The 72,089-nt window shown below is 28.9% G+C and overlaps 2 protein-coding genes across 4 annotated transcripts; both read left to right on the forward strand.

The window, feature by feature from the left end:
- The first annotated feature begins 6,363 nt into the window (after positions 1–6,363).
- LOC136976302 (polyamine-modulated factor 1-binding protein 1-like) lies at positions 6,364–35,280 on the forward strand. Its single transcript, XM_067271542.1, has 11 exons — positions 6,364–6,501; positions 16,622–16,801; positions 16,913–17,271; positions 19,207–19,354; positions 29,758–29,835; positions 31,592–31,759; positions 31,840–31,909; positions 31,982–32,079; positions 32,153–32,304; positions 33,676–33,840; positions 33,923–35,280. Exons 1-11 carry the CDS (start codon positions 6,499–6,501, stop codon positions 33,984–33,986), a joined length of 1,485 nt encoding a protein of 494 aa, XP_067127643.1. The 5' UTR covers positions 6,364–6,498; the 3' UTR covers positions 33,987–35,280.
- A 10,591-nt stretch (positions 35,281–45,871) lies between these two features.
- Positions 45,872–55,851, forward strand: LOC136976303 (metabotropic glutamate receptor 3-like). Of its 3 annotated transcripts, none has more exons than XM_067271543.1 (9): positions 45,872–45,984; positions 48,830–49,026; positions 49,095–49,424; positions 49,505–49,617; positions 49,857–50,053; positions 50,561–51,097; positions 51,660–51,782; positions 52,652–53,809; positions 55,185–55,851. In XM_067271543.1, the coding sequence occupies exons 2-9, from the start codon at positions 48,844–48,846 to the stop codon at positions 55,403–55,405; spliced, it is 2,862 nt and encodes a 953-aa protein (XP_067127644.1). In that variant the 5' UTR covers positions 45,872–45,984; positions 48,830–48,843; the 3' UTR covers positions 55,406–55,851. The 3 variants fall into 3 exon arrangements, with proteins under 3 accessions (XP_067127644.1, XP_067127645.1, XP_067127646.1); XM_067271544.1 differs by having other exon boundaries at positions 52,655–53,809; XM_067271545.1 differs by lacking the exon at positions 55,185–55,851 and adding an exon at positions 54,576–54,689.
- Positions 55,852–72,089: the final 16,238 nt, after the last annotated feature.

Genomic DNA, 72,089 nt, shown 5'->3' on the forward strand with positions numbered 1-72,089 from the left:
TAAAAATGGAAACTTTTAGAGTTTATACAGAAAATACATTTGAGTTGGCCATGTAGAATCGCATGCTAACAAAACGGAATTATCGAAATAGAACCTAAAGCACGTTCGACTTTGAAAAATTCATTGAAATCCAAGTTGAAAAGGGGAAATAAACATTGTTTTTCTTTCGGAATAAAAAGTGACCATAAAATAAAAATAAATAAAAGTGTTCGGTTTGAACCGTATGCCACCTGCTATTTCTACGAAAGCGATCTTCCTGAAATGTCTAATATACAATCTCCAAAAGAATATCTTGGATCAGGGGATGCAAAGAATTCGTAGAAAACTAAATATCGACCGCGTGGAAAATAATTCAAATGATTTATGGATAAAATTGATGCCTAAAGATAACAAAGTCTCAACGTCTGATGAACTTCGAGACATTCTAATGCTGATTAACGAAAAACAATTAACAAATGACAATCATTTGCACGGCACCAATAAAATATAATTGATGAATTATCATCGCCGATAAAAACTATAATATTTAATATGATGTTTTTTAGCAGACTATTTAGTTAAAAAATTTCCGGACAAAAATTCTAACTGTTGAATGATTTTTGTTCGTAATAATTGTACATATATATGCCTATATTTTAATTATATTTTAAAAATTTCATAAATGATTTAATAAAAGTTATCAGATTGCGTTGATAATAATTATTATCTCAAATTCTGTTTCAGTTAATCATTAAATATACATCATATTCTACTACAAAGGTGAAACACCTTCTTAAGGAAAAGGTAGTATACGGTACATCTTATTGTAAAAGAATTATTCAGTATAAATATTTTATTGCAGATTATATAAGTGTATACATTCAGTATTCGTGTACAAATATGTACAGATACTATATTTAAATACATACCCTTTCCGCAGAGAAAAATATTAAACATTGTTTCTTAACATTTAGAGAAGCAAAATCAAAATTATGTTAATTTACGTTTTATCAGGCCTCAGTACGAGCCCAAAAAAGTTCCTCATCTATGGCCTAATACATGGATTTTAACACAAAGGGATTGGATGAAAGTAGATTAATCATCAACATCATAGTAGATACATCAACATAAACAATTAATATGAATTAATAAAGATATTATCAATTATTAAAATAAAATGTGATGAATTAGTAAAGAAGCTATGAAAACAGTTGTCGAGTTGAACTGAGAATCTGAATGAATCAAAGAACGGACCCAAATTCTTTTCCTACATACAAGAAGCATCGCCAATAAGTTATCTTCCAATTCCACGTTCACTCGAAGAAGACTATTAAAAAATTGTATTTTTACTCTCCTGGCTGTTTAAATTAGTGTGTAGCCTATATAACATGAAATGTATTGTAGTAATTTCAAAGTTTACCCTCCAGGTTTTTTGCAAATCTCGACGTTTTGAATCGAAAAAGATCAAAATTTAGACGTTTCTATATATATAATCGAGACGAGTTGATGATGATAATAATAATAATAATCAGTGCAGAGCCCAAACGGTTAAGAGTTGAAAGTTGAAATTTGGTACATAGTTAGGGTACGTCACGAGAACGCACACTAAGAAGGGATTTTTCGAAATTCCTCCCCACGGGGAGAGGGACAGGATTAAGGCTTAACACTTCCATCAACAATGAAAGTGTTACGCAACAATAAGTGTGTTAAGAGAAAGCGACGTGCAAGACGCAGATGGAGAAAAAAAAATGAAATAGGGTAATATGGTAGAGCATATTCGATTTTCAAATTTAAACAGATTAGTTCGGTTTTTCTCGACTTTTCTTCTTTAGAACATTCGATGAAAATCGAACGATATAATCAGAACACGTGAAAATCGAACAATATTAGAACATTCGATTTTCAAATTCGATCTTTCTTTAGAAATACTTAGTTTGTTGATGAAATTACTCTCTTTCTTTTGTGACTATAACGTAATAATCTTAATCTTCGCTATCGTTACTTTTGCCCGAGCAACGCCGGGCCTACCTGCTAGTAGTTTAATATTTCAGGATTAAGCGTATTTAAGTGTCATTGATACTATTAAATTTTGGAGTATGAAACTCTAGGGAGTGAGGAAATAGAGGTCATAGGTCATATCTCGAGTGGAATCGGACTTAATGAAAATTTTACTCCCCATTGGCACTTACAACTTTTTAAAAACTTGTTTCTACCCTTAAAATTATGCTTTTTTGTCTTTTTATAATGATAATAATGTAAAAGTTTTCTGTAATAATATCTCATAACAGATGGCGCAACACACAACTTTCTTTTTAACTTTTAGTCATAGTGTTTTCTAAACTTAAATATTTTTTTAAAACGAAGATTATTATCACAATTCAACAGAATAGCTCTTTTTAAGCTTTTACTATTACTTAAATTTGTTATCCTAGTATAATTGAAAATTATCGAACTTCCTGGACTTCTTAACCCCAAGTTTGAGTGCCGGGAAAGTCGAGCAACTTGGAGTTTAAACTAATCGTTGACATAAACTTACATAACACCAGCGCATATTCCAGCGTGCATCTGGACACAAAATGTGTAACAGGAATTTTAAATTGTGCAGTGGGAATCCCAGATGTATGCAGTAATTAATTGTCCGATTCTGAGTTTTGTATTTCTTCTGGTTAAGTTAAAGTTAAGATATTTACCTACATTACTCAGTGTGGAGTAAAACTTGTCCCAAACGAAACCTGAATAAAAAGAAAGCCAGCCTATAGAGAAAAAATTCTTCACAAAGGAGCGATTTTCTGTTTTAAAAAAAAAACACCTGTACAAAACGGAAATCCTCCAAACCGGGAAAATATTCGGCAGCGTGCAATTCCGGTTTACACAGGTTTTACTGTATATTTTTTGGCCCACGGTAAAAAAGCTATAGAAGAAATGCTGGTAGGATTTGTATTGAATATATATACAATATTGAGCATCATTTTTTATGCAGCCGCATCAATATTATCATTTAAACTATAATGCACAACCACAGCGCATTTATCGTATAATAAATGCTGCACACTGCGCAACGATTAAGATTGAATGGTGATTGAAATTAATAAATAATTGTACAGATATAATATTTATGTTATTGTTCTTATTTTCCATTTATGTCTTTTAGAACAGCTTATTAATGAAAGGATTTATTGGCTTAACCAAAAGAAAACTGATATTTGTGCAGTAAAAAAAAAAAAAAAAAACTGAATAAGGCAAGCTTAATACTATATTTATAAAAATAAAATAAATGTATAATTTTGTATAAATAAAATTCTAAATTAATCAAATATTGGTAAAATTAGTAAAGTATAAAAACGTATAAAGATATAAATTTATAAAATCATATTTTAATATAAACATCATCAATATTATTTTAAAAAATAATGTTAAGTCAGCCAATAGATGGAGCCACGTGATACTACAGTTATCGTGGCTCCATCTGTTGACTCTGCAAGTCTCTAATTTATAAAAACATATGTGAAATAATTTATATTGTATAAGAGTGTATTTATGAAAATATTTTAAAAAGATTTATTTATTTACATTTTTAAAATTTGCTTATTAGTATACTTTTTTTTTGTCTGTTAAATGCTATAGACCCAACCTAGAAAAATATTTATGAAAATGCTATATAAATTAAACCAGGAAAACGGCCTTATGCTGCTATTTTTACACGCGTTACGGTTGTTAAATTTGTTATGACAGCAATCATCTTTAATTACAAATTTTACGCACCGCTAAATATTTCCTTTTAAATCTAATTATATTCCAAAAGTAATAAAAGTTAAATAATTTACTATTAATCAATGCTTTAATATCTTTAAAAGTGTTCGGGAAAAAAAAATTTATTATTTCAATACGCTTGAAAAACGAATGATAAAAATTATATTTAAAAATTATTTAAAGTTTATAAATAAAATATATAATTAATAAATTTACAAAGAATTAGTTATTTTTATGCACAGAAGTTTATTTAAAAAGCATTACAATTAATGGGAAGTGACAATATTGTGTTTTTCACGTCTTGGTAACTGCGGAAACGGAAACGAAAGTTTGACGTAGTTGTTACGTCTCAATTATGACGTCTTTTTGTTCGTAATTGTTTTTATTAATTAATTGATTAATTAGTGAAATTTAAAAGTCAAATCTTTTAAGCATTTTTCACTCTGTTAATTTTGAGTTTTATTTAATTGTAAAATACGTAAAATTTCAGCAAAACTTTTAATAATATATTTACGAATATTTTTTATATCAAGAAACATGATTTTAATAAATAAATTGTTTGATTGGGTAATTTAATCGTATTTGCTTTGCATTTCTCGAGACAGAATCCTGCGGGCGCCCTTGGATTCCACGGTATGATCCTTTAACGGATAGAGGTCTTAGATATGTATATTTTGTAGCTATAACTTTTTTCAGAATGTTTTAAACAGGTTTCTCTCTACTTATACTATCTTGTCTTCACGAGAGTGAATGATAAACACGTGTAAACAAGCAAACACTCCAACTACCCTAAAAAGACATGGAGTGTTCCAAATAGTACAGCTCCTATGTATGGCTTTAAGAACTGGAGCGGCCATTTCGTCGCGCATGGTCTGTAGTTGCTTTAATGTAACAACTATTAAAATAAATTTACTCTTATAAAAATACCTTTGATTCATAAAATTATTATTCTAGAAAAGCAAAAAAGAAAAAGAATAAAACAAATCTCGGAAGGAGCAGTTATCCTTCCTGGTTCCTTCTTGTAACATTGTGCCCTTGATTGAATCTATTTGTAATTTAGATATATTAAAACATTAAAAAGTTTCCGAATGTCATCCATTTGTAGTGTAGCGATCACTTTCGATTATACTTACGATCGAAGATAGTTACAAAATGACCATTAAGAACGATAGAAAATAAAGACACACAATATAGGTAAATTAGGATAGTAATGTCAAGAAACAATCAAGAGAAATTGCAATATTAATATGTAATAATAAATGTCAATAAATTGAATTCCGATAGTAAATGTATGTTTACAAAAATGTGTAAGTACCTTTACATTATTTCCGTTTTATGCATGATAATTCGAGATAACGTACAGATAGCAATTAAAGTATAAACGAACCATGTTTACTTGAAAGTAAGGAAGCCATTTCTTAGCAATTATTAACTAAATAAGGTCACAATGGTCTACAGTTGAAAAAGTTATACAAAAACACCTAACCATTTTATTTTCTACAAAATATTCCAAGCTTCAATCATTAAAACTTTGAGCGGCAGAGAAAAGAAAGAGAAGAGAAAGATCAATGGAAAGATAAATTATTTTAAAAATGTGAATGAACATGGATTGCTAGATGAAGATAAGTTTAAGAATATCGTCAAATATATTTTTGAGAAAACTTCTAGAAAGATAATTTTTAGTTGAGTTCTTGCTGAAATAGAAATAAAAATCAAGAATTAATTCATTTTCAATTATAATTTTGTGATTTGAATTTTCAAGGAAATTATTTCCACTAAGAAAGCATTTTTCCTGAAAATTCAGGAAAATTTCCCACAAAAAAAAAAATCCACGAATAAGAGGGAAAATTCTTTTTATCATTCTCCTTTAATGCAAACTCTGCCTTTTGCCCTTTTTATTTTGGAAAGGAAAATGATTGGGAAATGAATTGATTAAAACGTATTGTTTCAGCCCTGTACATATTAAATTTTAGTTTTTTGGTTGGATTTATAATATCTTAGATGTTAGTGGAACGTTATTGTTGTACTCCTTTAGATGTTTACAACATTCAAAGTATAGTATTGTCTTATTTCACTCAATGATTGCACGTTTGCAAGTTCTGGATAAATTTGTTCTCTATTCCAAACGATTGCCTAGACACTCACTTAGGCAGCAGCTATTTATAATTAACAACAACAAAATGTTAAAACGTATTTGTCGCCATCTTCCCGTTGTGGTTTCGGTTTTGTTATATAATGTTAACCCAATATTTTATATTTTAAAATTTTAGAGAATTTAAATTTCTAAATGAAAGAATAAAAGAATAGAGAATACACGGAACATCTAATAAAATAAATATAGAAAATTAGGGGAAAAAACAAAGGATATACTGTACTAAATTAGAGAAGTTTCGGTATATTTTGTATGGTTTTAACGCATAAATAATTCAAATAATTTTAAAGTATAAAAATCTAATCTAAATTTTCTAATTTCGAATATATTTCAGGCAGATTCAGAATTTCTATTTTAAAAAAATAAGAATAATAAATAAATTTTTAAATTTACTTTTTTGGATGGGGAAATTTCTGCGAAAACTACCGGAAACCTTAAAATGACGGATTTTCCTCTGACGTCAATCGCGACATTGGCGCCATCTTCGGGAAATTTCAAACGCGGGATGGAGAGGAAGCTGGGCTGCTTATCGGCCCCGCTACATCCCTACTCATTTAAGTGATGGGAAATAGTTTTCCTCATCTAAATTACATCGAAGACGTAGAAGATCGTTTGTTATGGTGAGATTTCACTTTATATTCCCTACTCTTTAATTCTATTCTCATCCATTCGTAGTACTTCTCTCTATCACCAATGATCTCTTATTAATTAATGCATCTCTCGGGTTAGCGTAATTACTTACATATATTACGCCGAATTATACGATATTTTCCGGTAAATAAAGTTCACGTACGCTGTTACTAGTGTATAATCTCCGGTTATTTAGCAAGCGTTACGAAAGAAAAACGTGAGAATTGATATGAAATTGAAGTTTGAGTTGCGATAGTTTTGGATAAGAACCCGCCAGCGTGCATTTCTTTTCCGAATTTTACAGCGTAACGGAGCGAAAAACGAAATTAATCTATTCTAATTCTTTGCTCTAATTATTATATGAGCAATAGATAAGTGGTACGGATATTTCTACTTCGATTACCTATTTTATAGCAATTTTGAATGTATTTTACTTTCTTCTAACAGTGGAAAGATTCTTCTTACTCTATTACAGCTTAATATATAAAAAAAAAAGATAAGCCGTGTCGTCGTCGACGCGTACTAAATGGAAGTATCTGTTGTTTGACTCCTTAAGGAATTAAAAGCTTGAATGAATGCATTCTATTTTAAAAGAGTGTGCGATTTTAAGTTTGATATACAAGCTTCTGATCTGTTATTATCTATTAATTTGTAATAAATAACTACCAGTCCGCCAGCCTTATTGGATTTGGGACCGGTCGTGCACCTTTCCGATTTTTATTCGTTTAACGGGACGTTGTGCGTTAATAAATAAAAATCGGAAAGGCGTGCGACGAGTCTGAAATTAAGGCCAGCCGGCTCTGTTATTTATTACTAATTAATATAGTTTTAAGTCTAAATTTTCTTTATCTTAGTTTCCAAAATATAAAGTCATTTAAGTTAGGATATTTTCTCTCAAGTTTGATTTTTGAAATGTTAATGAATATATAGTACTTTTCTTATGGATATTTTTTTTTATTTAATTAGATTATTACAGAAATATTATAGTATGGCAGTTTAGTGGACAATATGTATGAATCAAAATACAGTTTTTTAAAAATTTATTAAAAATCTTTTTCGGAGATTACAAATTTTAATAGATATTTAGATGTTTAAAAACTTCGATTTAAAGTAGTATTGGTATGACCTAATCTAAATTATGATGATCCTAAATATTTGAATGATAAGCAGTTTTGAAGATAATGATAACATGTACATTGTGAATAGTGTGCAAAGTAAATATAAATATGCAAAAATGTCAGAATTTTTACACTAAACAGCAAATACTTTATAGTTTCATTATCATAAATACTCTATAAATGCACATTTTAGTTACTAGAATCAATGTTTTTATCACACACTCAATTCTGTGCCCCTCGAAAACCTTGGCACATGTGACCAGTTTTGGATAAAATATCAATAATTAGTAACTACATTTTGCTTCTGTGTGCTGCATTGCATTTTGTTAATACTTTGGAATTAAGATGTGCATAAATGTATTTAGGTTTGTAAAGGGGCACCAGGAAAATGGATATTTTCTTGTAGCTAAATTGAAAAACATTTACATGTATATCTTTATATATGTATTTCAAAAAGAAAAGATGTTTTGTTATATTTTATTATTTAGAGAGAAACAAATCAAAACTGGAACAATGTAAATATTAATCATCTCGGTAACTTAGTTTTATTTCAGTCGAGTGGGCCAGCTTTAAGTTAGGCTAGCTGTTCAAAAAAGTTTGTTGTTTATAAGATAATATTGGAATAAAACTAAGGTTACTGAGAGGATTAATAGTTATATTTTATTTTTAATTTTAGCATATGTCTCCTCTGCTCATCTGAATGTGTGTATTATTATATGCTTATTAGATATGTACATTTTCTTGATATTAAATTTTTAGTGTAGTCAATTACTAGTTATATTTTATTTGAGAATAATGAACATAGAATTTAAAAATTTTTTTATAATAAAAAGTTAATAATTCAAAATTGTTAAAAGTATTTTATAAATTATAATTTAACCTATATATAGACTAAGCTCAACAGCTTATAGTAACTTATAGTAGTAAACAAATGATACCACTGGATTTTAATTGGGCTATAATATGAATAACAGTACAATGTAATCTGGACTAAAGGTAGACAGTTAAGCTGCATATTGTGTTAAATTTAATAATTAGAAATAAAGTAATTAATTTAGAATACTCTGAAAGAAAAGACTGATTTTAAATGGGACTCTTACCTGCAAATCCTCATTACCATGCAGATGTGATGCCATATTATAGCCCAATTAAAATTAGATGATGATAGTTTATTAGTAATACTATAAAATAGTAAATTTTGTTATAAATTCTTCACAAGTACTTAAAAACAGGAATTTAATATATATTGGTAAAAATCTATACCTCAGTCAAAAAAAAATATATATATTGTACAGTACAGTACAGTACAGTACAGTACATTGGAAGTTTTATTGGAAGGCTGTGTTCTGCTGGAGTGCAGCTCTGAATGTGTACAGGTTGTTTGATGATGCGTAAGTTCTCCAAATGAAACAGTTCTGTTTTCAGTTTGAATATTGGAAGCTTTGTATATCTAATGGATAGCTGAACAATGATTTTTTGCAAAAATATGTTTTGTTTATAATCATAATTAGGTTTCTGGTATCAAGTACATTTACTGTAATTTATTACTCATTTACTATGGATAAGATATAAATGTTTAAACTTTTCAGTATTTCAATATCTCAATACAGAAAGCATAACTGAAGACTCAGAGCATTTAAAACAACTATGAAATGTAGAATAGTTTTGCTTAATAAGTTTGTACCACTATTTTTGGGCTGTTATATAATAGTTAAAATTCACATATCAAAATATAGCACAAGTTACTGAATAATTATTAAATAACTATTTAAAAATATACATTGAAACAAAAATTAATTTAATATCCTAATTTCTTGATTTTCTTAAAAATTTGTTTGTAAAGTTAAACTATATAGTTAGTTTGTTCTTTTTGATATGAACCATGAGAGTTCTTAGTCATGCTTAAACTGATCTCTATCCCTAAACCAGTACTCTCCAATTATCTTTATCTTCTCTGCACTCCTCAATTTCTGTCTTCATTCCCTCACCATAATGGTAGTATTTCCAGTGGTCTTCAGTTAGGGCTGTCCATAAATTACATCTGCATTTTTCTTGAAATTTTACTCCTCCTCCTCCCATTGTTCCAGTTTGTCCAAGTTTCCATAACCCCTCCTCTCTTCAGATATCCAACAAAACTAAACCTTCCTCAAAATCTTTATCAATTTGTGAATAATAAAATGCATAAACTTCATAAAATTTAATGAAATAAAATGGACATCCATTGAAGTTCATTCCCTCCCTTCCTTCCAGTGTGGACATCATTTATGGACAGCCTCTTATTTGATATACCTTTTAATATTTTTTTCACTCAATGATGGCTCACAGAAAGTCTGGAATTTTTCAATGGACCATTTGTTTGATAACCATTCCTTATTTTAATGTATGTCATGTTTCACTTGAGAAAAATAAATTAGTAAACAAATTACAAGCACTGTTCATTAAATTAAAAACCAATATTTTTCTAATTTAGACCATAAGTTGCCAAGATATGACTAGACATATGGCTCACAGCAGACAGTCTATTACTGAAAATTTTTAAACAACTGGCTCCAATTTGGATGTTGGCTGCTGTGGTCCGTGCAAATTGACATTCAGTCCAGCATGATGTGTGAGAAAAAGACCCTCAATGCCCACAGGGTGGGCATTGAGGGCTTTTTTCAAGTCCATTGTAAAGTTTTGCCAGGCGTACAATGGGGCAGCTGGGTGGTGATCACTCCAGCCTGATCACCCCAGAAACCAGGCCTGATCACCCCAAAAAAAAATTTATTTTTTGGCTTCCTAGTTCTGATTCTGGGTCTCATGGAGTAGTAAGTAGGCTGAAACCTTAACTGCCTCAGCTTCAGCTATCTGATGAGTAAGATTTATATATATAAATGATTCAATATAATATAACTTTTAGCTATTTTGTAATAATGAATAATTACTATAAAAATCTTTATTATTAGTGAGTGGATCCAGTATTGAACTGGCAACTAAATTTCAGCCCAGGAATATATATATATATATATATATATTATATATTCTTGGGCTGAAATTTGTATATAGGATTATATATATATATGTTATGGACAAAGTGATTAATCGGGCATTATGAATAATGACCAAAAAGGGCGGGCAGTGTGATAAATATTGATTAATTTATCAAATTGACCGGTCATTATGAATACTGCTATCGCCTAGTCGAGCAAAGTGATGATAATAAGTTGAGGAATGATCATCCGACATACGCTAGCTAATCGTCACTCAGTTGCGTGTGCGTATCGTGTTTAGTACCGAATTTAAAATTTGATTAAAAAAAACTCCACTTATTTCATTTAGAAATATTTATTTTTTTGTGAATTATTTCAAAGTATTTTAAAAAGAACATGTAATCTTTTAAAACTAAGTACTATTAACTATATTAATTAAATGGCAGAATTTTACCTATGTGCACCACCTTGGCGATGGTCGCGACTGTTTGTGCTCTCGGCAGATTCCTCCCGGAGAGGAGCCGCCAGCAGGCTGCCGATTGTTTAACGTTACTAGATATTGATACATACTAGTTATTGATACGTGTGTTCAAGAACTACCGTGAATAAATAACTAGTGACGTTAAACAATCTGCAGCCTGCCGGCGGATTCCCTCCAAGAGGAATCTGTCGAGAACACAAACAGTCGCAACTGCTGCCAAATTTGGTACTAAACGCGATACACATGCGCAACTGAGTGCTGATTGGCTAGTGTATGTCGTATGGTCACTGTTCAACTTATTATCACTTTGCCTGACTAGGTGATAGCAGTATTCATAATGACCGGTCAATTTGATAAATTATTGAAATTTATTACAATGCCCGATTTTGTTGGTCATTATTCATAATGCCCGTATTAATTACTTTGTCCATAACATATGTTATTATATATATATATAAGCCTATGTTAGATATATTTTATAGTCCTGGGTTGAAATTTGTTGCCAGTTCAATGCTGGATTTACTAATAATAATAAATTTTTACAGTAATAATGATTATTATAAACTAGCCAAAAGGTTTAATTATTTTTGCAGTTATTGTATTAAACCATTTTTAATTAAAGATAATTTCCCATATCTTTTCAGTCAAAATTACTTGGATTCAATCAGTTTTTTGTGATGCCACATAGTTTGCATCTTAAGAGCAGAAAGTGTTTTTAAAGAAGTTTGACAATCTAAATAAATTCAGTGTAACTTTTTATTTTTGATTTAGAATAATTATTCACATTTAAAAAGTTTTACTCTAGTTTTCAGCATGTACTTTTCTTTATTAGAGATTCTTCATTTAATTTTCATGACATAGATAGTTGGAACAATTTGAAGATTTAAGTTACATTAATTATTTAAAGTATCTTAAATTGGATTTTAACCACACCCAAAACTGACTGAACACTGTAATTTTTTTTTTTCTTTTGAAAATTTAGTATTTGAGTATATGGTAATAAAAATAAAACAGTGTGTAATAAATGCAATTTCAGTTAGTAATAAACAAACTAAATAAAATGATATTTGATGGGTGAAATGTTAAGGCTAGAATGATTTTTCTGGAGTTGAGCCAAAGTCATTGCCATTGACTTTGGCTCACTTCCAGGATGAAAAAACTCTGTTCATAATGTAGGAACATATTCAGTTGATTTGTAGAAACTCAGGCAAAGAGAGCTTGAAAACATGTTGTATCCAGATCATTATATTTCCTGAATCTAACAAAATAAATTGCATTTAATCGTGAAAATATATGTTAGTTTTTGTGGATGAAGGAACAAAAATAAATATGTTTGGTGTGTGTGTGTGTATATATATATATATATATATATATTTACAGTATATATGCATGCATGCACATGCATAGACTTAAATCAGTATAGAACAGGGCCTTCTATCTTTGACATATTTACATTACATTTTTTTCTCCTTTTATACATTTGAAATTGTTAAATTTAAATTGATTTTCTAGTTCAATAAAAATTATAGCTGGGATGATACTGATAGCTGTGAAACTGTTATTTTCTGATGGTGTACAAAAAGGGACTAAGAGTAAAGGACACTTAAAGTTTGTGCAATGAAAACTTTTTGTAAATTTTTAAGTTATGATTTTGCATTTTACATACAACTACTACGTAACTGGAGAAACAATCCAGGTAAAACACCCAAACTCCAGCAGTAATGTGAAAAATTAACACTAGTACTAAATTTTAAATAATCATTCTATAGAATTAAATGTTAAACAGTTGTTCTATTTTTGGGCTGCCGCTGTCATTTGTTCGTCTGTCTTTCCTTAATCTCAAGTTCAGATGTGTATTCTGAAACCGTGTCGTCTTTTATCTGTTTTTATTGTCACTATAGGATATTCCGAGTACAGATGATGTCAGAAATGCCCAGTGTCTATCTGTGCACCTAGTCATGACAATAAAAACAAACTCAAGTACAGAGTCAGATAGATGAGATCTGAGACCAGATATGAAAACCTTAGGGATAGAAGGCCCTGATTAACTATATATGAACTTCTGATGCAAACCAGAATCATGTTATTTCAATTCAAAACTTTTTCCCTGAAAACAGTTAATAGATGATTAGCACAACTTTTGTTTAAGGAAAAGTATGACTACGGGGGGCAAGACACTACAGTACTAATTGAGGTGGCAAGCTTATATTTTAAATTAAATAAATTAAAAATATGATTAAAAATTGCAGCCTGGCATTGTGATGATGTCACAATAAATAATTGCTTGTTAGAAATTAAAAAACATTCACTACAAGTATCATTCTGTGTTCTACATTTGAAAGACTTTAGAACTAGAAGATGGAGACACAAGATCTTCAAAAACATTTATTCTATAGAGTTAATTTTTCACATACTGCTTGAGCTTGCGTGTTGACATAACTTTATGATTTTGTAGCCTTTGTAATTAAAATTTTATAATAAGAGATTGCAGACTTGATTCCAGTACAGATATGGGCCTTGGAGTTACAGCTCTTTTTCTTATCAGACTAAAATATACGTAGTTATTTAGCCTTGATTTTCGCATGAATTCCCTGTATTTTAATTTAAATATCATCATTATTGTATCTGTATCATGTCCTTTTGTGTATACAGATGTTGCTATTTGAACACTGTATCCTTGGACTAGCAGCTTAGTTATATATGCTAATAGCATCTGATAAAATAGAATAAATTTTAATATTTACTAGTTTTTAAGAGCTGGGTGAAAAGCCAATTCTTAAAGGTTACTTTATACAGCAGTGACGAGATCATCTGTATAAAATTTAATGAATTTAATTTGAAATTTATATGTAAAAATTCCAGCAATTAAAGAATATAAATTTTCTTATTATCAATATAAATATTTGGATTTTCAATGAATATTTTTAAATAAATTATTAATGTATTTATGCATTTATTGTGTTTATATTCATTATTAAAATGTAATTTCATCGATTCTTAGGAAATCTACATCAGAATTTAGATGCAGATATAAATTCATAGCATTACGAATTTCTGTTTATAACAATTGTAAAATCTGTCCTTTGCTCCGGTTAACTTAAACTAGATTTTATTACAGTTTTGTTTGATTTGATCTTATACTTCTTATTATTGTTTTAGATCAAACATTGTGTTGATTTTAACAGCTACTTTGATTTTGTTATAATACTCAATTTATTTTAATGTTAATCCTATGCTTCTCACCCACAAATCTACATTAAAACTTTTAGCTTAACAACAATGCTAAATGAGAAGACTGATGAGTGGTCTTAGCATTCAAAATGCATTCCCATATCAATAAAGATCTGATTGTCTTGCACCTTATTTTTATCGCATTCTGATGTGACAAGCCCTCCCCATTTAGCTGTGTTGTTAAGCTATTAGTTTTAGTGAGGATCAACTTTGTTTTACATAAATGAATTTAGCCATTAAATGTGCCAGATGCAATCATATGATCCCAAAAAAGAAACTTAAGGAAACATTCTTGGCAATATAATTTATATTTTTAAATACAAAATATGGCTATTTCAATATTTTAATGCCATAAAATATGCTACATGGCAACTTCAAAGTTAATATATTTAAAATTTATCACATTATCCATGATGCAATATTGAAAGTTGCACAATTAAAAAGTGCACATTTTAAATGGTTCATATTTTGAATAAAATGTTATTCCTTGCATTCTAAGGTGTTTTAGGTTTACAGAAATAAATTTTATATTAATTATAATAATAATAATAAATAAAAAAGAACTATTTATTTATAATCAGAATAGAGATTTGCAATATTTTGAGTTAAAAACCATTTATATTTTCATACATTGTATTGTAGAAATACATTTTATTAAAATCATTTTGTAATTTATAAAACAGATAAATCCAACTTAAAACAAAAGTTTTACATTCATCTTTATTTTACTTTATCTTCAGTGGAATAGCTTGTTTAATTTCTCGTACATTTCAAATTTTTGATAAGTTATTTATAATTAACAAAAAAATTCTGAGCGTCTATCTGTCTATCTTCATATTTCCTTTTTAAAAAGTAAACATTGTAAACATAACGAGCAATGTACCATAGATTTCTTTAGTTTCTATGATTTTATTATTAATACTATCTTTTAACAGCATATCTATTAGATTTGGTGCATTATAATCCTATTTAGTGGTTGAAATTTGTGTGATTTTAGAGAAAATGCTTAAATATCACAAGGCTAGAGTTTTCATAGTTGTCGTAAAAAAATTGGAATATTCCAATCATCAAAGACTCTAATCTTAAATATAGTTTTAAATAACTTATTGCAATTGATGAGTTGCAAAACATTGCCAATTGATAATTAACTATTTTGCAGAATAAAATAAGCATTTAGTTTTATGAATATATTTATAATTATATAATTTTTCATTTTGATAAATTTTTAATATTCTTCAATTCAAATATGGCATTTACGTCATATTTAAATTGTAGGTATGCGAAATAAACATGATGCCACATACCTTTACTTTTTGAAAATAATATATAGACTGTTGTAGAATGTCTGCTATATAAATATGAACATCAGATAACAAATAACATTAAACTTAATTATGTCAAAGATGCACAAAAAGATAACCTGTATGATATTTGGAGTATAGTAAATATGATAACAATTGAAAGAATGGTTATTTAAAACTGCCTAGATAAAGGTTGCTATGTGGAAATATTTTAATGCAGTTGGGAAAAGATTTATCACAGGTTTTGTTCATAATAGAATAATAAATCCAAAATAAACAGAGAAATTTGAAATCTTATAAAGACAAACCATAATTTACCAACATAACTGAAAGAAAAAGATGCATTAATTGCATAAGATGTAAAAAAACAAGTATAAATATATATTAACTATGTATACAAGTATTTTTTTTGTGCAAAAGAAAAATCTGCAAAGTTTTTCTTAATTTCTTTTTCACTTTATTATATCTTTATTTAATCTCTTATTAACATTAATAATTATAATTTTAATTAATTAATTTAAATAATTTAGAACTGCTGGGAGAAAAAATCGGCTCGGAGCGGGACTCGAACCCACAACTCCTGCTTACTGTGCAGATGCATTGCCAGTTATGCTATCCGGACCTCCAGTCCAATCTCCTCTTCCAGCATATATAAGCTAACATTATAACCATCGACAGTTATTACAATGCCGGCTGGGGACACATCCAGCACCCACGTCCACAGTAAACAGGAGTTGTGGGTTCGAGTGCCGCTCCAGGCCAGTTTTTTTTCTCCCAGCGGTTCTAAATTATTTAAATTAATTAATTAAAATTATAATTATTAATGTTAATAAGAGATGGCACCTAACGCTTCCCTCTAGAGCCAAATTGGTCATGTAATTTATTTAGTAATTAGCCTTAACTAGCCCTATAGTATTAGTGTTTAGCTTTATAATATATTGGGTCTAGCGATGTTATTTATATATAATTTATCAATAATTTTATATTCAAATCTTTTTCGTTTTTAACAGGCAGGAGATGAGAAGAAAGAAATTACTCAACGTTTCTACAGAGAAGGTTTAGATGTCACTTTACCTGACAGCCAAAAGTTGATTCACATGTGGAGATGGCTAGCAGATGCAGAATCAAATTGTGTTTCTATGCGATATCAGTTGGATAAACTTCATCATCAGCAAAATGAAGAATTAAAAGTATGTATATATTAGTTTATAAGAAGTTTCACTATATTTTTATTATAGTTGTCTTATTCTTTCAGTATCTGTTTTTGAAGTAGTTAATAAAATATAAATATTTTTCATTAGGAAATAGAAAAATTTGCTGAACATGTGAAGACACTGGCAAATGAAAGATATCAAGAACTTCAAGAAGAAAATAAGCAGTTAAGGAGAGAATTAGACCAACAGGATAATGAAAATGGAAAGATTGTTAGCAGAGAAATAAGGCAGATGATATTACAGGAAGGTTTAACAGAATTAGCCAATTTGAGTATTTCTGAACTTTTTGCATACTTTTTGGTTGAAAGGAAGAAAATAAAAGAACAACTTGAACAGGAACAAGAGAGAAGATGCAAGAGAGAACAAGCTGCAAGATTGGCATCCAATCTTCCAGACAGTTTAAAACTATGCTCTCCTGAAATTCAGAAAATACTTGAACAACAAAAGTAAGTAAAGCACATTATTCATTACAATTCACATGAAATATTATACTGTTATCTTGTAAATTAGGTTATATTTGACACTTTGTGTGCAAAATGTATATTAACTATTTATCATTCACATGGTATCTTTGATGTTTTGATTTTTTTCTATACAACAGGATTAAAATTATAAATATTCTGTCACTCTAAATTAGAATGTAATGAAGTAAAACAAAGTAATAAAACCGTGTTTAAAATGTCATATTAAATTTATTGTTATTATTATGAGCCATCTAATTAAAATAGCAAAATGTAAATAAGTCTTCTAAAGTCATAAGATCTATAATCATGGAATTTTTTAAATCAATTAGATCTAATATAAAAATATTATGCTTTAGAGTCATTACACTTTCTGAAGCCAGAGATTTCAGTTAAGAGATCAGAGTTATGTTACATTATTATGTATAGATCATTTTAATGATTCTCAATTTTTATATAAAATTAAATGCTTTATTAATTCATTATAGAAAGTATTAAAAAATTATATCTGTCTACTTTAAGCAAATAAAATTACAGCAGCTTAATTGCTCTTTAATTAAGAATAATAAATAATATAAAAACAATAAATTACTTCTTTTATAAATGTTTGTCATTGTTTTTCAAAAAATCAGTTTTAGTTTTAGATTGTAACTTTTAAGATTTATTTATTACATATCTCACCTTCTCTCTCCAGTCAATATATCCGGTAAGCAATTCCTTAGACGTCTGAAGAGCTAGATTATAGTCAAATTGGAGCAAGGCATACTATACATTGTTAGCTCAACACCAGAGTATACTAACAAACTCTTCAAACCTGTTACTGGTGTGTTCTCCTACTTCTACACAACGTGTGGTTGTGTAGAAGTAGGAGAATGCACCGGTAACAGGTTTGAAGAGTTTGTGAGCAAGGCATACATTTAAAGAGTCTAGTTTATGAAAAATATCTTCAAATGTGTAGTATGTGTATAATTTTTAACTGATGATATGTTAAATGATTTTCTGTTTGATTATTGAAAAATTAGATTGATACAATTTAAAATAAAAAATTCAAATTCATTAATTTTAATTTTAAAAATTCTCTAATGGTAGTAAAAAGATGTTACCTTTACATTTACAATTAATGAAATAAATTTATTACTTTGTCATTGCTGTGCTTTATAATATATGAATTACAAAGCTATCTTTAAATTATAATTTCATATTACATTCACTTCAAATTAGTAAAAAAAACATATATAGTTCTAATTTATAATAGTCATTCTAGGGTAAAGCTAAAATGCAAATAATATATTGCTTTTATATTCATTAATTAATTTAAATTCTGAAAATCTGATGTAAATAATAATGCACAAATTTTAATATGTTCTATGATTTCATTTCTGATAACATATCTCAAATTTTTCAAACTTTTTCATTATAAAATTGCCTTTTAAATTTATTATTTATAATTACAATTCATTTAGTTAACAAAACGATACATGAACAATTAAAATGACATAAATTCTATTACTCTTGTGACTTTTTTAATGCATTTTTTATCTTTAGATGAATTTTATTTAATGAATTGTGTTTCTGAAAATTCTTGTTAAAAACATTATTTAATAAATTTGATAACTAAAATATTTTAAGTGTCCTATTTACATAATTTACTAGTATTAGTCAAAATTGTAAAATTTAATTTCTTTTTCGGAAAAAATATTAAACAACAATTCAACAGCTATTTTCCTAGAAGTTTATATTTTCTTGTTGTTGAACCTTTTCAAAGATATTGGAGTTAGAAAAGGACTATAAACTTGTTTATTTTTAATAATTTTTTAATTTAATATTTTTAATAATTAATAATAATTAAACAAATTAATGAGATCTTTTTTAACTGTTTTATGTTAGACAATAATCAGTTTTGATGTGAATATTTATTAGAGATGATTATGAAGAAGAAATAAGACATCAACAAGAGATGATGAGGCATGTCAAAGAACAGTTGAGACAAGTTCATGAAGATGAAATTACACAGTTAGAAACTGAAAAAGAACATCTAACAGTTGAATTAAATAATGCAAAAAGAAAGGTAATAAATCTCATTATGTTAAATGTATAATAATTGATTGTATTGAACAGTAAATAATTTAGTATTTCCTTATTTTAAGTAAAAAACATGTTAAAAACATTCATGATACATTTTACATGTTATCATATATATTTGCAATTGTTCATTAGTTTCAATTCAAATTATAATTTTTTGGGAACTTGTAATAGCTACTTATAAATTAGGTGAAAAAATATACAGTATTAAAAAAAAAGGATATTCTTATATATACAGTATTAAAAAAAGGTATTCATGTAAGTCTTAATTTATTCATAATTAAGTATAACAACATACGAAGTGTGCAATGCCATAATGTTGTAAATGCCATTTTTCTCAAAATACGTTTGCATTTAAAATTCATTTCTTCAATAAATGTTTTTTTCTACAAAAAAATATTGTGGCCATAGTGGCACTCTAAGTGGCTATGTTTTGAAGATGAATTTATGTGCCAAGCCATAACATTTTAAGTGCCAAGGTGCAAGCCACATGACTTTTGGTGCGTAAAATGTGACGGTTTACATCTACATCATTTTGTTATTCCAATTTGTAACGCAGTGAGTTTTTTATGATTTTACTCTAAAATTGAAATGAATTCCTTAAAGTATGAAATGCCTAAAAGAAAAAAGAAGTGTGGAGAAAAATGAAAGAACATTCAAAAGAAAAAATAATGGCTTAGAGTACATTTCCCCCATATCACAGAAAGTTAATCTGAGAAAGGATCCACCAACAGGCAAGTAAAAGACTTAATACTTCAAAAATATAGACATATACTTGAGATTTACAAGATATGGATAGTCATTGTGTCTACACGTGGGCGTACAACTTGTAGATGACTGTGTTTCCGACAAGTTTGTCAAACTTTTTGTATATGTTACAGGTGACGTGCAAGTGTTCCTTTGCTTGCAAAAACATTAGGTTGGCTTACCATCAGGAACTCTTCCAACAATTTTATGAACTGGCTGACTACAGTAAGCAGCAGAGTTATCTTCAAAGACTTGTTCATCCCCAGATGATAAAAAGGAGATGCTATGGGAAGTATGACCATCCTTCTGAAAGTAGAAGGCAACACTCTTTCAGTTATCATTTGCTTCTTCCCGGCAGAAGTGAAATAAGAGTTTGCCTTAAGACTTTGTGTAATACATTTGGGGTTACTGCAAGAAGAATTCAGTTGATTGGAGAAATTTAGTCACTAATAGATTATTGCCAGTTTTTAATGTTAAAATTGATATTGAATTTGTAAATTGTGTTTAATAATTTAAATGTAAGTTTTTGGTATTCAAAACTGTTTTTCAGCTGTAGAAACATTAATTTTATGATTGCAATTGTTTTTGGCATTTACAACATTATGGCTCTAACCCTGTTTTTAAACTTTTTTTGTTTCCTTACTATCATACTTAGGTGTTTGAAATTAAACCCAATGTTTTATTCCAAAGTGTAAATTGTTAAAATAATTTTTCTAGCATTTGATTAAAGTTTGTTCATTAGAAAAAGTATTTTTTCTCTCTCCTGAAAAGTTTGTTTTTTGGCATTTACAACATTATGGCATTGCATGCTTCATTATTATGTAATTTTATCTGTATTAAATGCTTAATTTTCAGTGGCAACTATTTAAATTTATCACAAAGGAATACTTTTGTTCTGTTTTAGAACAGCTTCAGCTTCTTAACAAATATAAGTCACTGTTGCAACTGAATTTGAACATTTTATATCATTTTTGACGGCTAAAATAATAATCTAAACTGTACATTTTCATTCTAATTTGTTAAAATCAAATCCCACACATGCATAATATTAACATTGCTTCCCAGATAGGCTAAAAGTATTAATTTTTCACACCTATCAAACTGCTTCCTTCATTCTCCTGTCCTGCAAGTGTTTAACTATATCCTCCCAATTTCTTGTTTCTAGTACTCTTATCCATCTGGTGTCCAGTTTTTGAGTCCTGTGCATCAATGATATTTTGATGCTATATTTAAGATGTAAATGAAACATATTTTAGAATGCTTTATTTACATCTTAAAAAATCATCTAAACATCATTAATGACTTGAAAAAACTGGACGTCAGATGGACTGGAATACTAGAAACAAGAAATTAGGAAGATATAGTTAAACACTTGTGGAACAGAAGATTGAAGGAAGCAGTTTGATAAGTGTGAAAAATTAATACCTTAGCTGATCTGGGAAGCAATGTTAATACTATGCATGTGTGGGATTGATTTTTAACAAATTAGAATGAAAATGTATAGTTTGAAATATCGTTTGATCCATCAAAAACAATTTAAAATGTTCAAATTCATTTGAAATAGTGACTTATATTTAAGAAACCAAAGCTGTTCCTAAAAAAATGTTCCTGTATATCTGAAATTAAGCATTTAATACATATAATAGTATGGAGCCAGAAATGTGTGATGGAATATTTTGATATGTAATTTTTTTTACTAAGTTCTGAATGAGAATCAAATTAACTCCCAAAAATACATTATTACCAATTTCATTATGTAACTCATATTTTCAATATCCAAAATGTACAAACAAATAGGATAGTTCTTGGAAGACATATTGGAATCTGTATTAGAATTTCATGTTCTAATTTCTCAAAATATTTAGGTAAAGAACGAAAAAAAAAAATTCTAAATTGTGTCTATCATAGAAAATGAAATAACCATAAATATTATGAAGTTATTACGATTTACTGTTTTATTCAATTGTCAAAAGCCAATTTTAATGCTATGTACACATTATTAGTAAACTCTAAATATTTTATGTTATTTATTAGAAAATCAGATCATGGAGTTTTTATTTCTATAAGTATAGTGAATTTGTAATCTTAGAAATCTGGATCACAGATGAAAAAATTTTATACCATGTACTCTTACCAATCCAAAATAATTGATTGCACATGGTTGTTCAGATTAGTAGTTATATGTAAAGAAAAGGAAGTGTTTTCAAAATAGTTTTTGTTGTTGGAACATTTAGTGGAAAAAAAAAAATAGAAACTTGTTTCGGATTTTCAACAGTGATGATGATGTCTCACCCAATCGTATTACACTTGTTTCTGTAAAAGTCATAAGATATCCTGTTAGACTATTTTGGATCACACAATGCCTAAACAATTAATAAAATGTTTAAAATTTTAGAAACATATATTCAGAAATGTAATTAATATTAATAAAATAAGGATATTAAGCACAAAGGAATAGAGAATGTTAGGACTTTAAGAATAAAAACTTAGATACAATGAACATTGATCATACTCTTTGAAAGAATTAGGATTAAAGAAGTTGAATATGTTGAGAAAACTGTTTTTACATATGTATAAAGGTTTTATGAATTTTTTTGTTTTGTTTTTTCGGTAAAGAAATTGAGATTTAAAATTTTTGAAATATATTATTTTCTTTAATTAAAAGCCATTGTATAAAGCAGTGATTCCCAAAGTGTGCGCCGCGGCTCCCCGGGGCGCCGAGATGCCGTCATAAGGGCGCCGCAAAATATTCAATTAAACAATTCGGCAATTTTCTTGGAATTTCCAATTCTCGAATTTTTGCGCCAACAATCGTGTATGCTGACAAAATTCCAAGAATTTAACAACTTTCGAGTCTTTCATTGTTTTCTTTCCCCACCCATGCTTTAGTGGTTTAGTCACTAAAGCTTGGGTGTGGAGCTAGCCGCTAAGCGTGGGTAGCGCAGTAACAAGTTGGATTTCTGTTCATTCGTTGTCACCATCTTAGTGTTCGCATTAGTTTTTGTTTGTTGGACTAACGACTAACTTAATAGTGTGGTGGTTAAGTTAATTTTCAAAAGTTATTTTTCTGATCACCCTAAAAATGGACAAATTCTTATTAAACTCGAATAACAAAGATAGTGCTGAATCTAGAGAGGACGTTCCAGAAACAAGTGGCAAGAGTTTCGAGAGGCGAAAACGTGGTAAATATGACTACGGTTATTTGGATTTTGGCTTTACATCAATAAACGAAAATGATAAGGAGAGACTGCAATGTGTGTTGTGTATGAAAGTTTTGGCACCAGAATGTATGCTTCCAAGTAAGTTAAAACGACATTTAGAAACCAACCATTCTAACTTTGTTGGTAGACCTCGTGACTTTTTTACCAAAAAGTTAATTGAATTAAAACAACAAAAAGGCAGCATTTTTAAACATATCTCAATACCAAATAATGCTTTGCTAGCATCATACAAAGTTGCATATAGAGTTGCTAAGTGTAGAAAAGACCCATACCATCGCTGAGAGCAACTCATTCTACCGGCTGCTGTAGATTTAGTGAACATTATGATTGGCGAGTCGGCGGGAAAACTGCTTTCAAAAATCCCTTTGTCTAACAATACCATTAGTCGCAGAATTCAGCACATGGGGAGGATCTCAATATACAATTAATTGAAAAATTAAAAGGAAGTGAATTTGGATTGCAACTCGATGAGGCCACAGATAATAATAAGGACGCACACTTGATTTGTTACGTACGGTTCTTAGATGGTAATTCAATCGTTGAGGACCTTCTCTTTTGTAAAAGTATTACTGGAAGTACAAAGGCTCAGGATTTGTTCGAGATCCTGAATATATTTATGGTTGAAAATAATTTAGAATGGACAAAGTGCGTTGGTGTTTGTACTGACGGTGGTCGTTCAATGTCCGGCTCTTATGGAGGATTGCAGGCGCTTATTCGAAACAAAGCTCCAGATTCAGTTTGGACCCATTGCATCATTCACAGAGAAGCACTTGCATCAAAGTATATGAGTCCTCCACTAAATATAGTTTTAGAACGTGTAGTAAATATAGTAAACTATATAAAAATTCGGCCACTGAAAGCAAGATTTTTTTAAAAAATGTGTGAAGATATGGGAGCCGAATACACATCTTTGTTGTACTACTGCCACTCACGATGGCTCTCTCGCGGGGGTGTATTGTCTCGTACGTTCCAATTACGGCAAGAAATATACGCTTTCCTTGAAGAAGAAAAACATGAGTATGCCAAACACTTTGTGGAAACAGACTTTTTGATTAAACTCGCATACCTATGTGATATTTTTGAAAAGTTGAATTCGTTGAATCTCTCCTTACAAGGACGCAATATGCACATTTTAAAGCAAACAGAAAAGATTTCAGCTTTCAGAAAAAAATTACAGCTATGGAAAATAAAAATTAATAAAGAGTGTATCAGTGATTGTTTTCCCTTGTTGCACCAGTTTGTAACCTCCAATGAAATTAATTTGTCTTGCAATATAAAATCCATTTTTGTTGATCACCTATCAGAGCTTATAAAAAAGTTCGAAAAATACTTTGAAGCAGATATTGATAAATTTACATGGATTCAAGACCCATTTAGAGCCAAGACTCCATCTGAATTTACTTCTTTAGAAGAAGAATCTCTTATTGACTTGTCTTGCGATAATACTTTAAAGTTAAAATTTGGTAGCATGGAACTTTCTGATTTTTGGATATCAGTAAAAGAGGAATATCCACTGCTTAGTGGTAAAGCTCTACGAATATTAATTCCGTTTGCAACATCCTATTTGTGCGAAGCTGGGTTTTCGGCAGTCGCAGTAATAAAAAGTAAATATCGCTCGAAAATTAACGTTGAACAAGAAATGAGGGTCGCCATATCCAATTTTATTCCGAGATTTGAGAAGTTGTGTAGTGAACATCAAGCCCATTCATCCCATTAATAATTTTAATAATGTTAATCAACAATGAACGTTCAATAAATTGTTTGTGAATTTAAAATTCGTGTTTAATTTATTTTTCAACTAACCTAACCACATGGTGGTTGTCCAGTCTCAATATAGATATTACCGAAACAGTTAAAATTAGATATTTTATATTATCCCAAGGAAAATAGTAAGTATCTGTTTTTAATTTTTCGCTGTTAAATGGATAATCGCTTTTGAAAAGGAAAGTTTTCCGATTTTTCAAGAAAGTCAAAAATTTAGAAAAAAATCTGATGTATTAAGGGCGCCGCGAAAAAATCCGATTATTTAGGGAGCCGCAAACCGAAAAAGATTGGGAACCTCTGGTATAAAGTATAATTCAACTGAACACAATTTATAAAGACTTCAAAAAACTTTTAAAGAAATAAAAATTAGTTTTTGTTGAATGTTTATGATTACTGATTTATTTGCTATTTGAAAATATTTATACTTATTTATGACAAAATTTTATAAAGAAATGTTTATATTTGTAAAATATAATATATAAAATATTAGATGACATGTTCCCTTTCAATAAGTCAGCTGATTAATTGCTATATCAAACACATTTACCATTTGATTTATTTTGTTCTAGATGACTAGATATTTTGATGATCACTTCTAAAACAACAAAGATTTTGATAGACAATTTGATATCAGTTTGATGTAGTTGGTTATTTTAATTCAGAAACAAAATGAAATATTTTTCAAGTTAGGTTATTGATAAAAAATATTAATAAAAATACTGAAGTCCTGATATACTGATTCCTTCTTCAGTAAAAATTATTTTAAAGAATGTCTTGTTTTTCTTTCTGTTTTATCTTCAATAATATCAACAATCTTTGTGGTTAACAAAACTATAAAGATCATTTTATATATTTTTTAATAATGGTTTAATCCGTTGATTATTTATTATTTAAATATAAAATTTATTGCTTGAAAATAGATTAAATTGTGTAACTTTTCAATTTTGAGGTAATTTTGTTTTGCATAACATAAAAAATGTATTAAATCAATAACTGTTTTATATATTGTCAGCTGTTTTTTAAATTATTCTACTTGAAGGAATAAACTTAATATAAAATTGTACAGAATTTGCAAGCTGTTGGTAAATCATTTTCTCCAGAAAAAAAAAATTGAGGTGCTTGGCCTGCTTAGCTGACTGTTGCTGTAATTTTTTTTTATAAATGTTAGTTAATTACAACAAAACAATATTAATGTTATTACATCAAATACTACCCCAATATATAATTCACTAATATAATATATTAAGTTCTGTTTATTATTATTGTTTATAACTAGTCATAAATCAGCTAAAACTGGCTTGCAGAATACTGGTAATGACTATGCTGCAATGATTCTAGAGGCTTATTAATTCATATTACATTGTAACTAAGTGATCAAACTAAAATAGGACCTGCAAAAATAGGTGGGGAAGAGCCAGACTTTGCTTGTGCAATGTCAGCTTATGGCACTGAAAGCTCTTCACTCTACTACTTGTAAGTTCTGTTTTTGTTATGTTATACTACCTAGTATATATTGATAATTTCATAGGACTTGATTTGAAAATTATGATACACATTGAGTATTTTAACTAGTACAGAAATTCTACCTAACTTTTAACATTTATATTAATCTTTTGACTCAATTTTTTACATGCATTTAACACAAGGGTAACAGACATCTCTTATTTTATTAAATGGATAGATGCATCGCAATCCATTTTCAGTAAATATTGATATAGCCTACAGATAGCAAATTTAAGGTAACAGTGAACATCAGACCTTCAATGTTTGTTATTTTCACCTGGTATCACTATAGCAATTCCTATTGTATTATACCAGATTTTGAATGCCAATCTTTTCCAATAATTTACAGTAGTTTGTAAATTTGCATCTATTAACTAAAATAAGTATTGATAATTAATAGATATATAATTTTTTTTAATGAAAATATATTACTTGCTGTGTATTCTTAAATAAATGAAATCTCTTTCTGAACTTTATAAGATTTTGGATTTTTTTTATACTTTGCATTTTAATCTTTTTATGAAATAGTATGTGGAAAGCAAAATGATGCACTTCTTTTTTATCTAAATTAGTTGCCAACATATGCTGTGTTGCTTAGTCATACTTGAGCAACTTGAACATAGCTTGGTATTTTTACATTTGTTTTCATTTTCTACTTGCAGATATTGACTTCTTATTCTATTATTACAAGCTGATTATCATTCTCATTTCTGAAACAGTAACTAATTGTGTTAAAATGTAATATTTTACAATATTACTTGCCAGTCACTATTGCTGAGTTACAACTCAATTTAAAAAATTTAAGTATTGGATTGTTGTGTTATCCTTACACAGGATGCTGACATACAGAATTAACAGTAATAAACATTTGTAATTTGAACAAACTAACTTCTTTTAAACTTTTGTGTTCATAAAAAACAAAGTTTAAAAGAATAATTCTTTGAATACAAGTAATTCAGTTTTAAAATGAATTTGCCATTGATAGGCCAAATTGTTCAAAATTTCTTGGAATTGATTGACTCAGTTATATTGCTTAAATTTAAAAAACAGAAGGACACTCACACAATAGTTAGATTTTGTTGGTATTAAATTTGAAGTGTTTAGTTAAGTATTTGTAATTTGTACATTACTTAAGTAATCATTTTTTATTTTTGAACAGTATTAATCTTTATTATTATTATCCAGTATTTATAATAGTGTTATTAAGAATATTGAAATCCAAATATAATTTTTATTCATTTGTATCTTCCAATTGTGGAATATTCTTTCAAAATAGGGAAGGATTATTTAATAGTAGCCAAAGTTGCATAAAAATTTATTTGAATATAGATAAACTTTTAAAGTAATATGTAGATTTTTATCTTCTTTTTGAAATTCTTTATTGATGTTCCCTATTTAGAAAATATTGAACAAAGAGTAGCATTTTAAAATTTGACTGTGCTCACAGAATAATAATAGTATTTGTGTGTAAATTGTTACAAACTTTGGTAATGATTAAATATTATTGAAATAAGATGCAATGATAAGAATTTGAGGTGCTCTTAGAATTTTACTCGTAATTGTACTATGCTTTGTAAAATTTAACATATACAATTGTTTGATTTGTAAGGATATAATATATATATATTAGTGATGTAACGAATATTCGGTTACTTCCCGGTATTCGGCCTATTTTTTGCTATTTGGCCAAATACCGAATACCTAAACACAGGAGTAAGAAATAACAAAAACACAGTAAATTAATCATTTTGGTAACTTTTATTAATGCTGAACATTAAATTATCATTATTAAGGTTAGTAAGAAATAGCATCTAACTCTAGTATTAAATTATTTCATAATTAAATAATATTATAGCCTTTATCTAGCCTGATATCTTGTGGCATTGATGGCGTGTAGGTTAGAATATATCGGGCATTAATGTTATTGTTTAGTTAATTATGTTATATTCGTATTCGCGTATATTTTAATATTTGTTATGATATTTTAAAATGATTTACGAAACGTTTTATTGAAACTTATCGTATTTAATGAAAGAATTATTTATCTATTTCTAGAAGATGAGTAACTAATATATAATTTATTTTATATATAAAGCAAAGAATGAGCATTTCTCATTATATACAAAGATAACATTTGAAATCATGTTAATTTTAAAAATATTGACAAAAACAATAGCAACAAAATATCACAAAACTTCACAAATAGAAACACCCCAATAATATATTTGAACTGTTCCACAACTGGGAAGAAACTAGACCATAAATGTCCCCACTAAAGTATATCCTAGGGGTACTATTCAGTCTACAAATATGTAGTAAAAACAAAATTTTAGTGCTTAATTAAAGAGTTAAAAAGATCGATTGCAAATAAAATAACATCTAAATACCAACAACTGCCGAATCATATCTGGCTATTTATGGCTATTACATAAATTATAAACCAATTTGTCACTAGAGGTAGACGTTAGACTCCATCTCATATTAACTTTAATAATTATAATTTAATTAATTAATTTAAATAATTTAGACCTACTGGAAGAAAAAATTGTAGTGACAGTGGGCCAATAGAGAGCAGGGTGTGCGGTCCTTGTCATAATACGGTTTGCGCGCCAATTTTCGTACATGCGTTAATCAAGTCGAATATTCGGCCATGCTCCTGGCCAAATCACTTGAATGTGGCAATTCTAGCTTAGATATGCTACTGCCTGTGTTGAATTGTGTAGATTCCAAAAATTGGAGGATGCCCTGTTTCTTTCTTTCATTCTTTCTTCAATATATTTGTGTGATGAAACATAAATAATCATAATGGTAACTTTGTGATATATTTGATTGGATCAGGATGCCAAATATTTTAATAAACCATTTCATACTTTGTGCTTTCACCTATGTAATTGTAATTTCTTGATCATGTAATACAAGAATAGCATTGCAATGATTTATTTGGAAGCATACTGAATTGTATAAATTAAACTTTGAGAAATTTTGCTTTTGTAAACAAGAATTTGTTGTTATAACTTGCTTTATAATTTGTTTTCTTTAAAGAATGTATATAAAAGAAAATCTTTAAATTTCAATCATTATTTAGAATAGTCACGATATGTCAATATATTTTATAAGTAAACATTTATTATTTTTAAATTTTTTTTTACTCTAGATAGAAGAATTGGTTAGACAAGTGGCAAAGAAAGATTGTCATGAAGATTTAGAAGAATCCTGGATACATCATATATTGGTAAACATTCTTTTATCTATAAAAGTAATGTCTATTATTTAACACACAAACTGCCCATTATGTTATCTCAAAGTTGGCAATTTAACCACTTGCACCATCTATGAGATAACTCGTATAATGTTGTCTCACTAGTTTTGCCTCATACAACTTTTCTCATAGTAAGTACTTGTTATAACTGATAGTGGGTGTTGAGAATAAACACCACACATTGATTGGGCATTATAGAACAAACTATAAAGAAGTTTAAAATGCAATATGATTTTCCTGTTTACAGATTGCCAGATACGTGTATTATCTTAGTAAATGTACTACAAAAGAGGTTAATATGTGTACAGTACCTTGAATATGAATGACAAATAAATTTTGTGTCATAAAAGGAAAAGTCTTTGAAGAAATATAAATAATATAAATAATATTTTTAAAAATAATATTTATTTATATTATTTTATATTACTCAAATTATTATATGAATGTCCTTGACATTTGGATGTACATGTTTTTGACAATTTACATTTTTGTACAATGTACATTGATACCTTTAACTTGTTTTTCATATGTCATTTGCATTTTTGTACATTTTTCAAATACAGCAAAAATTTCAAGCTATTGTATAGTAACACTTTTTGCTAGTTACAGTAACATAAGTTATTTAAATATTTAAAAGAAGCATCCAACTCAATTTAATTATCTAGTCCTCCTCTTTATTTTTTCTATAATTATTACAAGTCCAAACCCAATAAGAATCCTTCTAGGCTGGGATGGATTAAGACTAGTTTCTTATTGCTTAGTAATCTACTACTAAAATTCAACATAGGAACAATCACCATCTTATCAAACTGAATTACTGATGTAATAATTTAAATGGCACCCTATCTTTTCTATTTAGCCCCTGAGATATTCTATCCATAAATACATACATACATACATATATATATATATATATATATATATATACATATATATATAATAAATGTTAATTTAAAAACATTTAATATTTTAAATATTTCATACTTTGTTACATCCAGTTTACTATAAAAAAAACTTTTTTCTCACTAACAAGAAATTTTATAGTGTTTAGTAGTGTAAATTTTATAGTGTAGAACAATATTTAAATAAGTTTTAACTCTAAGAATAGGAACTCCTTAACATGCAATTCTCTTGCTTGACTTTTGGACATTCCAAGTTTGTACACATTTTTAGGAATGTGTTAAATTTCAGGACTACCTGTATTTGTGTTGAATGTCATGTAGTAAGGCAATGTAAAGTTTGAGTTAAATTTGGAATAATAATAATAATTTCTGATACACAATTTAGAGCTGAAAAACAGATTTTCCACATTTTGAATATTCATTTGCAATTTAATACTCACACAGTTCATTTTTATTATATCATTAGGACATTAAACTAATGGATAAATTATCAAATAAATGCTTAAGATCAACCTGATCAATAAAATATATATTTTTTAATTTATAAAATGCAAAAAGAAGTAATATACATAATTTACACACTAAATCATTGTAAGATGGAAGAAATTAGCTGGTAGTGAAAAATACAGATGATTGAGCATTATAAAATTGACACATTGATTTTATTAATCCAATCTATATTTAAATCAGTATATTTAAATGATAATGAAATTAAAAGCATATATCTTTTATTTCTTGAAATAAAATAAAACAAAATTATAAAATAAGTTTATATGATATTCAGGAATTATTCTTACATAAAATTATTTTCTTATTTACAAATTTAGAATGGTGGAATGGAACAAGAACTAGAAGAGTTAAAACTGGAAAAACAGCAGTTAAAACTACGTTGCCAAGAACAACAACGTCAAATAAGAGAACTCTCAGAACGTGTCAGGCTTCTCGAAAGATCCAACAAACAACTGGAATTAGATAATGAAACATTAGCCTTTAAAGTAAATTATAATATTTAAAGTTTTAAATGTCATTATATTGACATTTTATGGCTATTTTTACATTAAATTTTTACATTTAGCTTTCTGAAGCCTTATCTCAGTTTGATGATTTGGAAGATCAACTAAGGAAAGAGAAGACACGAGTTAGAAGTGAGTAGAAAAATAGTAAATAAAACCATGATATTAAAATCACATATAAAAAAATTGGAAAATTTTTTGCAGGAGATTCTTTAGTTAAACAACTTTCAGCTCCTGAAAATCCCAGCAAAGGAGACGGTATATATTCATTCTTAGATAACAGGACTTCTTCAGCTCAACATGTAAATAAAAACTATTGTAAATACATTTCTCTTCTTGAAAATTCTCTTAGTATTTTATTTCTTTATTTTACAGGAATTATCTTTTGTTGAACAAACTAGGAAATTGAAAACTGAATTAACAAAATTACAAGATCAACTTCTGATGACAAGTAATAAATTAGAAGCTGTTACAATGAAATATCAACAAAAAAAGACACGTCACAAAGATAGGGTGAGACAACTTAAGTAAGTAGTTTGAATAATTTTATTAAAATAGATAATTTGGAAATGAAAAGTAAATTTTAACGAATAATACTTTTAAGTAAATTTTTTGTAGTAGTTATTTGAAATAGTTGATTAACATATGCAGCTTACAACACACATTTTTTGATTATGTTTACAGTAGGGCCTTGCCATACATGAGCAATACATTCCAAGATCTCTCTCTCAAGTGGAAATTTGCATAAAATAGTGAACCCCATTAATTATTTAATATTTTTTTATACCAATATACCTATCTCACATTTTTATATAAACAAGGCAAATAAACACTATATTAACAATAAATATTAGCATGATATTGTAAATCATAAAAATTATTCTTAAAAATTTTGGTTTTCTGTCTGTCTCATGCTTGCAAAGTAACTTTAATAAAAGAAATGAGTTATAATAATGCTTTTCCAGAACAAGAATGAATGAGATGCTGAAAAATTTACCTGCACCTTGGGAAATTGCAGATTTAGTCTGCAATTAAGAATTCTTATTTTATATATTTTTTATTGCCAATAGTGCAAACCTGAAATAATAGCAAGTCCACTTAAAGTGGGATCCTGCTGTATACACTTAATTCCTCATTTACACAGTACTCAAATTAGATTTTGGTTTAAAATAGTCAGAAAAATTCAACAGAAATTTAATAAAAAGTTGGAAACTAGCCTTTATTTTTAATATGTTAGTCTCGATTTTATATGGAACCAATCTACTATGCACTGTGTGTATAGTATACTGTAAAACAATAAGCAGTATATTTTTGAAAATAGAGATACATAGTTACTAGGTAATTATATCTTTTTATTCAACATGTTTGGAATGAGATCAGATGAACTAATATAATTAAATTTGGGAGTGACTTCACAATATGCTGATGGCTGTTTTATGCAAAAAAAAGATTTATTGTAAGATATTAAATGAAACAATGGCTAGATTAATATATAACTTTAATAGCTCATGAGTTCTTAATGAAGTTTTAGTGTTAAAATTGAGCAATGCAACTGAGCTGCTCAAGAACACTAATAACAATTTTTTCTTTGCATCCTCTTGTCTCAGTTTGTGTGAATCTATATGTGGAAAAGCCCTTTATGCATTATATAGTAGTATTTTTCCTCTTGTAGTCAAAATTTCAACGAATGTTTTGCAAAATCATATATTTAGTCTGAGAAATTATTTTACTGTTCTCCAAATTTCATTAGTTATTTCATTTTAATTCATATTAATTAGTAGATTTAAATTAGATTTATCTACTTTAAGGTTCATCATTATATTTGATGCAGTGTGTTAATTTAAGAATAAAATTGGAATAAGAAATTGCATATGTAATTTATTGAATTTATTTTAAAGGGACATTATAGAGAGAGAAAGACTTTGTTCAAGAGATAAAATAGAAGAATTAAAACAGGAATTAAAACTTGTACAGCAGATGCTTAATCAAGAACAAGAATGGAAGAAGAAATTAGAGAAAAATTGTCAAAATTTACAGGATGAAAAAAGGCATTTATTAGTAAAGTATGTAGTATATATATATATATGTACACACATACACTACTAACTTAATACATAAAAGTAAATATTTTAAATTAAATTACAGGTTAATAGAAAAAGACGAGGAATTGAAAGAGAGAATCGCATTTTCTTACATAATTCCGGAATGATAAGAAGTCAACATTTCTTTTTTCTCTCATCTTGACAGTATATAATTAACAATTCTATAGGTTCATATCAATTTTATAAACCTATATATTGTACATTGAATTTATATATATACATATTTATCTGTGTGTGACTGTGTATGTATATATGAACTTATAAATATTGTATATACATTCCTGAATTGTTTGAGAAAAGTGAGTCTGAATCTCACTCTAAAATGATCTTTCTCAAACTTTTCTTTGTTTTGGTTCAGTTTTGTGTTTTTATGTATATAAAACAAGAATTTAATTTTAGATTTTTAAAACCATTGGCCAAAGATTTTTTATAATACTCAGAGTATTTTTAGAAGTGATTTGGTGCAGATGAGGATCTCTATCATAGATTTGAATTTTGTTTTTAAATATTTATGCTAGTCTTATTAATTAAACTAGACACACTGTGTTATTTATTGGAATTTACATGGAAAAGTTAGATAATTAGGTTAAAGACAGACACTTGCCAAAAATAGATAAGAAAAGTTCTAACTTAGAACATTTAATTTTTTAATAAAATCCCCATAAACATTCAGGTACTTGGCTCCAATGTTCTGCCAAGTTCTGATTATATGCTGCATAAGCTTATTTGCTGTCACTGCAGTACATGTACCTGATTCTTCACTGCTTGTTGAAAATGTTTGGCCCTCCAGCATTCTTTTTAAAGGCTGAAAAGGTGGTAATTGCTCACTGTCAGATCCAAGCCACATGGTATTTTTTTGGACCTTTAAACACTTGAGTGACTAATGTTCTTTGAGAAATGAAGATACTCAGGAACATGTACTTTGGTAATTTCAACAGCAATCAACAACTGTTATGCAGAATGTTTTCAGAAGCTAGCAGAATCTTGGGACAAGGATCTAAATGTTAATGCTTATTAATAAAATCCCTAAAAATATTTCTAACATTGAGAATTTATTTTGGCGTCTGCGTGTAATATAATTATTGACTTTTTCCTTGTATTATTTGAAATTATTTATTGTGCAATATATCAAAATGACAGTTAATTCCTATATAATTTATATCTTGTATATACTGAGATGACGACAATGTTCTTCCAATGTGATCGTGATATTTTTAGTTTTATATCGGAGATGTTTTTAAATTGCACACTGTTATATTTATCTGGACATGTTATTTTCTCAAGGGTTTTTTTTTTTTTTCAAATGAGTTTATCTGTCCACAATTGAATCTATCAAAGTTCCATTCATCCCATACATTGTAAGATAATTTTTATCTCAATTTTTACATTGAAAGAAAGAAAGAAAGAAAGATTACAATTTGACAAAGCACAATTAATTATTTTTGTTATGTTAGTGCCATTACAGTTTATCATATTGGATGATCTGCAAATTTGCTTCAAATTTTTAAAAAAAATTTTATTAAATACTTTTGTTGGGAAGACAAACCAAAACTTAATTGCCTGTAATTCCGTCCATTACGAAGAACCTATTCTCAATAAAATATTCCAGTTACTTTTTCTTTTCCTATTTTGGATCAAGAAATGAAATGTAAAATAGTTGTTAAGTATTTTAGAAATGATCTCATTGTTTTTATTCTATTAAAAGTTCAAGAATTATTGTATTTAATTAAATTTTTATAAAGTTTTTGTTGTTTTTCAAAAAAAAACTAAAAAAAAATGTGAAATATGTATTTAAAAAAGTATATACATTATATATAGATATACATAATTATTTTTGTTGATTATATTATACTTGTAAACAATTCTACAATGACAATAAATTAGGTTTCATAAAATCTTTAGTGCCTTATTATTCATGAGATTTTAATGAAGTCATTAATGAACCTTATCAATTTTCTAATTAATTAAATTTAGTTGTAATTATAATTAGTTACTTTTGCATCTTATTGATTCACATTGGTAGTAGGTCAGTTTACAATGTACTTTCTACACAATTTTTCAGAAGAGTAAGAAAAATAAGTGCATTAAAATCAAATTTTTTTAAATAACGCCTTCATTGTAATCAAATCTAGTAATAAATACAAAATATAAGAACTTTCCTGTATTCAAGTTAATTTGAAAATCAGATATATGAAGATTTTTATAAAGGGAATATTGTCATCAGTTTATTATGAAAAAAATGACTGAAAATATTTTATTGTTTAACAGTCTTTATGTAAAATTTATTCTAAAATAAACTACTGAAACAATATTACTGTTTAAATAATGTTGCATCTGCATTTGTTTTCTAATCTTTTGTAAGAGTTAGTTTTATTAGAGTTGCTAAAATACTGTTTCATTATAGAATACAGTTCAAAATAATGGATGTTCTCAATACTAAAAATGAGAATTAAAAAAATTCCAAGGGAATGGCAGATGCCATACACAATTCTGAATGTTTTTGCTGGGAAAGTTATGCAACTCCTTATTGGATTTTGTTTTATATAAAAAAGAAAACCTTCAATGTTGTTTTTCACTTACGAGATCATCTTTAATGAGACACTGGCTCTTTACTGTACCATTAACTCAGAAAGGTCAAAAAATCACTGCTCTATTGACATTTTCCTACAACAGACATAGCCTAAATAGCCTTTAAAAAAAGACAATACTGTAATTCTGTTATTGAAACAAATTGTTGTGTAAGGAACATTTTTTAAAATAAGATTGACTTACATTTCAAGTTCATACAAAAGAAAGAAAATGATCATTTCTACATCAATATTTCACATTATTCCAAAAATTTGAACATATTAACATTCATTTACCACAAATTAGTTTTGGGTTTCCTACATTTGATCTTGAACATAAAAGTAAACTTTATTGCTAATTTCTTATAAGACGTTTGCATTGGATTTTGCAACGAATTCGAATTTTAAATCTTTGTTTTCTGAATTTTGAGATTAGTACATAAAAAGCTGGAAAATAATTGAGATTCATTAGATTCCAGTTGTTAATGGTGGCACTCCAATAAAGCAGGATTTAGTTAATTTTATATATTTACCCAAATAGCTATAAAACTTTGCTTTAAAAAAATTCAATACCAATATATAATGAACTGGAGAAACGTATGGTTCCTAAGAATAATAGGTTTTAAAGAACAAGAATCAGATGATGTAGTCTAAGCAATAGACAACAATTTTCTTCCGTATTTGAGAGTACAATTCAGAAGTTCAACTGTAACTTTCAACCCTTCCACCCTTCGAATTTGCGTATTTAACCAAACAAAAATAAAGTAAGTATTAATTGAATTTGTTTTTATAAAATAGTTTTTAAATTGTATTCGAGAAAAATGAGGGAATTCTTTATAGCCCAAGTCAAATGTAAGCTAACTGATTTCACGCGTTTTCTGTGTAAATCAGCAATTTCAATCGCGATACCATTTAGAATTTTTAATTTTATTTTTTCCTTTTCAAGTTTTAGTAAACTTTTACGACGTCACATCCGGAATTACCGAAACGATGATTCAACGAGAATTTCGATGATGTCACCGTCGCACGTTCGCAACAATCGAACAATTGTTTTTAAAACACGATTTTTTTCTTAAAAAACGAAATGTTACGATAATAAAAAAGAGAACAATAAAATTGTTTTCACTCAGAAACTTCCCGTCTTCGTTCAAACGAATATTATTAAGTTATTTGTATTTGTTAGCATCGTCTAAAACCGACGAAGCGTTTGTCTGCCTTAGAACGTGGTTCAGACATTTACACATTTTCCACATGTTTCTGTACATCCTGTTCGAATTTCACGTAATCCCGGGATGCATTAACGACCCTCCGCGTGCAGCAATTTAATTCGCATGGTTTTTCGTGTTGTTTTGTTCTTTAATTAATTAATTTTTTTTAATTAACCACCACATTTATTATTGATTCCTCTCGTGTCCATTTTCAACGTTATACAAGAAGTTTTTCTTGTAATTATACAAAAACTTCTTTCAAAAAGGTCTTTGTTAAGTAATACGAATCAACCTTAAACTATTTTTTGGTTACGGTAATTAGACCTATATTAATTAAATCTAGTCGACACAGTACACACCGAAACACAAAAATATACACACCGTGTTTGTTTAATAGGCAACCGGACAATTAGATAATTGTACTCGTGCACACGTGGGTATTACATTCTTGTATCGTGACACATTCGAAACGTGTTTCCGATCGAAATATACAGGAAAATTTCTTTGTTCTACACTTATTCAGAGAGAAATATCATATTTGGATGCTGACAAATTCCCATTCTTTCCGCCCGGTGGATAGTTTTAGGGATTAAAAGTATCCGTGAAGAAATTCCTCGGGCAACTTCTTTTCGCGCATACAAATAAAGATTGGAAGAATTTCGTCGATTAAGAGTGGGAAAATCCGATCGATAAGTGCAAAAAATAAGTTTTTTTTCGCCGTTTATAAGCGACGAAGATGCGTGAAATTTTTATAGGTTTACCATTATATTTACTTAAATTTCGTATTTTATTTTAAATCGATTTCTTGGTTTTTTTTACGGTATTCGAGCAGAAATATTAAATATATTTTTGCAAATTATTTAGCAGTAATGTTTTTCCACTGTTAAGCACGGATGCCAAATGACGAATTTTAAATAACGAAGTCGGTAAAGACTTTGTAATTATTCGTAAAACTTTTGTTTGAATCCGACACGAAAACGCTCTTAGACCTGGAACGAAAGTTCGAGAGCGTTTACGTGTTGCTTTAAACGGAAAAGTCGACAGTAAACTATGGTTAAAGGCTAAAAAATAACCTACATTCCTTAGACATTACATAAAAAAAACAAACGGAATTAAGTTTCAATAAAAAAAATTCAACAGAGATTTTACACAATACATAAATAACGTAAATCGTATTAATCGTTCGTTTTGTATGCGCACATTTTACATAATTATCGATGAAATATCCGGTCGTTTACTCGATCGAATCCTGGATTTAAGTGTAAAATATCCCGAAGAAGAATGAATTCGGAAGCTCTTAACACGCTAAGCATTGGTTCTGCGATCAAAAGTCCCCTTCAATCTGTCTCCAATTATTTTTTTCGTTCACCTTTCTTCAGTAAGTACTATACTTCCCTTCCGTTGTCTCTATGCAGTTCTTCCATCCTCTCCTTGGCTTATACGTTTCTCCTTTTGATTTTCTGCCTCCATCATCCTCTTATCCACATACTGTAATTGCGCTTCCAATCATTCTTCATAATATGGCCATACCATTGCAGTTTCTTGAAGCTTGCAGATGATGAAATCGTATTTATCTGGCTTTCTACCTTCTCATTATTTGGATAACAATGCGGTCCTGCTGAAATAAATCAGGAGTTTAGTTCTTATTTCTTTCCGTACATCCTTTTAGCAAGACAGACAAACGGACGGTCTCTTTGGCATATAGATACGAACGTTTCATTCTTTCTAAAATGGATAAAATAAACTGTAGACGGTAGAAAGTTATTCGAGAGATTTTATTGGAAAAATGTAAGTTATTTTTGGATTTATTCGATATTATATGAGCATTTCGTGGGATGTGTTCATTAAAAAATATATCGTTATTTTAAACAAATAAAATATATTTAAAATAAATACAATGTTAAAGAATAAGAACAATAAATTTATTGTTTTTTTAGAAAGGCTATTTTATATAAATTGACATTTATGCACCTTTTTTTTATCAACGATTTATGTCGGAGTTCATTGACATTTGCAATCAAAGGAAAAGGAGTGTCAAAAGGTGAATTATTTTCCTTGTAAGCTTAGTAAATTTAAAAAGAAAAAAAAAATATGACGATTATTTGAATGTCTCTCTAGAAATTGGCTCCCTTGCGAAGTGATTTTTGATAATAACTCTTCAGAAGGCTCCGATCTCTTTAGTAAAAGAATTCTTCACGTTATCCATGAAAATGTTAATTAACTGTAAAGTCCTTATACCTAACGAAAAGACCACATGATTCATAAGATAGATCCATGAAAAAAACTCTGAATTTCTTTGCACGAGTCTCTTCCAAATGACTCTATATTATAGTATTTCACTTCTTCAAATACCATATTATGATACAATACCACTGGAACACCACGATATAAAGCCATTGAAATAACTTCGTGGATCTTGTATGGATCTCTCGAACAAGATCCTTTACATTGGAAAATTAGATTGAGCCATTTCAAAGATTCAATTCTAATTTACAAGTAGAATGGCAACGAATTGAGATAAAAAAAAAAAAAATTAAGATATTTTCGAAAATAATTAAATGAGGACAGACACACAGCTGCACTTGATACGTCTGTAACTCCTGATGAATAGAGAAGTGAATGGAGACTTTCGAGTGATTTTTTTTAAAACTCGCTCTTTCACTCGAAATTAGAAAAAGTTGAAGAGCACGTTGGGAAGTCTGTACGTTACAAAAATTCGAAAATTATATTAGAAAGATCATTCTGGAATTTTCTTCGAGTGAAAACAGTTACAGTTAGAATCATTTGTTGGTTCTATTCTCTAAAAATTATTTAAGACAAGTTTTTACACGTTATTTAAGTTAAAAGATCTAAAAATTTCTTTAATGAAAAAGTATCGAATTAATATAACTTTCTATATATGTATATATATTATAAAACTGTTTTAAAACTTATCACAAAATTTTTTTTGAAAAGTTGAAAATCGATGTCGAATGGAATGATATTTCTTTACAGAAATTTTCGGGTGTTTTTACTCGAATTTAAAAAAGAATTTTTGTATTAAGAATCTAAAACTATTTTTAATAATATTTTAGGAGAATTTTAGAATCTGTATATAAGCGATTTTCTATCGATTCGAATATTTAGAGAGTAATGAAATTGTAAGTTTTCAAACCGTAGATCGCGATCTAAAATTGATTTCTAAGGAATTGCGATTTTATCAAATTCTACTCAAACTAAAAAAGAAATAATGAAGATTCGAAGTAGGAAAATTCCAAAAAGAATTGAATTTTTAATTATTAGTCGATTTTTTTTAATAAAATACATTTAAAAGTAAATATACAATAAAAAACGTGATACGACTCTTACGTGACATTTTCCATAAAGTCCATCCAGCGAAGAGCATCTCGGCGGTAATCAAAAATCTTAACAGCTTCCGTTTCCGGTTTCACATCTTTCGAAGAGCTACGGGTGTCTTCTGCCGAAAATTATTTCTTAAAATCTTTCTTTTTACATATTTTTTAATATTCAATTTAATACTTTATACAAATGCGTATTAACGTCTCTAAAAATATTTTTGGCCATTTATTCCGGTTTATTATTGTATATTAAAGGGAAAAATTCGGACATTTCACACAAAATAATGTATAATAATTACATTTATTGCTATAAACCTGCCATTTTCCCCGTATACAGTTTGAATTTTGTTATTTTATTATCTGGTAGTACGAAGAAAAAAATTTAAATCTTAAATCCCGGAACAGGAGACGATATAATTGTCGTTTTTTAAGAAAAAACATACGTCACAGTATATTGTTCGTGTACTGTACACTATAGCACATTACGTATTTAGGTGAAAAAGTAGGTTACGTTGTTTGTTTTCGAAATGTAGCGAGGGGTATTTCGGAGAAATTTTGCTCCCTTTGTTCAGTTTAATCGCATTTACCACAAAGTCGGCTCGATCAACACATTTTTCATGAAATCAAATTAAACAACGAACCAGTGCCGTAACTAGGCAGGTGGAACAGGTGCATTCGCACAGGGCCCACTTGGAAGGGGGGCCCAAAATGCATGTATTTTGTTTTATTATTTTCCCAAATCTAATTAATTAAGGGGCCTAAATGCAAATTCTTGCACAGGGCACAGGAATGGCTAGTTACGGCACTGCAACGAACCCAATCTCCGTGTTTTGAAGACTTTGGGTCGAAGTAAGTACGTTCAAAAAACCTAGATCGGTTCTCAACTTCTCGAGACAAGGAGCAAGCTTTCACTTTGCTTCTTGCCTGGCTGATTTATTCCTGTCATCGAGTAGTTAATACGTGTACCGAAATGCCTCTTCGGATCACAATGGCAGACAAAGAAGAGACGTCTATTTACACGAACAGTTAATCAAATAAAGATATAGTTAACGCAATTCATTTTCATTTCTTAAAAATTATTCTAATCAAGTGTTTTTTATTTACTTAAAAATTAGTCGAATATTTCGAAAAATATAAGCAACTACTACAGTAATCAGTTCAGAAATTAGCAACTCCCATCAATTTTCTAAATACATTCTAAAAGTTTTGATGATAGTCCATTGAAGACTCCTCTTCTATTTTGGTCTAACGCTGAGGACATTCAAAGGATAATTACCATACCGTTCATACAAATTTGATACTAGGAATATTATTAATTTAGTATTGTTTCTCTTCGCAATAGATGATTATAAATGTCATTTGGTTCTTCACAAAATAAATGTTTGTTCATTAAATACACTAACTACCGAGGAAATTCTCGGCATTTCATTTTGAATGCTGTACTGTACAGTACATTCACAGCTAAAGTTCGAGATAAATCAGCCTGAACAGAGTGTGAAACATCCTTTTCTGGAAGAATTCACTAGAATCTGTTTCAAGAAAGGCAATAAACTCTTAAAGGAATAATGACAGACATCACCCGAACTCATAAAAGGCAAACTATATTGAAATTTGCTTCGGGAATGTGCAATATTCCGTTTAAAACTGAATTCACCTTTCGCGAGCGCCATGTTTTAAGGGGTTTTTTTTTTTTTAATTATCTTTTCTGAAACGAATTAAAGTGGTTACACAATAGCTCCTGTCGAGGAGAGTAAGACTCGCTCCCCTCACTATTACATACTTTCTATAAGTATACATTACACGTAAAATATTGTGAGAGATTCAAGTATAGATATTTAAATATTTATAAAAATTCCAACACTCGACAATTGTTCACTAATTTTCTTTTATAATTTATCGTGATATTGCAGTTTGACCTTGATCTCTAGTTTTTCTACTTCATTTCTCTATATTTAGTTCATACATTTGTATTGTTGTTTTTGTAGAACACATGCAACACGGTCAGTTATTTCGTTTTTCACAGAAATAACACGAAATTTTGTCTACAAAAAATGTATTTTTTTGTTGATTTTTATAGAAAATGATTCGTATCCTTTATTACATTTCATCTCTCGGCATACGACATAAATCAGAGATCAAAATTCTTCATTTTAATAAAAAGCGGGGTAAGATGACGAATGCGTTATATACTTGTAAAATTGGATTTATTGAGGGAATTCACGTGTTCGCGACACACCAATATTGTAACTATGAGTTTATTTTCAGCATTATATCGCATAGAAGCTGCAAATATACAAAATATAGTCCCTGTTTCTAGTAGACTTTGATAAATTTAGACTATAATAATGAATTTTCAGGATACTTAAGTATATTTTTAGCATATTTGTCTTCCTAGTAAAATTAGGACCTTTTTTTTAGAGACACTTTCCAACTCCTTCGTGCAGAAATAATGTTATTCGAGTAGGGCATTTTGAAAAAAGGATGTATAAAAGTCCTTCTACGGCTATTATACAGGCACATTTAATCTATAAAAACTCATTTTCAACGTAAATAAGCTAAAAATATTCTCAAGTATCCCGAAAACGCATTTTTATAGTCTAAATTTGTCTGTCTAGTAGCTATAGAAGGGCTTATTTAAATCTTTTTTTTCCAAAATGCAACTTTAATAACATTACTTCTACACGAAAGAGTTGGAAAAATCACTTGTAATGCCGTTATATTCGAACTTAAAATATCTTCTCCTTCTAAAAAATTTACTTTATCAATTAGGGGTATTAAATATCGAATGAGAAATATATATATTGTTAAACAGATTAAACATAGTTAAAATTTTCGGAACTCGCGCCCAGTTTAATGGACCATTCAGTCGAAAATTTCAACTTACGCTTCACTAAATTTATCAATAAAATTTCTATATTTTAATATCGACGGTTTTCTTTCACATTTAAATTACTTTCGTGTTTATTTTCAGAGGGGGGAAAAACTTTTTTAAACGAGAAAGAAACTAACTCCCGAGCATTCGACCAATAATAATACCGGTAATATAAAAAAAAAACCACACAAAAATGTAAACGAAAATGCAGAATTCAGTTTAAAATTGACTTTCTCCGATTACATCTGATACCGATCGATAAATCCGGTTCTTTTTCCCCCTTCAAAAATTACAAAAATCTCCAAAAAAAAAAAAAAATGATTTACTGCTTAATATAATACTATTTTTATAAAGATTATTTCGTATGAAATTCTCAAGAAAGATTGCTTTTTTTTTATCCGCAATTTTCTAGTTATTTAACTCCAATTTTTCAAAGTTAAAGAAAATTAAAAATTTCTTCTCCACACGCGACACTTAAAATTTAAAATAAATCAAATATAATGCGAGATCCGCTTCGTAAAAACATTTTTAAAAAAGACTAAAGAACGAAGCAAAATCATTAAATCGATGTAATAATTATCCTTTCAACCTACGAGTTGGTGGATAATGTGTTACTACGCTCTTACATAACTATGTTATACACAATTACAGACTTCTAAACACCTCATAGAACTTACGATCCTATTTAATAAACCCCAGTTTCTATGTATACATATGGTAATTCGTGTAAGTTGACTATAAAAATGACTTTTTTCGAAGTTTCTATGAGAAGTCTACGCTATACAAGTCTATGTAATATCTATGTAGTATCGTACACAATCCATTTACGTACAATTCTCGTACGCACGAATATAATAAGTCACGTGAATCATCTCGTGATTTAAATCCATTCGTGCGTCGAAATAACACACGAAAATGGCGGAAATTTCAGTATATATTCATCCGAACGTCATATAATATTTAATTATATATGAAAATAATAGCGTAGAAAATAATATAATTTTAAAAAATTAGGACTTAAGTACAGCAATCGAACACGACGATAAAGAATAACTCTTGTCTCGTCTAGTTCTGGATAAATTTGTCATCTTATATATTGTTATTGTTCAGCATCCGTCTTGTCAATGATTGGAAAAATTGATTGGACAATATTACTTTTATTGTTTATAAAAAAAGCCACGTTTATTTACGCATAATATTAAAAAAACGCAGAGTTTATAGTCTAATTATTAAAGAAAAAATTTAAATATATTCATTTTACATTTTATGGCTTTTTTCGACGGTAGAAACATCGACTAAAACACCCACACAAATTTCTGAAACGGGTATTCAAGTAATGGAACAATAAAAAGTAATTGAAACGATCGCCAGTATCCACGAAAGAATAGAAGTAAACGGATATTCAATTGAGTAGAATGAATATTTTTTTCAAGAGTATTTACGAATTTTCTTCAAAATGCTTCGTTTCATCGCGGTTTTAAGCACGCTTCTTACAATTTTTTTTAATTTTTTAAATTTGTTTTTCACAGCATCCATTCAAAATATTAAAAAAGAAATAAACAAACACGTAATGAGACAACGTCGTGTGTTTTTTTAGTGTTTTTGTGTATGATTTTTCAATAACCGGTTGCGTAGCGTGATAAATAAAACACGCGTAATTACTCGCCAGCGACGAAAGAAATTCTCTTTTTATTATAAATCCTGTAGTTTTATTTTTAAAAATAATTAAATATTGTTTAATTGCGATTAAAATCTCGCTAAAAGTATTAATTTTCGTCCATCAGACGATCGTTTTTAAGCTCCGAACCCCTAAATTGCGGCCGAAAAATTCAAGATGAAAATGAAAGATTTAATTGTCGTCCTTCACGTTGTGGTGTAGAAAAGATTTAGCGTTTCGAATTAGGTGAAAAGAAGAAAACCAAGTTCGATATGACTCGGTTGTAAGACGAATAAAAATCGAGTAGCTCGACGACTCCCGATCAAAACCGCAAGTCGAAAGGGAGGTGACGTCAATCGTTGACATCACTTCCTGTGGAACGACGGCAACCGCGCTGCACGCGCTTCTTCGAAGCTTCATCACACCAAGAAACAAACCGGACAAGATGACTTTGCTTATTCTTGTAAGTGTCTTTCTTTACGTCTTATTTGTGTGTTAAATTGGAAACAATTTGAGTATTTTTTTTTTCTCGTATAAAAGGCAGGGATTTTGGTTTAGGGTGAAGTGGAACGGTAATTACAGAAAAGTGATTACAAAACGGGGATTCGAGATGGAAATAGTAATTAAATGTTCTCCAGATTGTCGCGAAATAAGGGAATTTAGGTTTGTAGTTGCTTAGAAAAATTCTTTATGTATAAAACAAAAGGAGGAGAAAGACGTAAAATACAGAAATCAGGTGTTTTGTTTATGATATTTACGTCTAGATGAAGTGATTGGACTCTAGTTTATTGGATAATTTTGTTGATTTATGGAAGAGTGATGGAGTGGAATAGCGGATATCCTGTAAGAGTTATTCGAAGATCCACTCTCGGGCTTCTCTAAACGTTTCGAGTTAAAAGCAACCTTGACAGAGTCGGAAGCCCAAAATACCGGGGAAGAATTTCATTAAGGTTGATTGATCAGCCGACACGAGGTTTCATTTCCGTTTTGCCTTTTCTAAATTCGTTCGAATCCCGTCTGTCAAAACGCTTTAGAAAAATCGCCACTCTTTATTGTCTTTCGCTTATTTTCTAGGGAATAGGAATTGCATGGGCGATGTGGAATCGACACTCTTCCGTACGAAATGTGCCAAACACGCGCATCCGTATCATTGAATCATACCAAAATGAATGCCTACCGAGAAATGTGAATTATTTGCCGTTCTCTACCGCCGACATTTTGACAAAAACACGATAAACTATCCGGGTTTTTTTTTTTTAGATAAAAGTTAACTTTAGATTATCTTAATTTTGCTTTTTGTTTTTTCTATCGTACTTTTCCGATTTGTCTTAATAGTTTTCTGTACCTAAAAGACACTAAAAACGTGCCATTTTTGTGTTTTTATCTTATATATTCGCTTCTTGTGGGTTGTTTTGTGTGTGTTTTTTGGTATTGTAGAGGATTTAATACTGTTTTTTATAATATATCCACTGCTTTGACACTCTTCTTTGCTACTTTTATTCTATGTCTTATTTATTTATTTAATTTTTACAATTGGAAATGTCATGTATGACGTAAGATTTTCACCCCCTATTGCTTTTCGAACATTTTTCCCGTTTTTAATGTCACATTTTTTGAGTTATTTTTACATTTTTTATGACTTATTTATTAATTTTACATTATTTATATCATTCTATAACACTCCTGTATATTTTTATAGATGATATATATAGCTATTTTGCTTATAACTCAGCTTTTGGTTAGATTGTCCAAATACGATAACTTGGAGACGTTTTAACAAAATAACACCGAGAAACAGGAAATGCCTATAAAACGGCAGAAGTGACAAGAAAACGGCGATAAAAAGATACACGGGGAATTAAGTACTGTCAGAGAGATCATTCAATAAGTAAACGTATTAAATTTCTCTATAAACTTATATAGAATGGACGGGGATGTGATGAAAATCAAGTGACAGGGTTTCTGTTTCTTATCCGAATGCTCGGATTTCACTCAGAAAGAAGATTCTGACGAATTCTGGAGCTAAAAGATTGACTCAAGCTAAAGAACAGGAGAATAAAGTATTTATTGATAATTCTTTTTAGATTTCTAAGATCCATTTTTAAACTCAAAAATAGCCTTTTTGTTAATTAAATTAGACTATTTGTGTCGAATCAAATGAGTTTATTGAAGGGTTAATTTGGTATTTTTTTAAGTTATTAAAAATATTTAAATGTCTAAGATCAAAATAAACTTGTACTTAATTATAATTTAATACGTTTTAACTTACTAACTCTAATTTTCTTAAATTATTTTAGGAATTTTTGTTTTAGAAATTGAACGGGAATCTTTTGTTTTGGCGCTATTTAATTTAAACTATTAATTTGAAATTAATTGCACCAATTAATTTAAAAGAAAGTTTTCGATAGAATATCTGTGTCATGCGACGATAGATATTTTTCTAAAAAATCAGAAATTTATCATTACTTTTAGAGATTTTTAAAGGACCAGATGGCATCGTAATTACATTTTAATGCATTATTATGAATTGAAAACGCATTTATTTGATAATATATTTTAAAATTTGACCTAAATCCATAAATATTCAAGTTACTTGATGATTTATAGAATTTTAAAGCGAGAGGTCAGGTTTTTTTTAAAAAATTATTTAACAACTCACATAACTTTTAACTGTCTGAAATGATTAAGTATCGTAATTTATTTTTTTTAATTTAAAAAAATATTTGTTACAGAAATTACAATGTATTGATTTTTATTAAAATAAACTCTAAAAATAAAAAAACAGAGCAAAAGAAGGACTTCTTATATCTTCTAAATTAGGGGCATTTTAAGTGTGATCTAATTATCACACGACAACACAAAATGTGGCATGTTTGTTCATCGTATAAACATCATTTTCTATGTAGAAATACGAAACTAATATGTAAATGTACGAAAACAATATCTTCCACATGTACCATATGTTATAGAGAAAGCAAAAATTTTATCTCGAGTTAGTTTAATGGTTTTGTGGGATGCAAAACGAGGACGATCTGCCGAGGTGGTATGCCTTCCGGCGAGATTTTCTACGGTAAATTGGCCCCTATTTAGGTGTTATACACGTGCAGAAAGCCCAGAAATATCACGTGGAATCGGGCGGTCGGGCGCCCAACTGAGAAAAATAACTATTAAACTACTCGGTACCGTTATCCATTCTACCATTACTGGGCATCTCGAGTTGAATATAAGCAAAATTTGTCAAAATTATTATTGTTTTTCAATATTCTAAAGAATTTACACGAAAATAATGAGTCGAGAAACTCCCGTAGGTGGAATAATCGTCATGCATCGATGGCTGAGGATATTTTCCATCGCGTTCATTCTTCCTCTTCTACCAATGATGGCAACGAAGGCATCAATCCAATGGCCACTGCAAAGAATGAGCAATTATTCTGGTGACATTATGCTGGGAGCTCTCTTCCCCATTCACGAAAGAAATGCTAAATTCGAGTGTGGTAAACTACAAGTAAGTAAGGTTTATCTTCGGATCCTACAATTACATTTCGACCTTTGAACTTGTCTGGATCGTTCCAGGACGAAGGACTACAACAACTGGAGGCTCTCGTCTTTACCTTGAACAAAATTAATTCCGATCCGGAACTACTACCGGGAATCAAACTGGGCATTCTAGCATTGGACAGTTGCGATAGCACCGCTTATGCCCTAGAACAGAGTTTAGATTTCATAAAGGGTTTTATCGCGCGAAGGAATGCCCACGACGAACAGCAATTTACGTGTAGTGACGGTTCAGTTCCACAATATCGTGAAGGTATGTTCGATAGAGTCGTTGGAGTGATAGGAGGTCAATCTAGCGCGGTTTCCATCCAATTAGCCAACATGTTGAGGTTGTTTAACGTGCCTCAGGTGAGCGATTTCAAACATACTTGGAGTGTCGGTTATTTTTAAAAATTTTATTAAAACGAAGATTGTTTGCTTTGTTAAAGGTCAGTTATCAATCTACCAGTCCAACCTTGAGTAACAAAGAAAAGTTTGAATATTTTTTCCGAACTGTGCCTTCCGATGTTAATCAAGCTCAAGCCATTTTGGATATCCTCAGGTAAATAGGCAAACGTTGAAGCAGAGCTTCGAACGATACAACGATACAATTTTATATAGTTTCATATAAAACAAAACAATTTTGCAGATGTGGTAAAATATACTTGAGTGTACTCATAAATACGATGTAAGAATATGATCATAATTTTCCATAAATTAACCATAATCAATATAATTCACTACCTTCAATCAATACATTTCATAGATCAATAATTTCCTATTTTTTTTAACGTTACTCAGGACTTTCAGATGGACTTACGTATCCGTTGTCTATTCGGACACCGATTACGGAAACAAAGGATACGAAAAGTTGCAAGATCTGGCTCTGGAGTATAACATTTGCTTTTCGAGTCCACAAAGCATCAATGTAGACCATTTTTCTGATGCAGATTACGATACTGTCGTCAAAAATTTGATGCACAAGACAAATGCCAGAGGTGAGTTAAAGGTGGTAGAAGTAGACATCAAAATCATACACGAGATAAGTTGTTATACATCTCTTCTATATTAAACAAAGAGTTAAAGAGGAAACAAAACTTAGACAATGAATGTGATATTGAAAGTTTTCCTTTTTCTACCTTCAATATCAAGAGTAATGTTTTAAGTGTTATTTTATTATAAGCGAATTATAATTTTCAAGTGGTCAAAATATACTTTTTCTACAGAACATAAGCGAGTCAATGACACAGCCCGTTTCATTTGAATGGACTATGTCATTGGTTTGCTTATCTAGCTGTATTACAGCCGCTTTACCAGATAATATGCCCAATAACAAAATATAAACGATATAATTAGTTGGTATCCATACCGTTTAGTTGTCAATTATGCATCGGTATAGGATATACTTTTCTAAAAAACTTTGACCAATTCAAAATTTAGAAAAGTCCTTTTTTCTTAATATGTTTTGAAGCGATTAAACACTAATTCGAGTGTTTCTCTTGCAGTTGTGGTGGTTTTTGCCGACAAACAGACAGCTCGTAATTTAATGGCCGCAGCTAAGAGGAAGAATGCGATTACTCGATTCGTGTGGATAGGAAGCGATGCTTGGGGAGGTCGAAAATCTGTAGTAGAAAATCACGAAGCGGTAGTAGAAGGCGCTATTACGGTATCTCCTCTTCTTCATCCCTTATCTGGCTTCGACGACTATTTCAAGAAACTCAGTCCAGAAACAAATCACCATAATCCGTGGTTTTCCGAATTTTGGGAGGAATTTTTTCATTGTAAAGTATCCGGATCGCCTCACACTCCCTACAATACCAATTATCCTCATTGGTGTTCGCCCACTAAAGATATTTCTCAAGATACCCGTTACAAACAAGCTCCCGCCTTACACTTCGTCAGAGATGCAGCCTATGCCTTTGCGCACGCCCTCAAGGATATGCACAAAGTAAAGTGTAAAGGAATTCCCGGACTTTGTGCCAACATGTCCCACATTAACGGAGAAGATCTGAAGCAATATTTGCAACAAGTCTCTTTTAATGGTGAGTGTTTGTGATTTCTTTGTTACGACACAAATAATAGGGGCTCCCCCAAACAACCATATTTCTTAACTTTCAATAATTCGTGTCTCGAATCCGCGATTTCAATAATAACGATGAAGAATGGAGAGTTAATCATTTTTATTTTCTTATTACGTAAAAGATATTTTGAACACATTAAAAATATTTTTAATGAGAAATAACGAGTAGTAACATCAGGAGAAATGCAAAAATTTCGGTTTCCGAAATGCAATATAGGAGAGATGCCCGCAGGAAAACACTAAAGTAGTAAACAAATTGATTCGTGGTCAAGGACAACGAAATGAAATTTTCACTAGAACAGTTAGAAAAACTCGTACAGAAAAACAAGAGACGTGCAAAAAATATTTCCGGTGTCATAAATCCTATAGATAAGTTATACACAGGATCACACTTTAATTAATTTTTAATGTTTCAGTATAAAAGTAACTTCCCTTTAGTTCCTACGTGTAATTTTCGTTGGTGTGATCCAAAATTATTTGAACAATACGAGTATGGCATTGACGAAATATTCGATCTTTTACAGACGAAAGTGGCAAAAAGTTCCGATTTCTTCCGAGTGGAGATGCGCCTCCCAGATACAGCATCATCAATTATCAGAAATTACTCAACGGAAGCTTTTCTTGGAGGTCCGTGGGAACTTATTTGCGTAAGTAGTGATTGATCACGTAACATTTCTTTCTTATAAAACTATGTTAACTCTTGTATAAAACTTATTAAATTTTGTTACGAAACTATGTGCACAATTTCAATGTAAAGAAAACGTCAATTTGTAACTGGTAAGAAGCGTCATCAGCAACAGAGAACAGAAAAAAAAAAACCTTGTTCCAACGTAAAAGCGGTTAATGACATTTTATATTGGAATCATTTTGTATTATATTTTTACACTCTTTTTAAACTGAATAGTGAAATTACCTTTTCGATTAAAGTGACATACGTGCATTTGGTGTCTTTTTTTCTTGTGCTATGAAAGTGCTGCACTAAGACATAAAAACCATTGCTGGTCGATACAACGAGTAGTAGCTACAGATCGTTTTGTGTGTCTTGGCCGGGCGGTATTGGGTTGGGGCCCTTGAAGTTTTATAACGTACAAAGTTCAAAAGCCTTTTTTTGGTAATTCACAGTGACTTTGTCATAGGTTCGTCAAACAATTCGTTCCCTTCACTAAGTAAATACACTGATTCCTGCAAATGAGCATTTTTACATCCCAGCCAAGATTTGTGAAACGAGCTGTACTCAGTTTAGTATCCTATATTTTATAGTTGCATCATAAACCGAAGAAATACACACCACACAGCAATTATAGTTCAAGGACAAATTTACGTGAAAAGGAGGACAAATCACTTGACAATAAAGATTAAATCAAGTAAAATAGTCCGAATCTATTGCATAATAAACTAGTTAACATCGTTCATTTTTATGAAATTACTATTTAATATTGTTAATTCTCTTCATAATTCTTTGTTTTAAATATATTTAACCCAAATTTTAAATCAGGATTTTGTTTACGTATTAAAGTAGGTGACGATGGAGAAGCTAAATTAGACTTGGACATCAATGCCATGAGGTTCAAATTTCAAGAGCCATCGTTTCCCAGATCGTATTGTAGCGAACCGTGTCGTATCGGACAAGCTAAATTACAGTTGGAAGGAGACACTTGTTGTTGGCTCTGCACCAATTGCTCCCAATACCAATATTTACCGGATGAGTATCATTGCAAAGATTGCCCTTTGGGAACTCTACCGAGTTTCACCAAGACCACTTGCATACCAATACCGGAAGCTTATTTAAATTATACGAGTCCGTGGGCAGTGGGAACCATGGCATTTGCAGGAATGGGCATACTGTTAACCGCGTTTGTCACCTTAGTATTTTGGGCTTACAGCAATACTCCCATTATTAAAGCATCGGGAAGAGAACTGAGTTACCTTCTACTAACCGGAATATTCTTGTCATTTGGTATGACCTTCATCATCGTTGCCAAACCATCGGCTTTTACGTGTGGACTTACTAGATTCTTTTTAGGATTCTGTTACACGTTATGTTACGCAGCTATTGTTACAAAGACTAATCGCATCGCTCGGATATTTAACCAGAGAAGACGAAGACCGTGTCAGAAAACTCGTTACACTAGTCCACAGTCGCAACTCATCATAACGGCAGTTCTCGTGTCTATAGAAGTCATCATCAACACCATTTGGTTACTTTACGACAGGCCGGCAGTTACTCGAATACATCCATCTCGAGAAGCCAATTTATTGATCTGTTTAGGATCCGATACACCCTCGTATCTAGTTGGACTTATTTATCCATTCGTACTCATCGGCTTCTGTACCGTATACGCTTTCAAAACCAGAAAATGTCCGGACGGTTTTAACGAAGCTAGATATTTGACATTCACGAATTACACCACTTGTGTCATCTGGTTGGCTTTTCTTCCTCTTTTCGTCTTGAGCACCAGTAACGCAATACGTGTGGTAACTTTAAGTTTTCTTCTGAGTTTAAGTGGGGCCGTACAACTGTCCTGCCTCTTCATGCCGAAAGTATACATCGCTCTATTGAAGCCGGAGAAAAATACCAAAGAAAGTGTCATGTGTCATCATAATCGAAATTCCAACTTGGCACAAACGTCGTCGTCTCTGGGACCTTCTACTCCTTCTATACTCATTAATGGAGGTGAGTACAACTTAAACTTTATTTTACTCCATTTTAAAATAGACTAAAAAGACTCACTGATCAAAAGTGATCAAGTTAAATACGAAACACGTTTTATGTTGTTGCTTACAAGCCTGTGTTGTACAGTACATAAATATTAGAGTTATGGCCTGATGGGGAAGATCCGTTCGCAAGTATTCATTGGCGCTATATCGAGGTTGTAGGTTACTTTACAAGTGTACCGAACATCTTGTTTAAGCGGCTAAAGTTTTAAATTTTCCGATAAGAGATCGATTAAACTGGTCATTCTCGTGTAATTTTTTATTATTATTAATTTAATTAATGGTTTAAAAAAACTTGTACATTTTAAATATATTACGAAATTTTAAATCTTTTATGATAGGATGAATAGAATTCCGAAACAATGTTTTAAATTACTTGCACTTCAATTGTTGCGAGCGAGTAGGAAAATGAAATTTAGACGACGACGACGACGACAAGGACAATCGACACACTAATACTCAATGTCACTCAACTACTCACTAATAATCAGCTTCATTGATGGCTGGCGACACTCGGTAGTCTAAGTGATGCCGATTATCGACATCTTGTCGCGGATAGATACAAATTAAAATTGATTTTTCTCACAGATTGAATAAATCCGTAACAAATAACACTTTCTACGAATACAGAGTTTCTTTTTTTTTCTTTTAAATCCCCTCCCGCACATACACCCAAATCGAATTAAAAATTCGAGAAATTTAAATAATTTTCCATTTATTTTTAGAGATGTCAACATTCTCGGCATTCACAATTGCGAAATTCCTTCTGGATATTCTTAAGTGAAATTTATTAGGACAATTTTCCTCCGAAATCTGTCACATCGAGTCTAATCAAATAATCAATATTAGATTTTTCTAGAACCTTTATTGTAATAAAATTTGAATGTCTTAGACTTTAAAAAATGGATTAAATAAATCAAAAATATTACTAGAAACACGATAAATTCCAGTTTCTAAAGCTATGCCTACATCACTTGTGTTCCGAGGACTTTCGACGGGAGTATTTTTATTTTTTGCGAATTCCTTCGTGTAGTATAATAGAAAAATACGAGTAAAATATTTAAATAAAACTTCCGAAATTCGAATTTCTAAGGCTCTAGATTGAGAAAATGATCATCTTAGGATCTTCCTATTTAAAAAGATTGGGAATCGTTGGTCTGCATCTTCCTAAAAATACATCGCTGGGATTAAACTATTTTTAAAAAACTAACAGAAGTTGGAAGCATCCAAACTGTAGTTAATTTCCCGTGTTTTTGGATGTCGTACGACTTCTTTTCGGAAATTACCATTTCCTTTTCCATTTTGTAAGGCTTTTTCTTCCCATTGAACTACAGGTTGCAAGGAGCATCGACTCAGCAGCTGTTCCTCCGCTACCGGATCGTCGGCTTACAACACACTTCAAGTACCAAATGCGTCACCCTATTTGTCCACGGTACCGAATTTAAGCCTTATTCTAAAGGAGAGCGTCCAGACAAACAGTCTTACCGTGCCCAGTTTGATGCCTTCGACGTTGAAGAGGCATTCCAGTGCAGATATACAAAGCAAAACGTTGTGAGAGCGGTCGTTTTTAACGAATTATTATTAATACGCACAATATTTGGTGATTAAAAGTAAACATTTACTATTATAATTCTTTTTTTTGAGAAGATAAACTGAAAATAAAAACGAAAAACTCGACATTTTGATTTTAAATAAATTTTTTTTAATTGGAAGTTGAGTTGAAATAGTAGCCCAGTAACAGACAATTCTAAGTTGAAATATGTTATTTCTCGTTTTAAAAAAGTTTATGAGACTTTCATCATTGATACTAATTTGTTAACTTATAAACCATTGTAAAGGTAACTAAAAATTACCATTTTAATAGTTACAATGACGTATTACGGATGATTTAATGGTGTAACTGTGGAGCATTTGCGTACGACATTCGATAAATTGCGATCTGGCAACTGACATTTTTCTTTTATGATCGCATAAACTGGTATTTTTCTTTCATTGTTCCATAAATTTTCCATAAATTTAGCTCCGTAATTTCATAAAATAAAATCCGATTGGATAAAATTTAAATTTACAACACACAACAGTTAAATTCTCGTATATTTGGTGTTTCAATTCGAAAAAGTGGTACAAAATTTTAGTCTTTCTATATAATAATAATTATAAGGATTAGACTTTTAAAACTATTTTAAACAAATTAAAGAATAGTAATGTATTATTTACGTTATTATTTCAATTTTTATATCCGAATATCTCCGGAAAGAAACAAGATTGTCTTCCGATTTTGTCCTATAGGCCTATCAATTCATCTCTTCTACTACTAGATTGATACAGGCACAAATTATAAAATAGTTTCTCTATGTATATATAAATAGTTAAAATATGATAATTATCATCATTTCGAATACGTGAAACCATAAAAATTATATAACAATTTATTAAAAATAGTGTTTTTTAGATGCCTATTTGGTTAATGTTACCTTAGGTAGCCAAGATGGCGGCTCGTCTCTGATTCCAGCAAGGAAACAGTGGGACGCACGTTCTAACCTAACCTAACCTATTCTAATAATTTGGTTGCTAATAATTATGGTATTTTATTAGAATAGGTTAGGTTAGGTTAGAACGTGCGTCCCACTGTTTCCTTGCTGGAATCAGAGACGAGCCGCCATCTTGGCTACCTAAGGTAACATTAACCGTATATTTTAAGAATAACTACATATCCTCCAATGTATTATACAAAATTATCTTTTAATTTTTGTTTTAGTTTTATTAAATGTCAATGGTGATTAAAAAATGTCATTCCAGAAACTTTTTAATATTTTATAAAATCATCAAGATGGAGATAGCGAGAGGTAATCAGGTATTAAATTCTGTGAGATGAGCTTTTTATAGAAAACATTTTTAGATGGAAATCGTTTGTAAAAACAATATAATTTCAGACGTAACTTATAGTCGGATACACACGACTTATCTATCAATAAAAGGTGATTTTCTAACAATCGATATTCCTTGGAAAATAGGAGAAAAAAGAAATCTTATTTTTATAATCAATTCTTGTACTCTTGTACAGATCGAATGGAAACAAGCTAAACTTTACTTTGGTAAAGCTAATATTATGGAAGAACGAGTGCATCTTTCCACATAAGGAACAAAAATATGAACATATTGTGTGATTTCACGCGTTGAAAAATAACTGAATGGCACAAGATTAGGTTTCTTACTATGGCCATAGAATTACCATACTTACAGAAGATGAGAAGAATGTTTCTGAGTTAAGTATGGTAATTCTTTGAGTAACTAGGTTTCCAAGTGTTCTGTACAAGATTTTATTTTTGGCACTCTTATTTTGAAAAAAAATACGATGATTTTTTGACACCTTTGTCCTAAGTTCTGCCTTAGTTACGGCACTGGTATTCGCCATACTTTGTAATTGCCGCAAAGTATGCTTTTATGGTAATTGTTAAATATTGTAATGTACAGTACTCTATGGAATTCTGTAAAGAAGTATATAAGATCGCTTTAAAAAAATTGAAATTCTATGATTATGTTATGAAACACTGGAAACAACTAGAAAGATCAATATAATTATGGACAAGTAGTGTTTGATCATGATTATATTGATAATTATTGTCAAGAAAATTAAAAATCTATGTATTTTTATAATTATTTTATTTATTTAATAAATTTGTAACCACCTTTGTAGAGATTTGGATCTTGAATTATCATCATTCGGCACTAATTACTCTTTTCCGCATCACGATGATGCAAAACTCTTTACACAAAACCTCATCTTAAGTTTCATTTAAACTTTAAGTATGCACTTTTTCCGAAATGCATACATAAAATAAGACAGTTGGAAGTGTTTTACGTAAAACGGTCCGTGCCAAAATTAATTTTTATTTATTTAAAAAGCTATCGACTACGATACTAGTCAATGACCTAAGTAGAGTTCCTCAATAAGTAGGACGCGAGCTACATTCCTATGTAACGTCAAACCGAAATCTAGTAGTTAAGTAAAAGGTTGAAAAACGTAATAAGTAACGAAATTTTTGTAAATATTGCAATTTGTCTTTATAGTTTGAATTATCACATAAAAAAATTGGTGAATATCATTTTAAATTTATAAAATATATTATTTTATGTAAAATTCTAAAAATTTCCAAAAAAAATTTAAAAGACAAAAGGATTAAATGGTGATATATTTATTAAGAATGTGTAATTATTAAGAAATTATATATATTTATTTGTTTTACGTAAGATTATGTAATTTTAATGGTAAATAAATTAATGTAAAATTATATTTTTGGTTGTTTTCTTTAATATTTTATTAATTAAAAAGCATTCCTTTTATACACTTCAAATTTAATTTATAATATATTAAAAATTATAAATATATCTTTGACATCTTTAAATTGGTTAAATAAATAGTTTTTGTAAAAAATATATAATATTAATGAAAAAATAATGTAAACCAGCAATTATTTATTGTGACATAGTCACAATGTCTGGCTGTGAAGTTAAATAAATTTAAAATATATGCTCTACACCTTAGTGCAGTGTTTCCCAACGTGGGGCCCACGCCCCACAAGGGGGCAATTTGATTGTTAAGGGGGGCAATTCGAAACTCATCCAGAGTTTAAGTTAACCGTATAGCCGCTGTATGCCATATTTATTGTAAATATTGATTTAAGTTAGTTTTAATTTTCTTTGTTTCCCTTTCCTTCTAGAACTTTCCTTTATAACCCTTTTCCCTTGGGGTGGGATTAACAATTCTGGGAACCACTGAGAACAAAGAAATAAACGAGGCCCTGAGGCCGGTGAAAGAGGAAAAAGAACATTCTTTGCCCAGACCTCGAGATGGGCAGACATGAGTGTTGTGGTGTTCCAGGTCGTGTTTGGCAATGACTGGAAAGTGCAAGAGACTTTGATGAAAGGATTGGGTTTTATAGTGGTTACAATAAAACAGTGTGACAATTAAGTGCAAGAAAAAACTTCAACAAACACGGCAACGAGAGACCTTCCAAAAGAGTTCAACATATATGTTGGGGGGCATAAGAATTTTAGAAAGGCTTAGGTGGGGCATAGCACAAAAAAGGTTGGGAAACACTGCCTTAGTGGCTTGCACCTGTACATCATACAATAGTCCTTTAACTGCTTTCAGTTGGAAAACTTTTGAATTGAAATAACGTGACTTCCAGTTTGCATTGGAAGTTCATATAGAGTTAATTGGGGGCTTCCTGCTCCTAAGGTTTCCGTATATAGTCTCAGATTTCATCTATCTAACTCCATTCTCAAGATTACGGAAAGACAGATGGACAGACGGATAGGTCTACAGTTTTTTCAAATTGCTGCCCAATAAGAAAATTTTCATAAAAATTCTCATCATCAAATCCAAATATTAAAAAATATCAACATTGTTTTTAATGATGTATAATGTTATAATAAAAGCTTAAGTAATAGACTACAATATAAACTAATATACTTGTAGATAATAAAATTTTATATCAATACATAATAAAACATCTATTTAAAAAATCTTTAGGAATAAAATTAGAATTGAAAGCCAAAAATAAAAACAAATCCATTAATAGCTTTAGTGTCATAAATCTAGGCATCTGAGAATCCAGTTCTCAGATTGGAAAATAATTATGCAAGGATATGTGCTTTAGTTGATATCTGTTAATTAATAGATCAGCTATTCAATTCTTACATAAATAGAATTCAGTCTTTATTAATAAGATAAATTAAGATCATGATGTATGTCTAAATGCAGTTTTGGAATCTTCAAAGTTTAATTGAAACTCTCATTTAAAATTTTTTGTATTTCTATTATAGAATATAACAGAGAAAGTATGGTGATAAGCCAAATTTTAACACCCCTGGAATCTTTGAGTTTTTTAACATTTTAACATTCCAGGAGCCCAAAAATGCAAACAAACTCTTACAAAACTGTGTGTGTGTGTGTGCGCGCCTATGTCTATTTTACATTACATCTCGGGACTGGATGAACCAATAATGTTAAAATTTGGCAGGGTTATTTCTATATATGGCATATTGATGCTATTTAATTTTAGGAATTAAAGGTCAAGGGGTGGGGAGATAGAGGAGGAGTCATGTATCATATCTCCAGTGGGGTTAGATGTAATTAAGGATTTACTTGTTATTAGCATTTACAATTTCTTTAAACACTTACTCCTATCCCAAAAATTAGCCAATAGCCTTTTTATAATAATGAATATTAAAAGTTACTTTTTAATAAAATCTCATAACAGATGATGTTACAAACACTAATTTTGTAAATTATTGGTACTGGGAAACTTGTGCAAGAGCACTTGACAGTCTTATTTTTTAGGTTTTTTAGTTTATTATTTAACTATATATTCTGCAATTGAATTTACTGTAAACGTATGATACTATCAGGTAGTATCATATGTTTACAGTAAGCTAGTGCTACCATAGGGGCAACTGGCATTGCCAGGGGGAAAATGGCAAGGGCAGCAAATTTTCATATTTTTATACAAAATTTTCAGGTGTATTACTTTTTAAAAATATTTTTTTTTAAATTTTATGTAAAGGATAAGGGGTATCAAATGCATATCTTGACCCAGGCAGCATACCTTCTTGCGCCAGCTCTGGATACGATGTATAGAACACTGCAAAATTTATGATGATCTTTTCATAGATGGTGGGGCTGGGTTGTGAGAAACATGCTAAACCCATTTTATGTCAGCCCTATAAAAAGTTCATATAATACAATACTTAATACAGTACAAGGTCTAATATCTAGACCAGTGGTTCCCAACCTTTTCTAGGATGCGGAACACTTTTGTGAGCAATTTTCTTTAGCGGAACACTTACTTAAGTTAATATGAAATACATAAGCTTGTCATCAGTTATTTTATTAGAATTGAGCAGTTATAATTCAAAATCTCTACTCATATTATTAACGCCAATTCTAAGACAGGAAAAAATATACCTAAATAACTTTAATAGGAAACTTGTGCCTGATGTTTTTTACATATTTCATTCAGTTTTTATCATTGCCTTTATCTTATTTGAAACAGTAGTGCACTCCATAAGTACGAGTCGTATATATATATTTAAGTTTATGAAAATTTTATGATTTTAATTTTTTGATATTCGGCGGTTCGAATACGATTGTACACTTTCTGATTTGCGACTAAATCTGCGGAACACTTGGGAGATGCTTACGGAACACCAGTGTTCCGCAGAACACCAGTTGGGAACCACTGATCTAGACAGTTCTTATCTAGTTTGTTGATACTGGATCAAGATTGAGTATTGGGAAAACATATTTGTGGGTATCTGACATTTAGTATGGCAAAAGCTTAAGTTATCCATGCTTAAACATGGATATGATTCATTTGAATATGTCATATTTAATTTTCTTATTCATGGGGAATTATTTTAAATGCTAGCTGCACAAATATGAAATCTGAGTAATTTTATTATTGAAAATTAAGGTATGTTACTAGGGTATATGACAGAGATGGTAATTTTTAATTTTTTCTTAAATTAAACTACAAGTTACTAACAAAAAAGTTATAGTAATTGCAAATAGAGAACATTAATTGTTTTACAACAAAGTTTATTAGCATTGTCTATTATTTATTTGTTAAAGAAAATGATTTTATCTAATTACAAGCGATTCTTACAAAAGACAAACGTGAAAATTTATTATTTCTCTAGTGGCAACAATTTTCTTGTAATTTAATAAGCATTTCGAGGACGAATCAATCGTAATTTTCAACTTCCCTAACAATAAATCCGACAAAAGCTAAATAACCATTTGGCAATTTTATTTATTTATTCTGTGTTATTTATACACCCGATACATTGTTTCTCTAATAATTCTATATAATTATATAATTGTAAAATTTATAATTTTATTTACATATATTCTACAGATTATTTTTCATACATTGTAATGGTGTTACTATACATATTAATTAGGGACACTTCCAAAACAGATGCTGTACTTTCATAAAAAAGTAAAAAATATTTCTATACATGGTACAATATTCTTTGTAACATGATATGTTTACATAGAATTGTTTATCAACCAATCAAAAGTGTCTGCTGAAGCAATTTACAAATAAAAGATTTTACACAAGTATAAAAATATAATGAATTATCATTACTTACTTGGGTAACAATAGGTAGGAACTTTACAAAACATTTGGTACTCTATTGCTCTTACACTGGCATAAAATACTTTGATTTTTTAAAAATTTTATAATAATCAATAGCAAGCGATGAGATAACCTGATAAAATATGATTAACTTTAGTTTTTTTAGCAAAATAATTGGAATGCCTTCCACTATATTTCAGGTTATTCCATCATTTATCATAAAGAAAATCTCTGAAGTGCATAAACTCTGAACAGATTTAAGTTTTACAAAGTTATTCTCTAACAACGCTTCTTAAAATTAACATTAAAAAATCTAACTGCGCAGCTGCATTAATTTGTAAGAAAATACATTTTAATGACTGCAGTCGAGTGATAACATCTGAAATTTTGTGACATAACATTGATGTCTGTGCTCAAAACATCAAACTGATTGTACGTATTTGGACAACTTTGATGCATTTCAATTATGGGTGCGCGTGCATTATTTGTCATCATATTAAGGGAAGTTTGCCCACAACTAATGGAATTTGAAGGATGCAATAACAACACAATTCTCCTTCACTGGTGTTTAAAAAAGTTTAATAGGGAGAAGGTATGATGACTATGGAATAATTTGCATAGCGTACTTATAAAATTTGATAAATGGCGATAAAAATAAAACTAGATTAACGGGTAGTTTTATAGATAAATGCAAAAATATGCAACTGAGAAGATACAAAGAATGTTTGAATTTCATTTGATGTTTGAATATTCTCAGTTTCTCTTCAGTTACATACAAAGTATACAAAAAAGTAACCAGAATGAGTAGCAAATTATTTTTATCAAAAGGAATGAAATATTCATTTCTATAAGAATATAAATGTACAGTACATATGATAAAGATTAAGATAAGATTTTTGAAAGCAAAGAGAAAATTGTATCAAGTTTATCAGAATTAATTATTAAAACAAATATGAACAAAGTAAATACTTTAGTTTTGGTTTTATATTTTAAACAAGATATATATCTTTTTTATGAAATAGCAAATGTAATTATTTAACCAAAGATAAAAACAAACAAGTACTTTACTGTATCTAGTTCTATTTTTAATAATTTTTTAAAAATTTATAAAAAACTTACGTCAATGTTGCAAATTATGGTAAAGAATTTGCATAAATTGAATAAAAATAAATGCGAGAAATGTATTATTTTTTGTTAAAGTAGATGTCTCTTTGCTTAAGAAAAAATTTGTATAGAGGAGATTCAAGGAAGTTTATTCTAAACACTATTTGTATATTTGCTTGCAACATGGAAAATATTAAATTATTCCTTCCTCACTTTTCATACAAATATATGGATGGAGCTTGACTTATCTGGGACAGACCATCCTCGACCCAGACTTAAATCCTGGCTGTCTTTACTGCCTTGGCTATCTTGCTGTTAAAAATCTTTTTAGTCTTATATTTTTTGTAAACAAATCATACAAATATCCATTCTCTTCTATACAAATCATCTTTTTCTAAAACAAACATTTTGATACATATCTGTTAATAAAAAACAATGTCTGATGGAAAGGCATTATTTATTTTATTTTATCAAATATGTGAACTATTTCATTACAGTCAGAAAATCTCAATCAATTATTGAGATATACCGTATTTTACGGACTATAAGACGCACTTTTTTCTTCGAAAAATTGCCTCCAAAATTCAGGTGCGTCTTATAGTCCATAGCGTCTTATAGGTATTTTTTTTTTAAATTGCCTTCAAAATTCAGGTGCGTCTTATAGTCCGCAGCGTCTTATAGTCCGTAAAATACGGTATTATCTAATTGATAACAAAATGTCCATTTAGAAAGCTAATTGAATTCTTGCTTAAGAAACTTATTCTGTAAATAATTTCAGATATTGGTTCTTTATTGCTTGTCAATAATGACAGGCAACTCCATTTTATATCATCAATAAAACATCATTGCCTTGAAATTTATTGGCATTAGTGTCTTGTTGATCATAGATTAGAAATATTTCATTTATCGTATATATTGTGAAATATATATAACAAATTTATGTACACTTATCCAAAACTCTGGAGTTTGTGCCAATATAAAATCTTAATATAGAAAATCATAACACATTTTCTTTTCTTTATACATATAATTTAACAAGTCACACAGATACATGGATGTGATGAAGTGACAGATTGTATTTTATTAACTATTTACTATTTGTTCCCATTGTGTGCATAAAAATTTACCATAAAAACTTCATTATAACAACTTATTTTAAGTAACTAAAGTAATTTATCAATATTATTTTTAATTCTTTATTACATTTCAAAATATCGTTGATAATATATAGTTCGATTACTTAAATTGAAATGCTTTATTTATTAATATTTTAAATATTGTAATACATAAACGTCCAAAGATATTGAAATTTTCAATTATTATTGTTTTTTGGGATTAAATGTAGAATTATCTCATGTTATATTATTGCTATCAAATCAGATATCAAACTTTTATATATAAAATAAAAGAAATTAATAAATAATCATTATGTTAAATGCTTTCCTTATGTTACAAGTAGAGATCAATGAATTGAATAATACTGTATTAAATAATAAATAAATAAAACATAAAAATACTACCATAAATAAATAAACTTTATGTATACGAATGCAACCATTAAATCTCATTCGTTAAATTTGAATGGTTCATTTTGTAGAAAGAGCAAATTCATTTTAATAAAATATCAAAATATATAATATCCAAATGTAACTCAATTTAGTCTACGAAAGCTAAAAAGTTCTGCGACCACTGCTTTATGGAGAACGTTGCCAATTTTTATTTATCAATTTATGCTCCAACCAAATTTATTTATTTATAAGTGCATATTAATAAATAGATTTATATTATGTAGATCAAATTACATAATTCAATTTGTTAAATATACATTGTTTCAATTAAAATTTAATTGAAACAATGTATATTTTTTTAATTATTGGACTTATCGCCAGTGAACATTTTTAACTACATTTGCATAATTTTACAGAGGCATAGCCTCTAATAAAAAGCCATTTCTGTAAAGCAAGACTGTTTGGTTCCCAATGATTCAACAAGACAGATATGTCAAGACATTTTAATATATATTTAATATATTTATTTAAAATGTATATATTTTTTAAAAATAGATAATTTAATACTTTCAGTTATATAAACACTCAAATATTATCAATTAACAGATATAATTTAATTAAACAAGCAAATTAAATGTAACCACCAGATTACTGCCAGAATATTAGAACATTTTCTTCTCTGATAACAAATTAAAAAAATTCAAATAGTTTGAATTATGCTTGCAAATCAATTGGAATTTATCAATTTACCTATCATAATAAAAACACTTGCTACTTTATTAAAAAATATTTTTCTCCATAACTTTTTTCCAAATCAAAATACTAGTTAAGAGAATAATATAACATGAATAAATCTGATCATCTTTCATTATAAAAATTAAGTGCTATCAAAATTTCAAATAAATGATACGATGAAAAGAAAAAGTATCTTGAATAGTATGCAGAGATGTGGAAAGTAATCATGAGCCGAGGGACTAGGACTTCCCTATTCCCTCAATACCAGTATTTCTCAAACTAGGATATGAGAATCCCAGGAGTTTGAGAAATAAAATGTAATTTTAAATCAGCAATTTTTTAATTTAAAAGAAATTCATGCTCAGAGGATTCAAAATTTTCTAGACCCAAGTTCACAAAAACTGCTGACTTTAATTTTTTTACAAGCTTTATTATATTTTATAGATTTCTGAATGTCCGAGTTCAATTGCTTTTCAATATTCTATTTTTTAGTATCAACTAACTTCATGTTTTTGTTACAAAAACAAGTGTTGTCGTACTTTAAATTGCAAATTAATAATTAAAAGTCAATAATTATGAAGAAACTGTCAAAAACCATTCCACAACATTTTCAATAACTATTTTCAATTTACAGGTGTTTAGAAATAAATAAAATTTTCTGTTTTCAAGAAAGGAGTAAGTGGATTGAAAAGAGGTGGAAATTACTGCTCTATACCTTCTGATTTGATGCTCTTGATTTATCATATTTGTTTTCCCCTCTTTATGCACTTGAAATTACATAAACTGATTTTCTAGGTTTCGTTATAAAACTTTTATTATACAAATTCTGATTTTGGCCCCTATACAAGTTCAGGCTCCAGGATCATATCCTGGCTTATTCTCCCTCTCACTGCCCTGACTGTATGTAAGTGAAAATGCCCATGATTAAAAAGATTCACTGTATAACAATTAATCCATAGAGAAGAGTTAAGATTAAACAAACTCTAAGCAATACTTTTTAACAGAATTATTCACCAACATATTTTATTGTAAGAAATGCTAATTTCATGATTTTCCAATCGAAACATTTTCTGATAGAATAGAAGAGATTCAAAAAGAAAATTATACAAATTTATCAATGCACAACTATCTTTGATTTATACAACTGTTTTAGTATCTATTTGCATAGATAATTCTTATGAAAAAGTTGATATTATGCTGCTTAACTACATCTTTAAATATTTATATATTATACACATATTATTATTTAATAAATATGTGCATTTGAGAGTTATGTTCGTATATTACCTAACACACTTTCTAATTAATGTAGGAACATTTATTTTTATTCTATGTCTTTATTTCTACACCTTTCCAATTAAGTTTTTCAACTGTACATTTTAAATACTTCTATATATAATGTTTAAAATTAGAAATTACAATGTGTTAAATTTGTCATTCTGTTCAAATTTTGTAGAGCATAATATCCTTAATTAAGGGAAACTTTAAGCATTCACTATATGGGAAAACATGAAATATAATTAATTACTTTTTATTCTTCAAAAAGGTATTTTAATAAATATTTTATTTATGAATCTTAAAAGAAAATTAAATTTTGCATTTTCTGCTCGAGGAAGATCTTCATTTCTGTTTAATGCGCATAAGAAACATTAACATTTTCTAAATGATAAATCACATATCAAAACATCGTAACGCAAAGTACAATTCAAAAGTTTCTCTCATTGTGTAGACCACCTGGCAAATCACATTTGCATGTTCTTATATCTTGTATTATGTGCACATAACATGCATTTGTAATGAGTGGGAGAGAAGAATTCATATGTATATTTGGTGAAATGCATTTACATATATTTATGCAAATTCCATTTATGCAAATTCACTTTAAAATAAGCAACTCTATAGAAATAAATGACAGTTACATCAAAAAGTGTGCTTTTTGTTATCAGTTAAAGTTAATAATTAGTTAAAATTTTTCTACCCCAGTAAGACTACCGCCATACTGTCTTTGAGAATATGAATCCTTATTTTAAATTACTTTCCATGGCTCCATTTACATGGTTTTCATTTATTTGCTGTTTTCACATAATGTGTTACTCATTTAAATAAAGGGATTACTATATTCTATTTTGCAACATAAGTCACTGCTTAATAAGATGGACCTTTTGCTTATGTATGAAGACTCTGAATTGAAATTAGCTATTTGAGAAAATACTAATGTTTTATGCCTATATATTATAAATTATTCATGTGAAATCCTTCATAATATTTGAAGAATTTACATTATAGGAATCTAACACAGAAAAAAATTTCGATTATAAACAGATTATTGTATTAGAATGAGAAGTAAAAAAACCAATATTTAATGAAACATTGATGAAAAAAAATAGTAGAAACTGACTTCATACTCCATAGCATCTATTTTACAATTTATTCTTCCTTCTCCATTTTTAATTAATTACCATAATTAATTTAATTTAATTTTTAACAGGCAGCATTCCCTTAATATTTGGTAGATTGTCATATAGTGCATTTGCATTTGATAACAATTTCTACGAACATTAACAAATAAAACAATATTAAACTCTGGTATACTTTAATACGATATTTAACGCTTTATAAAAATATAATTGCATTATTTATGTTATTCCTTTCTGATAATTTTTCCTGGCAAAATTTTTAAATTCAAAAAATTATTATTATTATTTACATTTGTCATCATTAATTTTAACATTGAAATTTTGTTGCAATTTCACAAAGTTATTTTTTAACAAATTATGCGTAACATTTGACATAATTTTGCATTTAGTACTTTAAAATTCTTTTTATAAAATATACAATAGTTTCTTTAATTACATTATAAGTTTGTACAAATTCTAAAATAATAAATATCCAAATTAGGATATAAAGGGAAGACTATAAGCTTTTTAAATAAATAAAATATCTACTTGTAAAAAAATTAAATTTTTTCAGATAAATATTGTTTAAAATATACATTTAAATAAATATACTGATTATATGATCTATACATTTTGTTATACTATAGTTAGTCACATTATAAATAATTTATTGAGAATATTTTGTTAAAATAAATATACTCTAGAAATATTTAATAAATAGTCTATATTTAATTTAAAAATTCACAATTATAATAATTGTAATTCTTCATAAAAGAAAAATTAAACGTTTGAAAGAATGTACTGTATTTTCCAGCATATAAGACGACTTTTTAACCCAGGAAAATCTTCTCAAAAGTCAGGGGTCGTCTTATAGGGCGAGTATATCCCAAACTCTATATTTTAACTGTAAAAGTCGGGGGTTGTCTTATACGCCCAGTCGTCTTATACGCCGGAAAAGACGGTATTTTTTAATTTTGACCTTTTCTCATAACTCAAACAATGCTAAAATTCTTTTGGTCTTTTTTGTAGCAGAATCAAAGTTTAAATGTCAACTAAAATTTAGATTAAAAAAATTGTGATTGAAAATAGAATATCTTAATTTCATAAGATGATGATGTTTTTTGGTAGAAAGTAAATGGATAATTTCTATTTGATAATTAAAATGAAATTCAAAACATCATTTTGAATAATTCATAAAGAAGTCATACGTTTGTGCTACTACTTAACAAATTTTGAAATTAAAAATACATTCTTTCAATAATTTGAGCATAATCATCTTTGTTTTTCTAACCTATTTTAAATTATAGTCAAAAAATAAATTCAAATGCTTTTCAATTGAAGATACTTAATTCTACATTTCGAAAATGTATGTAAATTCAATTATCAATTATATGTAAATGTCAATATACAAAATATATACAACGGAATACAGATAACGGAAAATATAAATTTTTGCAGTTAATAATGTAAAAAATTTCTGGGAAGAACAATTAATATCTTGCATTGGATACAATGAATTTTAATATTTTACTAGATCATTTTTCTTTCGTATTTTGATGGCAGTAATCTAACAATAGATATATAATTTTAGTTATCTTGATTATTTATTTATTTGTCTAAACAGTTTAACTTTCTACTTTTCTTCCAGAAAAGTAGACTGTTTTAAGAGATCTGAACATGTTAGAAAACTAATGTTTATTTTTCAGTTCCAATAAAACAAATACCATACTCACTTTTCTTGTTAATATCTTATTAATGTAATGTTTGATGAACATTCTTCCAATATAAACTAACTAAAAATATTTATACAAATTATAAATAATAATCAGTTATAATTATGATATAATTGAAACTGTTACAATTTCCATGTTCTAAGTTGATTGATAAATTAAGTCTTCTACTACAGCATTCCACAAAATGCAAAAATAGAAATATATGATCATTATTTAGCAGTCTGTGTATGTTGCAATAGTGTAATAGTCAAGTTTAAGCATAAATTCATATTTCTCATTTCATACAAAGCAGCAATTAGATGGAAACAAAGTTGTTTAAACAAAGTATTTGGCAAACTTTGCTAGCATTCAAGAGCAGTGGTACATTTAGAAATATAGTGCCTCTAGGCTCACAATATGCAGGCATTCCCAAACTAATAGTGTCACTCTTGCACTAAATAATTCCATTTTATAGGGTAAATGGTTATTGCCATTTACCCTATAAAATTTACCCTAAATAAAAATTTTTTGACATAATTAAATGGAAAAATTACCTATGGAAGCCTAATGAGAAATCACCACTGCTCAGAAGATATATTTGCAGAGTAAAGTAAGAAAAAACCCATCTTTTTCTTGAACCACAATAATTATTATCATATTTTAATTAACTCTCATAAATACATAATTCAATTATCTGTTAGATAATTTCAAATGAGATAATTTATATTGAAATATGCTCAAACATTACTACATTATCTTTATTAGTTTTATATTAAATATTAAAGAAATATAGTTTATTAATTATAAAAATAAACAAATCCTTTTGCCATACCATGAATAAATATAAGATTATTGAGTCTCTAACTCACTGTTTTCATAATAGAAGACTATGGCATGATTTGTACTATGCCCTCACTATGCCTTTACCCTTAAAGAACATTCATATTTTTATTGGAAAGAAATAAGTTTAGTTGTGTTGTTAGCCTACCTAACATACATTGTTATTGTATATAAAAATACACAGCTACAGAGAACTTTTGAAGACTAAAACTAAATGGATCGAGTCAATTAAGAAAGGCTAATTAGGTATCCAATTGTAATTGACAATGCTAAAATCAAGTGGACAAGTAATGCAGGAACTCAGACATTATATGAAACAAGAAGAGAGAGAAAAACTTTGATCACTTGTCAAAACAAATAAATACAAATTTATAGAATAAAAACAATCTATAAATCAAAAAATTGTTCGTACTTTTTGAAATTTAAATGATTAAGACCAAAAAAAAAGTAATTAGCATTTCTTTTTTCTTTGTTGTAACATGTTTGTTGTGACATTATGGCAATATCAAGGATACGTACAATTAATCAAATTTTGAACAATTCTTTTTTGTAAACATATGTGGCAGTATCAAATTCCATATTTAAATGATAGATACTAAAATTATTTTAATGTCAAAAGTAGAAAAGTTACCTGTCGGATGATGAATTTTGACTTGGCAATTATTGATGAATTCAATAATTTAAAAGTCAAATTGGTTCATCTGGCAAAATATTGAGCTAATTTTCCAAACACTGAAAGCTTAAATCTGTCACTAGCACTTCCTTTTCCAATTTTGACATTTAACAAAAATAATTTATATCTAATTAATAAGTATTTATACTGACTCTATTATTTCCAATATTTATATCAAAATTTTAAATTAACTTTCTTTTATGTGTGGGTTACTATTTTAAATTATAAACTACATTTAGCTAGTAAATGAGACATAGAAGATTTTACTAAATAATTATAAGAATTATTTAAAAACTTTCAAAATTTTCAATTTATAATGATTTTAAAATATAAGGTTTATCATAATTATGTGTATAACATTATGACTAACTACTATATAGATCATATATTTAGCAAAAAAGTCATCTGAAAATAATTTGTTACAAATATGATATGTATTTTGATATGGTATTTGGAATGGCAATCAATGCCAATTGTTATAATAAAATATCTTTCTACGTATACTTAGTATTCACAATCAAATCATTTTTTATAACACGTTAACATTAGTTCTTAACATAGAAGTTAAAAAATCATTTAAAACCTCATTAATCTGGAAAATATGAAGAGGATGTAGTCTACACGTATTCATTTATAATACAAAACATCTCCGTGCCAAGAAAAATATAAATTAAGACAGAACATTATTATTATTTCCTAGCTTACTTCATACAATTAACAATTTTTTAAAAGTATAAAATTAGTAATAAATATGATTAAGGATAATTTAATTGTAAATCAAAAGTAACTATAATAACGATATTATAGAAAATTTTATTTTTATAAAAACAAAATGTTTTAAGCATTTAATTTTAATTTTATATCACAAAATCTACTATTTGCAAGTAACCTTTTCATTTGCATACTTTTGTAGTAAATCATTTAATATTTTTTGTAATAATCTTTTTTAAAAATGAGCAATTCTGAACATTGAAGTGTTTTGAAATGTCAACTGCACAATTATGATATAAAAAATTTTAAAAGTAATAATAATAATAATAATTCAAATAAAATGGCCAAAAATTTACTTAAATGAAAATACAATACAATTCTACCAGAATCAAATTCTAAACAAATAATTGAAA

This window comes from Centruroides vittatus, unplaced genomic scaffold, assembly GCF_030686945.1.
Source record: "Centruroides vittatus isolate TY-2023 unplaced genomic scaffold, ASM3068694v2 contig_4, whole genome shotgun sequence".
Lineage (NCBI taxonomy): Eukaryota > Metazoa > Arthropoda > Arachnida > Scorpiones > Buthidae > Centruroides > Centruroides vittatus.

Bases quoted from the DNA above. Each gene is read 5' to 3' on its own strand.
- LOC136976302 (XM_067271542.1), top strand. The intron at 16,802-16,912 runs GTATGTATATAT...ATTTTTCATTAG, and splicing joins AGCAAAATGAAGAATTAAAA to GAAATAGAAAAATTTGCTGA. The intron at 31,910-31,981 runs GTGAGTAGAAAA...AATTTTTTGCAG, and splicing joins AGAGAAGACACGAGTTAGAA to GAGATTCTTTAGTTAAACAA.
- LOC136976303 (XM_067271543.1), top strand. From the start codon at position 48,844: ATGCATCGATGGCTGAGGATATTTTCCATCGCGTTCATTCTTCCTCTT. The intron at 50,054-50,560 runs GTGAGTTAAAGG...TTTCTCTTGCAG, and splicing joins GCACAAGACAAATGCCAGAG to TTGTGGTGGTTTTTGCCGAC. The intron at 51,783-52,651 runs GTAAGTAGTGAT...TACGTATTAAAG, and splicing joins GTCCGTGGGAACTTATTTGC to TAGGTGACGATGGAGAAGCT.